The sequence below is a fragment of the Xenopus tropicalis genome, chromosome 1, assembly GCF_000004195.4.
Source record: "Xenopus tropicalis strain Nigerian chromosome 1, UCB_Xtro_10.0, whole genome shotgun sequence".
Classification (NCBI taxonomy): domain Eukaryota; kingdom Metazoa; phylum Chordata; class Amphibia; order Anura; family Pipidae; genus Xenopus; species Xenopus tropicalis.
Genome location: NC_030677.2, coordinates 1,959,220 through 2,031,308, shown reverse-complemented (window position 1 = coordinate 2,031,308; position 72,089 = coordinate 1,959,220). Strand labels below are relative to the sequence as shown.

General features: G+C 40.9%; 2 protein-coding genes across 2 annotated transcripts; one reads left to right on the top strand and one right to left on the bottom strand.

The window, feature by feature from the left end:
- The first annotated feature begins 24,579 nt into the window (after positions 1–24,579).
- LOC116408378 (vomeronasal type-2 receptor 26-like) lies at positions 24,580–47,812 on the top strand. Its single transcript, XM_031895152.1, has 5 exons — positions 24,580–24,815; positions 39,298–39,589; positions 41,879–42,709; positions 46,217–46,340; positions 46,908–47,812. The coding sequence occupies exons 1-5, from the start codon at positions 24,580–24,582 to the stop codon at positions 47,810–47,812; spliced, it is 2,388 nt and encodes a 795-aa protein (XP_031751012.1).
- Positions 47,813–53,420: 5,608 nt separating this feature from the next.
- Positions 53,421–55,401, bottom strand: LOC116408377 (vomeronasal type-2 receptor 26-like). The gene is made up of 3 exons (XM_031895151.1): positions 55,310–55,401; positions 54,751–54,874; positions 53,421–53,951 (listed from the first exon to the last, which is right to left on the bottom strand). Exons 1-3 carry the CDS (start codon positions 55,399–55,401, stop codon positions 53,421–53,423), a joined length of 747 nt encoding a protein of 248 aa, XP_031751011.1.
- Positions 55,402–72,089: the final 16,688 nt, after the last annotated feature.

Sequence of the window (72,089 nt, the reverse complement as noted above, 5' to 3'; positions counted from 1 at the left end):
CACCCAGGGAGGGGCACTGGGGTAGTGATATTACTACATTATTAGATCTGCATGTGATAACCACTGCCTGAGTGATAGCTGGATCCATTTCTTACCTTGCCATCTTTCCACCCTATTTGTTCCTCTGATACCTTTACGTTTTGAGTCCATGGTTCATATATTCCAATCTGTTTGGCAATTACAGACTGTGCATGGATGTGGAACTTCTCTAATGTATAGAGAGTAACTAACGCTCCATTTTCATCAAAAGAAATATTATAATACCGCACATCTTGAAGCGCGCTCTCTCTTATATTGTGATGCAGCTGTAATGTACAAAAGGCAAAGTCATTAGAGGCAAAGGTTCTCTGGGTCTAATTACTGGGAGATTAATAAGTCAGTAACAATACTAAGTAACAGTACTACTTTAACGGAACACTAAACCCAACCATAAAGCTGTCCCACTGCGCCCCCCTAGTTCTCTATAGAAGTTGATGAAAAACATAATTACACATGGAAACCAATTCGCCAATGAGAATTCTACTGACTAAAAACTTCATTAAATATGCAAGAGAAGTGACCAATGAGAATGCTGATTCCCAGCACTGTGTCAGGCCCCTTGCTGGTACCTTACATATAGAGGGGGTGGAGATGGGGGCGGGGACATAATGTGCAGAGGTTCCCCTGTACATATCATGTTGTTCTGCCTATACACCTACTGGCACAGTTTGGCCTCTCCCCGTGTGTAATGCACACAAACCCCCCATGCAACTGGCTTCATAATGTCAATATGTAATCAGTAAATGACATACAGAAAATCTTTTTGCAATGGAAAATGTCTTCAAAGTGTGACTGAAGCGTTTGTTACCATTTCTCTCTCCATATAATAAATAGGCTGTGCATGAATCCCCATTGGTTTTGCATTGACCACAATAAGATGGCAGCTCCCTGCAGAAAACAGGGGAAAAAAAAGTCTAAATTTTTACTTTAATTAGGCTTAGCAAATTCTGGGTTTGTGCAGTAAGTTCAGAATGTTTTTATTCTGTATACAAAATACAGCATTTCTAGTTGTATTCTATTTTAGACTTTAGTTCTCCTTTAAAGGACAACTAAAGTCTAAAATAGAAAATCATTAGAAATGCTGTATTTTATATACTGAACATAAACATAAACATTATGAACTTACTGCACAAGCCCAGAGGTTGAGAAGCCTAATTTAAATAATGATTTATACTTTCAAAGTTGTCCACAGGGGGCTGCCATCTTGTTACTTTGTTAGACCATCTTCTATAAGATCTGGCTCCTGCACATGCTCAGTTTGCTCTGGGCTGCTGTTGGGAGGTGGAGCTTAGGGAACGTAGTAAATTATCAAAACAACAGCACAAAGCCAGTGGCTGCATAAATATGCAAAAGAATCCTCCAATGAGAATCCCAGCTGATGTGAGTAAATCCGGCTCCCTGTTCTCTGTTCCTGCAATTGGAGTTGGGAGCAATAAGCACAGTTTCCCAGCACTGAACAAGTCTGTCCCTTTATCCCCATGTCTGATTCCTGTGCCATATAATGACGGGAAAATGCCATCATTATCTCTATATGTAAGATAATATCAAAATGGCTGATATAGTGCTGGGAATCTAATTAGCATTCTCATTGGTCAATGCTTTTGTGTATATATATTTTTTTCCTTCATCCTCCATAGAGAACTAGGTGGAACCTACAAATGACCCCATTGGCACAGAGACACAGGTGCATCATGGGTACAGGTACATATAAACTAGCGCTGCCCTATTATACACATTGTATTACAGGATATCAATACAAACAAGCTTTAGCTCAGTATTTAGACATAACTTGTTTATAACAGACTCCCAAATATTCCCATATCCCCCCCCCCCCAAAATATCAGCTCAGGAGATAATTGCGGCTTTTTCTAATATAAACACATTCTGCATTCTATCCTTCTACAAGTGACTTTCTCTAACACTCACATTACACTGACCAAAGCAAAGGGCAGCTGAGCAGCCTGGGGGTGCCACACAGCCTGGGGGGTGCCACACAGCCTGGGGGGTGCCATGCAGACTGGGGGTGCCATACAGACTGGGGGTTCCATACACAGCCTGTTTATAATAGTGAGACACAAACTCTGAGCTCAGTGTCAGTCACTTTGCAAATCAGCATGCCTGGGAAGGAACATAGTGTTTGTGCAGAGGTTCCCCTGTACATGTTGTTCTGCCTATACACCTACTGGCACAGTTTGGCCTCTCCCCGTGTGTAATGCACACACACCCCCATGCAACTGCTTCATAAACACTTTGAGAGAAGTTATTGGTTTGTATCCCCACAACTAAAGCCAATAATGCTCTGTACATTGGGCTTGGGGGAGATCATAAGTTGTAAATCAATATGTTACTTATAAAAAATCCTTTGCAATGGGGCAGTTTATTCCCAGAGGGGCTGTTCTGTATAAGTGTCAAGGAAAAACTGTTGGATAGGCCAGTTTGATTGTAGCTACATTTTATTCGTACGTACGAAGGCAGTATCCAGACATTCTTAAATGGGAATTGTCTATGAGCTGATACTACATTGAATAACCCAAAGCATGTTTGTCTTATAGTCCTGAAATAGTCTTATCAGTAGTTAGCTTTGTTATCTCTAAGAACAGAACAGGCAAAGAGGCCCAGTTGACCAACACCCAACATGCCTCTTTTCACAAGTTTGCGGACTCATCAAAATGTTTTTACAACAGCAAACAGAAACATTCTTACACAATGTATTTCACAACCCTTCTAATATTAAATGATATGAACAAGATGGAGAAAAAAACAAGATGGTTTCTTTTTTCTCTGACATTCCTCCCTGTTGTTCAAAATCTTGAACATATATATTCTTCTTACCCAGAACTCTATTCCGCTCACCTATAAAAGGTTAAGTGGCAGTACAGAGTTTCCTATCAGGGTTCCCATCTAAATCAGCAAGTTCTTCCTTACCCTATTCATACAGGAATGGGATCCTGCTATGGATAAGGTCGGCCAAACACAGAAGGTTGCTGATCAGAAGGGGCTGTTGTATATTTGATCCAGGAGCTAAATGGGTGAGCACCCTCCCTTCAGCTGCCCCTCCATGTAACCTCTGGATGAAATACTGTATTTGCAACAACACAACCTTGCTATAATATATAACACAAGGCCCATTGCAATCCCACACATTTAGTACCATAAAAACTTTTAAACATTTGATAACCAAATCCTTATGATTCCCATAAATGAGAAAGGGTTCTGTAGGACTCAATTGGGTCATGTGATTCCCCAATCCAGGTACAACTCTCCTTACCTGTGATTGTATAAACCCCACCCTCATCTATTAGTAGGTAATCTAGGACCATTCTATTCTATAATGCCATCTTCCTGACTTATTTCTCATTTATTATTTTGATGGAACTTATAGTTTCATTTATTATGCCATCCCTCATACTAGCATACTTATTTAATCTATTAACTAATTCTATTCCTATCCAGGCAGGGAACCACATCCATCCTTTATCTGAGGTGGAAAATAATTCCTTTTTTTATTTATTACCCTGGAATGGATACCTTGATTGTCTATGTATGAGATGTTCACATATTGTCTGATAGTAGGTACAACTCTTTCTATGGTACAATTTCCCTACGCTCCCATAGGGAGCCATGAGTAAGCTTAGTTTCCAAATATAATATAGTTCTTATCTAAGTACCCTAGGAACGATTGTACCCTAATACCCCAGGCAATATATGAAACCATCTCATATTATCTGTCACCTTAGACTTAAAACTCTTATCTTCATCTTCTCCTCGGTCAGGGCAGGAACACCTGGAGACATAAGAAGTATACATTTTTCCCACACCAACATAATCATTACAATTACCCTGCATCTTATCACATTTCTTTCCCATATAATACATGTAGAAATTCAGAATAGCATTTTCACAATCTGTGTTTCCTACATGAATCTTATTTAAGTACATTAAGTGATTGTATGATTAGCAAACATGGATCCTACACATATGGTGGGTGTATCTAGTAACCCTGTTATTTCCAAATATGTTCCCCAATCACTAATTGCATTTTGATACTTATAATTTGTGTCTATTGCAACTTCATAGCTATAATCTGTAAGATTAAGATCATTGATAGAGATAGGTATCCCTACTAAAGGTATCCCCTTTTGTGTTTGACTGAAACGTATAAACATCTCCAGCAGTCAGTAGTATGTAACTGCTTTGCAGCCTGCTGGTGTAAGAGCCATATAGAATTTGCCAACCCCCCTTTACTGGTGTAAAGCAATGATAAGGACCTTTACCCAGAATAACAAACACAGAGTCATTATTTTATAAAAGTCCTTTTCTTTTTTCTTGATGTTCCTCTTCACCCAGAGTAGGCCCACGCTTAGTGTCAAAACCTGAAACTGGGACCGTTGGTTAACAGACTAGTGGGATTATTGTTACCACTCTCGTCTGACTTACTTTAAAGATGCTTTTTATCCTCTTGATTCCGGAAGGACTGAATCAGTCTCCTTAGTTGTCTTTCTGTTGATGTGATCTCGTTGGGGGGGTTGAGTGTAGAGACAGGCTCAGACTCTGTCACTGGAGATAACACTCTGCTCAGTTTCTCAGTCATTGGAGATAACGCTCTCCTCAGGCTCTTAGTCACTGGAGAAAACGCTCTGCTCTGACTATCAGCAGGACTTTGTATGGGAAATACCTTCTTACAGTGTCAGATGTGTATTCAGTTTGGCTCATAAATCTCTTTATCACCGCCCAATCTCCTGATTGGAGAGAGTGAGTTCCAAATACAGTCTCTGAATCTGCTAAAGAATAAAACACTTTTCCATACAAGTTAGTGAGCTGCTTATACAATTGCTTAACATAGTCAATAAGAGAAACATATTCTTCCTACCAATATTTGAATAAACAACCCAGTATTTGGTGGTTTACCAAAAAGCAACACAAAGGAAATAACTGTTGGGGACCCTTAGGGGTGTCTCATAGATGACAATGCAAGGGTTAAAGCTTGTACCCAGTTAGCTTTACCTGTTATTAGCTCTGGGGCTTTTGTTACTGGCCATGCCTCAAATCGACCCAAAACATATCTATGCATACAAATACATAAAAACATTTAAGTAGGTGAATACAATCTATCTGTAACCTTTGAAACTGATAGAATGGTTTAACCAGGTGTTATAAATATGATTTTTTTCACAAATCCAAAAGCAAACCCTAATTTGTTTACCATAAATATAATTCCCCCCTTTTGGAAACATGAGATGGGAGGTGCAAAGTGTTTGCTAACTAATTCGATAAACGGGAGGTGCACACAAACAACCATAATCATGTTTCCAAATATCACCTTGTATCTTATAACATTTACTGGTCCATTTAATATGGACTTGTGCTCCAGCCTTATTTTTGCAGCATTTTAAAAATTACTAAAGTCACTCGTGTATGTGGCTGTCAGTTGGTGTATGTGCCTGTCAGTTGGTGTATGTGGCTGTCAGTTGGTGTATGTGGCTGTCAGTTGGTGTATGTGGCTGTCAGTTGGTGTATGTGGCTGTCAGTTGGTGTCCCTGTTAGAACCATACAAGCAGCCTGTTTGTCAGCAGCTTTATCTGCCTTATCATTCCCTGCAGTAACATTATCTTTCCCTTTGAATATGCTTACAGCCTTTTCTAACAATTACTTAAAGTGACAGTAACACCTTTAATTTTGTGAATCTATACTTACTTTGATAGCAATAATGACTGTTATCCACAAAATCACTGACAAACATACCAGTTTAGCAATATATATATATACCCATACATATACATACACTTTCCATGGGTGTCTATATTTCCCTTCACCAACTGAGTGTTAAAGTTTAGCCCTCAGTCTGGTTCTTAAAGCTACTACTACTGACAGAACTACTCCCTTTATTTCTCTCATTTGGTCATAACCCTCTGCTTCTCCCTCACTCCGTGTCTTCCTAATCTTAATTACATTGATCCCTACTGTGTGTCCCAATTCTAATAGAATTTCAGCATCCATCTGTCCCAATAAACTTTGACTGAATTTGTATAGGGTATCCCATTTGAGTGTACACCATCACATGGGATAGCCATACCAATCTGTTTTGTTAATTTAGCCCATTTGTCTATTTAGCCACTTACCCACTGGCCATCTTTCATCACTGCCTCCCGGTGACAGTGATGACTCAGGAGCTCCTATTCTCTCTCTGTTCCCGGAACAGAAAAAAATCACAAGTCGGGGTCTGGCCACCCCTCGGTTTTGGGTAAAATGTTCCCCATATGGAACTGGGCTGGAGACGATCACGCTCCCCCCTTTTACACAAAACAAAAATCTATATATTCCCAATATACAGATTTTCACAAAAGTGGGTTTCGGTGGCTAAAATTCACATACAGGTTAACCCTTCATTTGTTCCCGCCAAAATTTCGAGAACAGATAGATACAAACAAATCCCATAAGAAGTGTTAGAACTAATTTCATTTGTATAACCATAACCAATGACTACACTCTATATCTGATGGTAGGCAATCCTTTCTAGTATCATTCTACAGTAAATCCTTATTAATATAGTTACAGTGAGAGATTAGTTATAGAACAATTATCCCATAAAGGGCAGAGAGAGAGTTCTTATCATTAAACAAAAAACACTTTCACTGACACATTAGTACATTCACAGTTACCTAAACATGAACACAACATGTAACGGGTTATGCACATCTGTTACACTAACTCACAAGGGTTAGACACAGACTAACACACTAACTCACAAGGGTTAGGCACAGACTAACACACTAACTTACAAGGGTTAGACACAGACTAACAAAGACAAACAAACAACTTACAGCTGGCCTATCCAAGGTTCGTAGAGCGGGTTACTCTTGTAGATACAGCCAAGCGAGGGAATGAAAGTGATAGCGAGAGCTTATCAGAGACAAATCTTTGGTCTCACCTTTATTGGCGCCTAAGGTCTCGGTATCCAATCATCTCCTCCTGTATGGCTGTCCTCCAATTTCTCCACTCCCGGGTTTACTTCGGCACCAAAGCTGTCAAGGAAAAACTGTTGGATAGGCCAGTTTGATTGTAGCTACATTTTATTCGTACGTACGAAGGCAGTATCCAGACATTCTTAAATGGGAATTGTCTATGAGCTGATACTACATTGAATGACCCAAAGCATGTTTGTCTTATAGTCCTGAAACAGTCTTATCAGTAGTTAGCTTTGTTATCTCTAAGAACAGAACAGGCAAAGAGGCCCAGTTGACCAACACCCAACATGATTTTCACAAGTTTGCGGACTCATCAAAATGTTTTTACAACAGCAAACAGAAACATTCTTATACAATGTATTTCACAACCCCTCTAATATTAAATGATATGAACAAGATGGAGAAAAAAACAAGATGGTTTCTTTTTTCTCTGACATAAGCAAAGTGACTGAAACTTTAGCCACAACTTGTGCCTCTATATAATAACCGCTCAGTGCAGGAATCTCCATTGACTTTGCTTTATATACAATAAGTTGTGTTTTTATGTTATGTTTGTCCCCTATGTGGGAGGGGTATATGGTGTTTATAAGTGATAGAATCAACCTATTTTTATGTTTAAAATAATTGTGCTGGATTCAGTTTCTCTAAGTTCTGTCAATATTTCCTTCCTTTCTAACAAGGTGGAAAGAAAAGTCACACAATAAGGATTCAGCTAAAGTCTCGCCCCAAGCTCAAAGTGCCAGAGCAGGACTTGAGTTTTTTAGGGAGCAGCCAGACAGGACTGTGATTGGTTGGCCTGTATGCATGTTTAATAGGGAACAGGCAGTGACTAGAGCAAGCATAGGAAAGAGGAATATTGTGAGTGGATCCCTAAGCTCAGTGACATCAGCCAAGAGCAGACTGAGCATGTGCAGTAGTTGGGCAAAAGATGGAGAGCTACTGTGGGCATCTTCAGGGGCATGGGGCTTTATTTCTATAGAGTGTTGGTGAATTTGGACTGGTACAAGGGCCCAAAACACATAGCTAAGCATTTCTAGCCATATTCTTATTTAGGTTTTAGTTGTCCTTTAATGCTCCCAAATTCAATGGCAGATTAGAACCAGAGAACCGGAAAAAATTTATTGTGTGAATACAACCTTGAAGCATGCTGGACTACAGCTCCCAGCATGCCTCACTCTTCTTTAAACCTTGCTGCACAGTGCGGCTCAACCAAACTTAACTCAGCTGTTGCCGGACTACAAATCCCAGAATAATGTAACATATAATGAAAGGTGAGGCATGCTGGGAGCTGTAGTCCAGCAACATCAGGGTTGTATTCTTAAAGCAATATTGCACAATAAAACTTTTCAGGCTCCCCAGTGCCCGCATTGGCAGCATTGAAATGCAAAAGAATCCCCCAATGAGAATCCCAGCTGATGTGAGTAAATCCGGCTCCCTGTTCTCTGTTCCTGCAATTGGAGTTGGGAGCAATAAGCACAGTTTCCCAGCACTGAACAAGTCTGTCCCTTTATCGCCATGTCTGATTCCTGTGCCATATAATGACGGGAAAATGCCATCATTATCTCTATATGTAAGGTACCAGCAAGGGGCCTGACACAGTGCTGGGAATCAGCATTCTCATTGGTCACTTCTCTTGCATCTATAATGAAGTTTTGGTTCAGTAGGATTCTCATTGGTGAATTGGTTTCCATGTGTAATTACTTTGTTCATCAACTTCTATAGAGAACTAAACGGTTGGGTTTAGTTTCCCTTTAAGCTTAGAAAAATAACCTATATATGTCCCATTCGCCATTCACCTTGTACGTATAATTATTAAGTGTTTTGTTCTTCTTGGTGTTTTGCATAGTATGAAACATTTGCAGCCCACGAGCCATCAAAAGAACTGCAAAATATAAATTCAAAGACTGATGATTATAATTCACATCAAAGAATTTGGTGAGGCGTTCATTTCCACGGCATCGAGGTAGTCGAGTAATCCTACTGTTGAATGATGAACAGACATGTTGATTCCAAACTTCTCCAAGCAGCTTGTCCTTAGGGTACTTCAAAGGAAAAATATTTTGCACAAACCCTATTATTTTCTGATGTTCGATGAGAAAGGGGGTGTATTTAGAGAACCCTATGTTGCCGTGCAAGACTTGGGAAGCATGAGAGAAAACCTGACCGTCGTCTATCCACTCGGACGTCAGAAACAAAGTCTTTTTAGCGAACGCAACTCTTAGTGTGATCAACACGTCTACTGTATTTATATTGGCTGTTCCACAAAGAGCAATGATGGTGGCTGCGGATTTTGTGATGGTTTCACGACAGCGCTCTAAGTACTTAAACTGGTCCTTAGTCCCCTGAATTATCGGAGTTATCTTAATGGTGAATGCAACACATATCCCATGGCTGGTGAGATATTTGGTCAGTAATTGCCGTTCTTTCTCCCCACTGTCATCGTCAGATACCATAATTCCGATCCAGGTCCAGCCGAACTGTCTCAGCACCTTGCTTAGAGCAAAGTACTCATGGATGTTGCTTTGTACGGTTCTGAAAAAATATGGGAACAAGACTCTGTCACTGAGTAAGGGGTCAGTCGCCCCGTAACTGATCTGTAAGGGAAAAGGAAACCATGCTGTCTTTCATGCGGAAGGTATACTCGAAGGAGGAGAAATAGGAACACACTCCTAAAGGAGAAGGAAAGGCAAATAAAGACTTACTGTATATACTCGAGTATAAGCCTAGTTTTTCTGCACACAAAATGTGCTGAAAAAGTCACCCTTCGCTTATACTCGAGTCAGGTGCCATGGGTCCCTCCAGACTGGCACCATCTCTCCTTTGTGTGCAAATTAGGCCCCCCACAACCAGACCCTCCAGTGCCCTGGCCTAGGCCCACTAGCAATACTTATTCCCCCTTACGTGTCCTCCGGAACTGGGTCTGCTGCCAGTTTGCCAATGTGCAATGAGCGTGGGGTAGTACTCATATTGTTTTTGTTGACCCTCTTCTGCACTTACAGAGCTAGTTTATGGTTTTTCTTTTAAATAAGTATTTAAAAACATATACCCCATTGATGCCTCAATTTATGTAATTTACTGGTTTTTATTTTGATTATTGAAACTTAGCAGTAGCTGCTGCATTTCCCACCCTAGGCTTATACTCGAGTTTATAAGTTTTTCCAGTTTTCTTAGGTAAAATTAGGTACCTCGGCTTATATTCGGATCGGCTTATACTCGAGTATATACGGTAATCTCAAGCTGCAGGCATACATTCAGTTTTCTCAATAGAGTCCCTAAGTTTCCCTATATTCCTCCGTTCAGAAGATCAGAAGCCAAACAGGAAGAATAAATGCTGAGCTGTGTAAAGAAAGTTCCCATAATGCCTCCCTCCTGCACCGAGACCCAGACCTAGTGAACATGCTCAGTTATTTAGATTAAGAGTCAGCTTCCTGCTGATTGGCTCAGATCCACATTCCTAAGGGGGGGGGAGTGAGTTCTTAGCATTCTTGAGGGAGGGGGTAGCAGGAGAGAGGAGAAACAGAGAGCTGTGTGTCTCTGGCACAGGAATTACAGACACAAGAAATCCTTTGACAGAGAAGTCAGTGCTGTGTTTCTGCAAGTGCTTATGGCTGTATTTACATAGACCTTTCTGATAAAGCTACTGAGTTTGTACCTTTCCTTCCCCTTATCTCTATAATAAAGACACGTTTTAGTGGACCAATGAGTGCCATTTCTCCTCCAACTGATGTTCATTTAATACCTCAGGCTACGGGTTCAGGGAGCTGCACCGAGACCACCACTTGCCTTTGGTGAGTGCTTTTCCCAATAATTTTGCCAGGACTGTTTTGAAGTCGTGTGTTGGAGGTGGAGGGTCTGGGGTTTATACACCCGGACAAGATCATTTACGGGGTGAGCTTGTCATCACTTCATTTGTAATTAGTTTTAGTGGCGAGCCCGGGGATTGTACTCCTGTGCTCACATTCATTACTGGGGAGTAGTGATGAGCGAATTTTTTCTCCAGGCATAGATTCGCAGCTCGAAATTTTTTTTGTTGCGCGTCAAATTGTGTTAAATTGGGAGCGATCGCGTCAAAAAAGATGCGGGCAACAAAAAAATTGCATGTCGCAAATTTTTCACTGGTTCGCAAATTTTCTTGCCATTTCGCAAATTTGCCGTTTGGCGAAGCAAAACGAGACAGATTCACTCATCCCGACTGGGGAGCCGTTAAAAGGGCTTTAGAAAGCTCTCATTAACTTCCCCCTCCTGTTACCGCATAACTGAACCACTTACTGTTATTTTTTTAGAATTTATATCTGAGATGTCAAAAATACACAAATTAATTTTTACTGTTAAATTATTTTTACTCCTTCATAGGAAAAACATTTGATACATTAGAGCAGGGATCCCCAACCAGTGGCTCAGGGGTAACATGTGGCTCCCCAACCCCTTGGGTGTTGCTCTCAGTGGCCTCTAAGCAGGTGTTCATTTTTGAATTTCTGACTTGGGGGCAAGTTTGGAAGCAGAAAAGCAATGTGAACTGCCAATCAGAGCCTTCTGTAGGCTGCCAGTCCATACTGAGCTACAAAATAGCCAATAACAGCCTTTATTGATCACCTCCCTAGAGGGACACTAAACCCAACCATAAAGCTGCCCCACTGCGCCCCCTAGTTCTCTATAGAAGTTGATGAAAAACATAATTACACATGGAAACCAATTCACCAATGAGAATCCTACTGACTGAAAACTTAATTATAGATGCAAGAGAAGTGACCAATGAGAATGCTAATTCCCAGCACTGTGTCAGGCATCTTGCTGGTACCTTACATATACATATATAGCATGCCTCACACTTCATTATATGTTACATTATTCTGGGATTTGTAGTCCGGCAACAGCTGAGTAACGTTTGGTTGAACAGTGCTGGGTAGCAGGGTTTAGTGTCCCTTTAAAAATGATGTGAAGTCTGGCAATCAGTGCTGGGCCCCCTAGGAAACCTGGCCAGCATCTCAGATTCACTTCCACCCCTCATTCCTGGGCCACTAAACCCTGCGGCACAGCGCGGCTCAACCAAACGTTACTCAGCTGGTGCCGGACTACAAATCCCAGAATAATGTAACATATAATGAAGGGTGAGGCATGCTGGGAGCTGTAGTCCAGCAACATCAGGGCTGTATGTGAGTAAATCCGGCTCCCTGTTCAAGTCTGTCCCTTTATCCCCATGTCTGATTCCTGTGCCATATAATGACGGGAGAAAATGCCATCATTATCTCTATATGTAAGGTACCAGCAAGGGGCCTGACACAGTGCTGGGAATCAGCATTCTCATTGGTCACTTCTCTTGCATCTTTAATTAAGTTTTCAGTCAGTAGAATTCTCATTGGTGAATTGGTTTCCATGTGTAATTATGTTTTTCACTAACTTCTATAGAGAACTAGGGGGCACATTTACAGTTAACGTTTAATGTCTTTTTAGCTACACAAAACCACCCAACACAATGCAGTGAATCAGGTTACTGGACATTAATACACTGTTCATTGAGTATGGGGAGATCACAAGGTGCATATTCCTTCCCAGTTGGACTGTTTTACATAAGCAAATTGACTAAAACTTTTGTCACAGTTTGTGTTATAATATGTAGGCTGTGTATGAATCCCCATTGACTTTGTATTGTCATAACAATAGGTGGTGTTTTCTTTGCTCATTTATTCTATAGGTTTTAGATTCACATGTAGGCTATGGTGTATAAGTGATAGAGTCTATCTGTTTCAGTGGGAAGTCTCCAATATAATACTTTTAAATAACTGAGTTGGGTTTAGTTTCTCTATTTTTTATATCAGAGAAAATTGGAGAATGCAGTGTAAAACCTGATATCCTGTCCCAAAGCAATGCATGATGGGAAACTGCAGCCTTACTGCCCAATAAAGCCCCATCCATTTATTATTTTTATCCCATATACAAGTACTGCATATGGTTTCTCTCCTCCTGAAAAGTCACAGAACTATGGATTGACTGAAGTCTAGAACCAAGATCAGAGTGCCAGAGCAAGACTTCAGTTTTTCAGTGAGCAGGACTGTGATTGGTTGGCCTGTACGCATGTTTAATAGATTGACAGTCACTTCTGACTGCAGTGTAATACTTTGAATGTATTGGGTGATGCTTGGTAAATTTTAACATGTGATTACTTTATATTTAGATTTATATATTATTCTCAGCTTGGCTCCAATATAACCCATACCTTGCTGTGTCTGTGAATAGATATTGAATCAAGGCCGGGATAGACTGTATAGGTAAATCTGCTCTTTCTTACCTGGGAGTAGCCATACAAGCTTAGAATCTGGGCTATAGGGATTGTGGTTTGTGAGGCCATATCCCCAATAAACCCAGCAATGTTTCTCTTTTTTCTCTTTCCCACACAGGAGTAATTGGGAACCGGCTCCCTGGTACCAGATAATATCTGTAATACGCTCCTCACTGCCTTCCGGGGGTCCCCACAGGAGTCGTATATATGGTACCCCAGGGTCAGGTTGGAGAACTGGGATGGATTTTTATTAATTTCTGAGACAACAAATTGAAAATCCAATACATTTTTATAATTTTGGATACTGTCACTGGAAAAAAACACACAAAAAACTGCGTTACTCTAGTTGTATCAGTACAAAGCCTAGTTTTATATCTTTCCATATATTGTAGGCATATTATAATTTCATAGCATTAAAGAGACACTAAACCCAACCGTAAAGCTGCCCCACTGCGCCCCCTAGTTCTCTATAGAAGTTGATGAAAAACATAATTACACATGGAAACCAATTCACCAATGAGAATTCTACTGACTGAAAACTTAATTAAAGATGCAAGAGAAGTGACCAATGAGAATGCTGATTCCCAGCACTGTGTCAGGCCCCTTGCTGGTACCTTACATATAGAGATAATGATGGCATTTTCCCGTCATTATATGGCACAGGAATCAGACATGGGGATAAAGGGACAGACTTGTTCAGTGCTGGGAAACTGTGCTTATTGCTCCCAACTCCAATTGCAGGAACAGAGAACAGGGAGCCGGATTTACTCACATCAGCTGGGATTCTCATTGGAGGATTCTTTTGCATTTTAACACAGTTGCTGATGCTGGAGATTTGGGGAAACATTTTAGAAACATTTTATTGTGCAATATTGCTTTAAGAATACAACACTAAAGTTATTGGACTGCATCTCCCAGCATGCCTCACCCTTCATTATTCTGGGATTTGTAGTCCAGAAACAACTGAGAAATATTTGGTTGAGCCGCGCTGTGCCGCAGGGTTTACATTCCCCTTCTGAAACACCTTCTGTAGAAGTATGGAGGTGGGAGCCTATGGTATATTAGTGATAGAGTCAATCTACTTTTATGTTTAATTAAGAATATAATGCTTTTGAATAATTGTGTTGAATTCAGTTTCTCTAATTCTGTCAATGTTTGGTTACTTTATGACCTGTAGGAGATAAGATACTATAGACTGGAAGCTTTGAAGTGATTTTTTTAAAAAAAATTCACAAATTTTGATAGAAACCAATAACTTTAGGAAAGCATTGTGACTTGATAGTTTGGAGCAGACAGACAGTTGTGCCTATTCTGGATTCCCCAGAATCTGTTCTTTCTAAAAATGTACAATTTTCTGGGATAAACCTTCTGTTAGTGGAATTTTTGGCCTTGAAATCTAAAGTATGCAGCTTTCTGGAGCAGTGCTTTGGGAATTTGGTAGTGTACTGCTGGGAGTTTGTGACCTATACAAGTGAGAAATCTCCATAAAACTATGTATATTTGGTATTGGCACGTTCAGGAGACATGGGACTTTCCAAATCAGTTGTATTTTTGTGCATAAAATAATTTTCGTTTCTGGTATGTGTGTTTATATTATGGAAAATGTGATTTGTTTTTAAATTTTTTTTGGCATTTAGAAGCCTATATCTTGTTACAGAATTGGAACTACACAAAAATTCTACCATATTTTGAAAGCTTAGGTTGTCCTGAAAAAAACAATATATTGCTTTCCTGGGTAAACTAAAAGTCCCCCTGAGGAAAGGCCCCTAAAGTGAAACAGTGCAAAATGTTCAAAAACTGTCTGGCAGTACAAGTTCCGCTTTGACCAAAATGGCTGGCAGTGAAAGGGTTAAAACCTGTCTAACTGCATTTGGTGCACACTCTGTTTTGTCTCTCATTGGGGCTCATTTATAAAATTCATGCAGTACAGAACATATTTGCCCTGCCTGTATTTATATTTATAAAGCTGGACAAGACTGGTGCATTTAATGTGCAAACATAATTGCAAAATTTGTATTCACAGTGAGAAAGCTTTTTATATACAGCATAGTCGCAAAATGTGAATATTTGTGCACATACTCTGCATCTGCGTTATGCCACAAACGTTAAAATATTCACTACACTTCCCCTGAATTTCTATTCACAAAGTGAAAATTGTCGATGTAGTCATGCACAATAAACAATTAAAGAGGCCACTCTTGTGTGTAAGTCACATTTCAACGCCATTTGCAAAAATAAGGAAAGACGGACACAGCGGTGTAAAAGCGATTAGGGGAAAACATGGGCAAAATAACCTTTTAGAAAAAAATGCACAAACTTTAGAAATGACCCCCCCATTGTATAAATGTGAGCCTTACAGTTTTATCTTATTGGGAGAAATTAATTAATTGCTTAATGTTCCTGGAATAATAAACTGAAGAATACTGCAGTCATACAACAAACATATACAGGTATAGGACCCATTATCCAGAATGCTCGGGACCAAGGGTATCCCGGATAAGGGGTCTTTCCGTAATTTGGATCTCAATACCTTAAGTCTAATAAAAAATCAATAAAACATTAATTAAACCCAATAGGATTGTTTTGCATCCAATAAGGATTAATTATATCTTAGTTGGGATCAATTACAAGGTACTGTTTTATTTCTACATAGAAAAAGGAAATCAGTTTTGAAATTCTGAATTATTTGATTAAAATGGAGTCTATGGGAGACGGGCTTTCTGTAATTCGGAGCTTTCTGGATAACGGGTTTCCGGATATGGGGTCCGATACCTGTATACTGAAGCAGAGGAGCACCCAAGCACCCTTCTACACAGAGACTGTCCTGAATGCCCTGTGTCTGTTGGAACAGGTTGTAGAGAGAGAGAGAGACCGCCATCTGTAAGAAGAGAACCAACCCCCCCGTAGGGGCAGAAGCCACACTGCTGTACCTACCCATTATTTTTAATTAATTTAAGAGTATTAAATATCACTGTGTATCACTTTATATCCTTTCTCTATAGTAAAAAAAATATTAACACGAGAAAGTGATCGTTAACGGATAAAGAGAAACCTAAGCAATATCATTACAGACGTGACAGCATTGCGGGGTTAAAAAGATGAAAATGTAATGTAATCTGTAATTATGTACGGTCTCTCCCCAGTCGTTAGCAAATACTCACAGCAGGTGATTTAAACCACTTTCTGTCCATCCAACCATTACAAGCTCAGTTAATCTCCCCAGGCAACTCCAGTGAAAAATAATAACAATATGATTGTGTAACATACATTAAACCTTATTTTTTTTATTTACTTTTGTTAATATGTGTGTTTTATTGAGTTATAAAATGTGCTTAATTAGTGGATAAGTCCAAACTAAAATGTCTCCTGTTTTTACCCCTATAGTAAAGATATCCTGCTCTTCAACTCAGCCCTGTGCCATGCATAGCAGTGTCTCTAAGAGAGGGGACTTACACATTACACTTCAGTGGGTTTACTCTATCATTATTATCAGTTAAACGTCTCATACTCTGGCTGAAAGTTAAAATTCCTCCAATCATAATGTCTCCTTCCTGCAGATATTCATATTCATTGTCTGCTTTCATGGCCTCCAGGTGACAAACTCTAGCGGTGGGATGAATGGCGGATCTGCAGGACTCCATACACATAACTGTCAGGCATAAAAGCACCTTTAATGGAATACAGGCAGTAGCCAGCATTGCCCCTCCGGACAGCACAATGTACTCTAATACGAGGCAGAAGATCAGAGCATTCCCCCAGCAGCAGTCAGTAATACAGAGAGATTCAGTGGGTCCCAGATTGGGCTGCATGTGTAGAACAGAGTAAGGGGCCCGGCTCATCCAACCCTCATTTTATAGAGAGCAGAGAGAGGATTTGCCCCAGTAACAGTCAGTGGCACAGAGAGACACAGGGGCCCCAGGGTTGGGCTGTGTGTGTAGAACAGAGTAAGGGGCCCGGCTCATCCAACCCTCATTTTATAGAGAGCAGAGAGAGGATTTGCCCCAGTAACAGTCAGTGGCACAGAGAGACACAGGGGCCCCAGGGTTGGGCTGTGTGTGTAGAACAGAGTAAGGGGCCCGGCTCATCCAACCCTCATTTTATAGAGAGCAGAGAGAGGATTTGCCCCAGTAACAGTCAGTGGCACAGAGAGACACAGGGGCCCCAGGGTTGGGCTGTGTGTGTAGAACAGAATAAGGGGCCCGGCTCATCCAACCCTCATTTTATAGAGAGCAGAGAGAGGATTTGCTCAGTAGAATGAATATAGGCACAGCCACCGGGGAAGGTTTGATCTGTTCTTTGTTTAAAAAAAACATATATTTTTAGCAAATACACAAGCAAAAAAAGAATCTCAGGATTTAAACAAAACATCTAATTTTCTAAGCCTACTGACTAAATTGTATCAGGATGGAAATGGTCATTGATAGTGATGAGCAAATCTGTGCCATTTTGCTTCACTGTGAAACTGTGAAAAAATTTGTGACATGGCAAAAAAATTGTGAAGCGGGCGTGCGGCAATTTTTTTTTACGCGCTTGATGCGCACTACTTTTTTTATGTGTGAGACTTTTCTTGACATGCACAACTAGGGATGAGTGAAGGCATGGATTTGCAGTGAATTTCTGCATGTCGGCATTGGCGAATTGTTTTGTGAAACTTCCGTGAAAATTAGCCGTGGAAAAATTTCGTCAAAATAGTCACAGTCATGTCAAAATAGGCACGGGGGTGTCAAAAATAGGCGTGGTCATGTCTAAATAGGCATGGGTGAGAAAAAAAGTGCAATGAATGTGTTTTGCAAATTTTTTGCCATTTTGCAAATTTTATTGCAGCTTCGCGAATTTTATGGTGAAGTGAAACGGGACAGATTCGCTCATCACTTTGCACAACTATTTTGACACACCCGACTCTTTTTTTTTTTTTTATGTACGCCAGATTTTTCCACAGCTAATTTTTGCAACTGTTTTGTGAAAAAATCTGCCAATGGCGAAACGCAGAAATTCGCTGTGAATACATGCCTGGTGAAAACATTCGCTCATCACTATTCATTGATTTTGTAGGATGTAAATTGACTTTATTATTTCTTCTGTGGTGCATTTTAACTGGCCACCCTTAACCCTTTCTCTGCCAACAACGTAGGTACTACATTGTTTTAAAAAAAAAAAAGCAGTTATCTGCCAACAACGTAGTACCTACGCATCTGCAGATGTGCCGCCAACCCCTTCGGCAACAAGCCGAGGGGGTTGAGGGGTTGGTCCTGTGATGCGATTGTCGCAGAACCGCTCTACAAGCAGCAGATGCGATCGCATCTGCTGTTTGTACTGCTTCCTCTCCCCCCCAGCGCCGCCTCCCACCTACTTCCTCCTGAGGACTTCAGCATGGAGGAGCAGGCAAGCGACCTGATCTTCAGGACAGGTAAGTGCTATTTTATTTTTATTTATACACACTTTTACACACAATTACATACATTTATACACACATACAACACACAATTTAGCACAGGTGTTTTTTTTTTCCACTTTACACAACTTTTACATGTGCATATGTATACACAAACTCACAAAAACTATTTTACATTTTTTTTCCTTTTACTTCTTTTTTAATGTTTTTCCCCAAAAACTGTTTATTTTGACAGCATGACTATTTTTTTTTAGATATTCTGACCACTAATTATGCTGTTGTGTGACTTATTTTGTTGTTTCATTTTTGTTGCATTTTTATCCCTATATTAGTGTTCCTGATCTGATTTTAGCATAGCTTTGCCATGTTTAACTTTGGTGTACAAAAATAACATTACCTATTTTGAATTCATCAGAATGTGTACTTTCCAGAAATATATGGTTTTCTGGGGGTCTCTGTATAGTTAAGGGGGGTTACTGCACATAATACGCTGTCAGGGGGCTCTGTATGCAAAAGCTGAGTTGGCGAGAAAGCCATATGCGCTATTTTCATTTTGGGGTCAGTACACACTGCAGACTTTGGTATATCTATGCATATTGGGCATCAAACTGTTCAGTTGACCTTAGGTGTTCCTATTTGGGGTGATTTGCCTTTGTGCTCAAAAAATTGTGTGAGATAAATGCGGCAAATTGCAAAATTTTTATGCGATTTTCTGAAATGTCATAAAAACCACTAACTTTAGGAAAGCTTTGCAGATTGGTACTTTGGTGTAGAAAGGACTCTTTACCCATGTTGGATTTGTCAGAATGTGTACTTTCCAAAAATATAGGGGTTTTAGGGGTCACCTGTCAGGAAAATTAAGAGTTAATACTTAAAGTCTGCATAATGTGCTAAATGATTGTGTTATGAAGAAATGTGCTGAAGCATAACTCATTTTCCCATGCTACTTTTAACTATATTTCAGTCACTGTGACTGACCACACTTAAGATAACATATAATTTGAGACACAGTGACTTGCAACATAGTGACTTGTGGTTACAGACCAAGTACATTGGAAAATGCCAACTCACTTGCCCATATAAGAATGTGACATCCGGCAAAGACCCCAATAAAGTGACAAGTACAGGGTCTTTCTGGGTGGAGTTGTGGGAGTGTTATGGGAGTGTTTGATAACTAAAGACTATAAAAAGTCTAGCAAGATATGTATAGATCAGACAACCATTGATGCATGCTTGTCTCTCTGCTGCATACCAAAATAAATATTACTTTGCCTGATTCCGAGAGCCCTGATGTCCTTTGCTGCTGAATTTTTCTAACATCTCCCTACATTTCTGCAGTTTCTACCCCTCATAAAACTGCCATGTGTTCATGAAATAGGTAAAGGTAAGCCATGAAATTAATGTGCACAAGGTATATTTGGGGGGTCTCTATGTGCTTTGATAAATCTATGTACAGTGGGCATCAAACTGTTCAGTAGACCTCTGGGGTTCATATTTAGGGTGTTTTATCTTGGTACCTAATGACCTATAGAAAATAAGATGCTGCATAATGGAAGTTTTGAGGTGATTTTGGAAATAAAAATCGTCAAACTTAGGAAAGCTGTGTGGCTTGGTACTTTGGAGTAGAAAGACATGGGTACCCATTTTAGATTCAGAGGAATGTGTACTTTCCAAAAATATATGACTTTATGGGGTGAATGTACTTTTTACTAGCTTTATCCCACATATAATGATGTAAATGTGTTGATTTTGCTAAAGCTGAAATGACAGAAATGACAGTACATATGGGGGTATGTTCACATTGGGGCCCCTACATACCACATACTTAGGTAAACCTATACATATTGGGCATCAAACTGTTCAGTGGACCCCTGGCGTTCATATTTAGGGTGTTTATCTGGTTACTTTATGGCCTTTAGAAGTTAATATACTATAGACTGGAAGCTTTGAAGTGATTTTTTAAAAAATTCACAAATTTTGATAAAAACCAATAAGGTTAGGAAAGCATTGCGACTTGGTAGTTTGGAGTAGACAGACAGTTGTGCCTATTCTGGATTCCCCAGAATCTGTTCTTTCTAAAAATGTATAATTTTCTGGGATAAACCTTCTGTTAGTGGAATTTTTGGCCTTGAAATCTAAAGTATGCAGCTTTCTGGAGCAGTGCTTTGGGAATTTGGTAGTGTACTGCTGGGAGTTTGTGACCTATACAAGTGAGAAATCTCAATAAAACTATATATATTTGGTATTGGCACATTCAGGAGACATTGGACTTTCCAAATCAGGTGTATTTTCATGCATAAAATAATTTTTGTTTTTGGTATATGTGTTTATAATATGGAAAATATTTTTTTCATTTTTTAGACATTTAGAAGCCTATATCTTGTTACAGAATTGGAATTACACAAAAATTCTACCATATTTTGAAAGCTTAGGTTGTTCTGAAAAAAAATATATATATTGTTTTACTGGGTAAACTAAAAGTCCCCCCGAGGAAAGGCCCCTTAAGTGAAACAGTGCAAAATGTTAAAAAACTGTCTGGCAGTAGAAGTTCCGCTTTGTTCAAAATGGCTGGCAGTGAAAGGGTTAATGATGCATGGGAAGAAGATGTTTACGATTCAGAATGAACCAAAGGACAAAGCACATTTGTTTCCATGAATCCTCTTTATTTTTACCAGAAAGGAATTGCTCCAGCAGCCATTTTAGGAGCATTGGCAATCTTGGAAAACAATAATGTATTTAAGTTTCACTTTAAAGTGAGGGGTTTAAGATCCCCTTGAACTGGATTAACTGAAAACAATGAGGGGATTAAGTTCTCCTTGAATTGGATGAAACTCAAAACAATAAGGGGATTAACTTGTCCTTGAAGGACAGGCTATCACTGACTATTCTATTACTCTACTATTCTAAGCCTCCATAGGACTCAATGGTACTCAACAGATCAAACCTGTCAAATTTTTATTTTACAAAAAAAGTTAATGAAACATTAATAAATCACAAATTATGGGAGTCAGTTTTGAAAAACTCAAATCATAGAGGGAATTTTCCTTCAATTGAGAGAGCACTTCTCACACCTCTCTATGGCTGACTACATCCTTGGGAAAAACAAGAATATTGTCTAAATAGATGACTAAAGGTTGTCCCAGAAGATCTCTGAAGATGTCCTTGATGAACTCTTGGAAAGGGTATTACCAAAGGGCATTAACATATACATATACTCATGCCGTCCTTGATATTAAAGGTAATTTGCCATTGATCCCCTTGTTATATTTGAATCAAGTTGTAGGGCCCACGGATATCTAGTCAAACAGCTCAGAGATGAGGGGTATGGGATAACTGTTCTTATTAGTTATCTTGTTGAGGCCCCTGTAATCGATACAAGGATAAAAACCTCCAGATCTCTGTTCTTCAAAGAAGATTCTAGCCCCAACAGGATAGGTAGATGGCTGTATGAAGCCACTTTAAAGATATTCTTGAATGTCCTCCTTCATTGCTTGGGTCTCAGCTGAGACAGACTATAATATGGCTCCTAGGGAGCATGGTTCCAGGAAGCAGATGGGGCAGTTGCAATGTCAAAATACATAAAAAAAATCTTTATATGCAATGGGCAGGGCTTGAAGATCAACAGAAGCAATAGGTAACCCATGAATACAGGTAGGAGGCAGAAAATTCTTGAGATAGTAGGGACTCCAAAGGGAGATTTGGCTGGTGAACCAATTAGTGACAGGGTTATGTATATGGAGCCAAGGTAATACCAATACCACTGAAGGACAATTCATAATGAAGAGACCCCACAGTCAGTGGTAGTTCCCCTTGGATGTCAAGGTCTATTATCAGTCGCTAAGGCCTGCAAGAGGGTAGACATGAGAAAAAAGGGGAATACCAAGATGCTTGGCAAAGGCCAAGTACATGAAGTTCCCTACAGCTCCAGAATCAAGAAAGGCTTTTAAATTGGCAATTCTGGAAGCTAGCTGAAACTCCCAGCTTTCAGGTATATGCTTCCAGTGGAACCTGGGTGATCACTATCAAAACCTAGGTCTATACACTCTTAACCCTACTCTGGGCAGTATTATACCCGGGATTATAATCCCTCTACAATTCCTGGTTGGAGCCAAAATGCTGCTCACTAAATAGCCCTGCCTGTCTATCACACCTAGTGTGACCTATAACAGGAGCTGCCTATTCTTTCTGGACCTACCTATTCCTAGATTCCCTCTCTGCCTGCTTACTCAGGCAGAGACTTCACAAAATGGCCTCCAGCCTTATGGCTGCTCAGCCTTTTATACCACAGTGCCACCTAATGGCCAAACTGCAAAAGGGGTCATGCTATGACCCAGGAATAGGGACTTACTTCCCATTACATTAAAGACCCTTCATAGCTGTCCAAATACTAGGGGACCCAGAGTTAGAAAAGGTACAATTTACCAGTTCCCTACACCTGTTAAGAAATAAAGTCAAGAATTGGACACCAAAGTAAGCCTTCCATACCTTTTTAGTGAGCTTTACACACTGAGCCATTATATACCAGTTTACTCAGTCTTTCTCATTATATCAGCAGAGGGTTCCCAGGTTTGTCTGATTGCCCTGTGAATGCTTGAGTGTGCCAGGAAAGGGTTACATTGAACTTATTATTTAGGTAACATAAAACATCTCTTGGGCAGAACTAAAGGTTAAAGCATAAAATGTTAAGAATAGAGTGGAGATCCCCCCGGTGGCTGTGCCTATATTCATTCTACTGAGCAAATCCTCTCTCTGCTCTCTATAAAATGAGGGTTGGATGAGCCGGGCCCCTTACTCTGTTCTACACACACAGCCCAACCCTGGGGCCCCTGTGTCTCTCTGTGCCACTGACTGTTACTGGGGCAAATCCTCTCTCTGCTCTCTATAAAATGAGGGTTGGATGAGCCGGGCCCCTTACTCTGTTCTACACACACAGCCCAACCCTGGGGCCCCTGTGTCTCTCTGTGCCACTGACTGTTACTGGGGCAAATCCTCTCTCTGCTCTCTATAAAATGAGGGTTGGATGAGCCGGGCCCCTTACTCTGTTCTACACACACAGCCCAACCCTGGGGCCCCTGTGTCTCTCTGTGCTACTGACTGTTACTGGGGCAAATCCTCTCTCTGCTCTCTATAAAATGAGGGTTGGATGAGCCGGGCCCCTTACTCTGTTCTACACACACAGCCCAACCCTGGGGCCCCTGTGTCTCTCTGTGCCACTGACTGTTACTGGGGCAAATCCTCTCTCTGCTCTCTATAAAATGAGGGTTGGATGAGCCGGGCCCCTTACTCTGTTCTACACACACAGCCCAACCCTGGGGCCCCTGTGTCTCTCTGTGCCACTGACTGTTACTGGGGCAAATCCTCTCTCTGCTCTCTATAAAATGAGGGTTGGATGAGCCGGGCCCCTTACTCTGTTCTACACACACAGCCCAACCCTGGGGCCCCTGTGTCTCTCTGTGCCACTGACTGTTACTGGGGCAAATCCTCTCTCTGCTCTCTATAAAATGAGGGTTGGATGAGCCGGGCCCCTTACTCTGTTCTACACACACAGCCCAACCCTGGGGCCCCTGTGTCTCTCTGTGCTACTGACTGTTACTGGGGCAAATCCTCTCTCTGCTCTCTATAAAATGAGGGTTGGATGAGCCGGGCCCCTTACTCTGTTCTACACACACAGCCCAACCCTGGGGCCCCTGTGTCTCTCTGTGCCACTGACTGTTACTGGGGCAAATCCTCTCTCTGCTCTCTATAAAATGAGGGTTGGATGAGCCGGGCCCCTTCTGTTCTAGAGAGGAAAGATTGCACCCCAACCCTGGATCTCACATGGTGCTCTACCATATTGTCTGCTGGCTTCTAGGTTACTAATTTTATTGGGGGATACGTTGATATTTGGAGGCTAAAGTTCAGGAGACATGGCTCCTTATAATTTAAAACTGCTGATCTCTTTAATGCTGCTTTGGACTAGAACCTACAGGGCTGAATTCCAGCACAAGAATTTGGCTTGTCAGCTGGTGATCATGAAATTATATGAGGAATATGAATATATTCAGGAAGGAGACATCATGATCGGAGGGGTATTAACTGTGAACTCCTATGTGAGACTTCTAGAACACCCAGAAGATAATTCTATCAGGATGCTGTGTATGGAGTAAGTCACATTCCCCACCAACAGAATCACCTACAAAACAAAATAAAAATTTGGGTATAAGATCCTAAATACTATCCAGTGCATCCAGGATGCTTAACCTTTTTAGTGCCATAGGACGTAGATTCTACGTCCTAGGCACTAAAGGACCAAAGTGCCATAGAACGTAGAATCTACGTCCTATGGCACTATCGGGTTTACAAGCGCTGCGCTCGCTTTTAAAGCAGCGCAGCGCTTGTAAAGCCTGCACAACCCCCTAGGCAACGAGCAAGTAAGGTCATACTCACCAATTTGGTCGCCCAGCCGCACCGATCCGGTCCCTTAGCCAATGACAGCAGTGGACACGCATTGATGACGTGTCCACTGCTGTCCCTTTAAATGTCGCCGCCCCCGCGTCGCCTCTTCACTCCTGCTGTGCACGTGTGACTGCTGGAGCCCCCCTGCTGCCTTCCTGCTGCCTTCCTGCTGGATTGGTCGCCCTGATTGCCTGCCTGCATTGTGTGAGCTGAACTACAACTCTCTAACCACTGTTTATTTTGCTTATTTTATCTCAACTGTCTAAAAAATTTTTATTTTTTTTTCCATTTCTTCTTCTATCTTTGTCATTATTACACTTTTACACACATACACACTTATTTACAACTTTCCAAAGCACACACAGACACTTACACACACACTTACACTTAGAAAAAAAAAAAAAAAAAACTTTCTTTCTTTTCTTTTCTTTCTTTCTTTGCTTTCTTTGGCAGTCTTTTTTTTTACTAAAACTTTATTTCTGATCTTGCTCTATAATTATCTGATTTATTTGGTTGCATTTTAGTGTTTTTTTTGGCATTTTCAGAATTGATTTCTGTTTTTATTGCACTGTAACTTTTGTATTGCTATTGGGTGCTGAATTTGCAGTGACGTTGGTGGATCCAGGGCTCTGGCCACCGATTTCATTGCAATTATTGTTCTTCTGTTGGTTTAGGTGGTTTTATTCGGTTTTACTGATTTTATGTATAATAATAAAAAAAACAACAAAATACAAATACAAGAGTATTGTAGAAATGATACCTATATTGGCTAACAATAAAAATACATTGCAAGCTTTCAGAGCTCTAAGGCCCCTTCATCAGGCAAAATACAAATGAGAACTGAAATGGCACAACATTTATACTGATAGATCAGAGAGAAGTGTTACAAGCAATAAATTAGCAAGTTACAGATAGATAGAGATAACTTGTGAAGATAGTGAAAGTAATTAAGGTTTATTAGGGTGGGTTGTAAATAGTCCAGGGGTCTGGATTCAGTCAGATCAGATAGTGTGACATGAAACCTGACCCCAAATTAAGGCCCTGTCTTAATGTGTTAAATAACTCCATACATTTGAATTCATAGATCTTCCTTTCTCGTTCAGATCCAAAGTTCCCTTTTAGAATTAACACCTTCATGTCCTGAAGCCTGTGGTCCTGATGGCAGAAGTGTTGTCCCACTGGTGTATCACATGCTTTGGTTTTGATCTTATGTCTGTGATGGTTCATCCTTGTGCGCAGTTTTTGCCCTGTTTCTCCAATGTACATTCCTCCTGTAGGGCACTTAGTACATATGATCAAGTACACAACATTGGAGGAAGCACATGAATAGCAGTCCCGAATGGTGTAGACTTTTTGTGTATTCGGTATTGCAATTTGATCTTTGCACAGGATGTATTTGCAAGTCTCACATCTTTTGCTGTTGCAGGGAAATGTACCTGCTTTAGTTGTTTGGGGAAGAGCACTTCTAACAATCATTTTCCTCAGACTGGGAGGTTGTCTATAGGACAGAAGGGGTAGTTCAGGGAATATCTCCTTTAGTCTGGTATCTGTATGGAGCATGGGCTGCAGGTCCCTGGCTATTTTTCTTATAATGTTCAGCTGTGGGTTGTAGGTGACTACAATTGGTACCCTGTTGATTTCTATTTTTTGTTTGTAATCCAAGAGTGTGTCTCTGGGTATTTGAGTTGCTCTATGGATTTGATCATCAATAACCTGTGGATGGTAGCCCTGATTAACAAAAGTTTTCCGTAAGGAATGGAGATGTTTATTTCTTTCATCAGGATTTGAGCAAATCCGGTTGTATCTAAGAGCCTGGCTAAAAACAATTGATTTTTTAATGTGATGTGGATGGAAACTATCCCACCTAAGATATGCTGGACGGCCTGTTGGTTTTTGGTATAGGGATGTCTGTATGATTCCATTCTTGATGTAGATAGTGGTATCCAGGAAATTGATGTGTGAAGAGGAGTGGTTGAGGGTAAGGTTAATCGTGGGATGAAATTGGTTGAATCTTTGGTGGAATGTCAATAGCTCCTTTTCTGATGCTGTCCATATTATAAGTATGTCATCTATATACCGTAAATAGGTCAACGGTCTGGTGTTGCAGGAAGCCAGGAAATTTTCTTCTAACTGGGCCATAAACAAGTTTGCATACTGAGGTGCCATTTTGCTTCCCATAGCACTTCCCATCAGTTGGAGGTATATGGCATCTCCAAATGAGAAGTAGTTGTGTGTTAGTATAAATCTGATTAGTTGTAGAGTTGGCATTGTGGACATATGAGATTTTTCAAGGAAATACTGGCAGGCTGCAATACCATCTTCATGTGGGATGTTGGTATAAAGAGACTCCACATCCATGGTAGCTAGGATGGTGCCCTTTGGAAGTGGACCTATGGTAGCCAGTTTGTTTAGAAGGTCAGTAGTGTCCTGTATAAAACTGGGTGTTCTCTTGACAATTGGCTTCAGAATGTTTTCTACCCAGCCAGATATGCCCTCAGTTAATGTTCCAATACCAGAGATGATGGGTCGTCCTGGGTAAAAAGTACCAATTCTGGGGTTAACTGGCATCAAATCCATTAAGTGTGTCTGTGGGGGGGAGAAGCTCCTGATGACCTGTTTAAGTTTCTTTGTATATTTATGAGTTGGATCCTCTTCTAACCTTTCATAATATGTGGTGTTAGACAATTGTCTATTGGCTTCTTTTATATAATTGGTAGTGTCCATTATTACCACGGCACCCCCTTTATCAGCTGGTTTTATTATCAAGTCTTTGTTGGTTTTCAAAGCCCGTATAGCCCGTTTCTCCTGGATACTAATATTGTGAGTCAACTTCCTTTGTTTGGCCAGAATATTAGATTTAACTCTGTTTCTGAAGCAATCAATGTATTGGTCCAGTTTCGGGTTTTGTCCTGGTTGTGGGGTCCAGTTGCTCTTCTTTTTTGTTTTGATTAAATGATTCTCTGGGTTGTCCTCTGGTGTTATATTTGGTCTATCATGGAAGAATTCTTTGAGTCGTAATCTCCGGAAAAATTCCTCCATGTCACTGCAGAGCTCTGTTTTATCAAGGCTTTTTGTAGGGCAGAATGTCAGTCCTTTTGAGAGTACTTTGAGTTCCACTGCACTAGGTTTATATTTGGAGAGGTTAATCACGGAGCAGTCAGTGTTGGACAGCGTGTTTTGTTTCCTTGGTGGGTGCACAGTCAAGCCTGCCTTTAGTCTCAGTCTGTCCAGTTTCTTTCTTTTGTTTTGGATCAGATGATGTTGTAGACTTTTGTAAAATTGTTGCAGTGCCTGTTTGATGTTGTCTGCAATCGGTCCATATGGATTACCATTCAATAGAATGATTTCATCTTGAATGCTCTTCTTGTTATTGTAGGATATTTTGATAAGGTGATTTCGAAGTCTTTCTGCAGTTCTGAAGCATAATTTATGTGCAAAGTGGCTGTTGTAGGTATTCTGAGTAGGATTTTTGATTTGGAGTCCTTTTGGAATCAGGTTTTCTTTTTTGCACTTTGTTAAAAAGAAAATGTCACTGTCCAGTTGAGCCAGTTTCTTCAGGAGGGTTTTAAGTCTCATCTGTATGCGGTACATTGTGGTATCTTCCATGTTAATCACAAAACAAAAACTGTAGTACCGTGTTAGCCAGTGTCAAAAATAATAATAAAAAAAACAACAAAATACAAATACAAGAGTATTGTAGAAATGATACCTATATTGGCTAACAATAAAAATACATTGCAAGCTTTCAGAGCTCTAAGGCCCCTTCATCAGGCAAAATACAAATGAGAACTGAAATGGCACAACATTTATACTGATAGATCAGAGAGAAGTGATCACAAGCAATAAATTAGGAAGTTACAGATAGATAGATGATAACTTGTGAAGATAGTGAAAGTAATTTTATGGTGTTTTATCTTTGCATTGTTCTTTATTGTGTGTTTAGTGCCCCAAAAAAGGTTGCTTTTGCAGTGACATTGGTGGATCCAGGGCTCTGACCACCGATTTCATTGCAATTATTGTTCTTCTGTTGGTTTAGGTGGTTTTATTCGGTTTTACTGATTTTATGGTGTTTTATCTTTGCATTGTTCTTTATTGTGTGTTTAGTGCCCCAAAAAAGGTTGCTTTTGCAGTGACATAGGTGGATCCAGGGCTCTGACCACCAATTTCATTGCAATTATTGTTCTTCTGTTGGTTTAGGTGGTTTTATTGGGTTTTACTGATTTTATGGTGTTTTATCTTTGCATTGTTCTTTATTGTGTGTTTAGTGCCCCAAAAAAGGTTGCTTTTGCAGTGACATTAGTGGATCCAGGGCTCTGACCACTGATTTCATTGCAATTATTGTTCTTTGATTGCTTTTAGTGGTTTTATTCCATTTGATTTCAGTTGTTCTAGAAAGGTCCAGAGGTGCTAAGTTCAGATTGTTCTGGTAGTTTCTATTGCCAAAGGTTAACTCCTGGTCATCTCTTGCTGGCTTGAGTTTATCAAAAGGTTACAGTGAGTTTTTTTTTTCTAGCTTCTCCTATTACAAGTGTTCTCCTATTACATTATTACATCATTACAAGTGTTGTCTTGCTTTTTTTTTTTTTTTTTGCTTGCTTGTTTTGACTTTGCCTGCTGATTGCTAGATTTGTAGTTGTCTGTATATTTCTGGCACAATGGCCAAACGGTTTTACAGCACAGAGGAAGCTGCTAGGTATTGCATGGACTCCAGCTCAGAAGAATTTAGCGATTCTGGGTCTGAGTATGTGCCATCTGACCACTCTACTGAGGAATCAGAGATAGAGGATAGTGACACGGTTAGCGCAGAGTTTAGTAGTGGTGGCACGCTTACTGCTGAAGAGGCAGAGGCTGGTGGTAGTGCCCAAGATGTACCCATGGATGTAGAAGAGGGTGAGGGTAGCACTGATGCAGCAGTTGGAGAGCCTGCGTGGGGGCCTCCCTGTAATTATGTCCCTGAAATTCCCCCTTTCACTGCAGTCCCTGGCCTCAGTGTGGACACCACTAATTTTGAAATTATAGATTTTTTTAATCTCTATATTACAGAGGCCATCCTACAGGACATGGTCCGTTACACAAATTTGTATGCTGAGCAGTATCTTGCCAGCAACCCTTTACCGGGTTTTTCAAGAACCCAGGCATGGTATCCCACAAATATAAACGAAATAAAAAGATTCCTGGCTCTTACATTGGCAATGGGACTCGTAGAACGTAATTCTTTAGCTTCCTACTGGGATACCAATACAGTCCTTTTATTGCGGTTTCTTCACTTTAACGACAACACAACGGCTGTTGCCCCTAATGAGCCCGGTTATGACAGGCTTTATAAATTGAGGCCCCTTATAGATAGCCTGTCTCAGCGCTTCGCAGAGGTTTACACCCCCTCCCAAAATGTCTGTGTAGATGAGTCCCTTTTGCTCTTCAAAGGGCGCCTAAAATTTTGCCAATATATCCCTAGTAAGCGTTCTCGCTATGGGATTAAATTTTACAAACTCTGTGAAAGCAGCACGGGCTACACTAGTTATTTCATGCTGTATGAGGGAAAGGACACTAATTTGGACCCCCCCGGTTGTCCCACTGACTTGACTACCAGTGGTAAAATTGTTTGGGAGCTCATAACTCCCTGCTGGGCCGAGGTTACCACTTATACGTGGATAACTTTTACACAGGCATCCCTTTATTTAGAGCCCTAAATTCTTTGGACACCCCAGCCTGCGGCACAGTCCACCGTAACCGCAAAGGACTGCCCAGGGAATTGCTGGATAAGAAACTGAAGCGTGGAGAAGTACATGCTCTAAGAAGCAATGAGCTCTTGGCCATAAAATATTCAGACACCAAAGTTGTTCTTATGCTTACTACTATCCACGATGAGACCATGATTGTCCAACACAGAAGTGGCGGTAGGCCCTCAAAAACAAAGCCCCTGTGTAGTAAAGAATATAGTAAGCATATGGGTGGTGTTGATAAATCCGACCAAATACAACATTATTATAATGCCACCCGAAAAACCAGGGCCTGGTACAAAAAAGCAGCAATTTATATGATCCAAATGGCCCTTTATAATTCTTATGTCGTTTACAAGGCGGCAGTACCAGGCCCCAGATTGTCTTATTATAATTATTTGCTGCAGTTGCTCCCTGCCTTGTTGTTTGGTGATGTAGAGGAGGTTCCTGACATGCCAGGTAATGACAATGTTGCCCGAATGGTGGGTAAGCATTTTATAGCACAAATTCCACCAACACCTAATAAAAGATATGCCCAGAGAAAATGTAAGGTTTGCCGTTCCAAGGGTGTTAGGCGAGATGTCCGGTATTATTGTCCCAAGTGTCCTAGCAAGCCTGCTTTGTGTTTCCACCCATGTTTTGAAGTGTACCATACTGTGGTACACTATGAGAGGACTTGAATTTTGTGTTTTTATAGGTAGGTTATGGTTCTCTGGGTTTGTTGGTGGAATAAGGATTTAGCATATCAGAATAGTGGACTTGGCATGTTCTAGGTTTTTATGCACAAGGTTGCAGGCCTCCAAACTTAGCTGTGCTGGCAAAGTGACGCTGTTTTTTATTTATTGAGTTTATCTATTCTGGCAGGTCCGTACTTTACTTATAACTAGGTTATAGATATATGTGATGAAAAGTTTGGTAAGGTGTGTCATATTATTGGCAAAAGTTTTTTTTTTTTTAGTAAAGTAGGGTTTTATGGTATGTGATTTTGTTTTTTGCACAGGTTGTCAGAAAAACAGTGTGTGCTTGTAGCTTGTGGTTGTTTAGACTTGTTCTTGGGCATTCAGATTTTTGTGTTTGAGCTATGGTTATTCAGGCTAGTTGCAGTGTTTCTTTGGTTATGGGGTAGGACTTGTATTGTGCTGTTGGTATAGCGAACTGAGGTGCTGGGTGACTGACAGGGCGCATGATAAAACTTGTGGTGTGTGATGAATCAATGAGATGTTTTTATCTCTAAAGCTGATGCCACAAGTCCTTTTACTGGCACCTCAAAAGCATGCCTGTCAGCGCAGTTATCTGTGCATAGTTTTGTATTATATACTTTGTATTTCTGGGCAGCATTTAACTACTGTAAGTGTAGGCCTTAAGTTTTTTGCAAAGGTTCTTGAGCACAGGATGACAGATACATTACGGTTTTTTGTGCTTGTAGTACAAATTGAATATCTACTGTATGTTCTGGTTAGGTTACACAAGTTGCAGTGGCTCTCTAAATATAAAAACTTTGCGTAATACTGGTGTGCCACTGGTGACTGCTGCACGGCACGTAATGGTGCACATAATTTTATCTCTGATGCTAATGCCCCAAGCTTTATTGTTGGCACCTTTAGTGCAACTTCTAAGGACACTTGCATCATTTATGGGCCAAATTACTATGGATTTTTTTGGCAAATATCCTTCTAAATGTGGTGCAGATTTTGTCATTTCTAAAGTAGTGTAGGAAGAAGCAAAAAACTGGTATCATAACACCACAGGAAAGATGGAACTCAAATCAAAGATGCTCCGCTAAACTGAAATAGGTGAGTAAAGTACAATTTAGGGGTTTATTTGGGGGGGGGTTAAAGTTAAAAAACTGCAAGGGGTGCATAGAGTGCAGCCCCAATATTATGCATTTTCAGGTTTGGCGGCCATGTACTTATGTGCAACCAGACATATGGGGTGTAATTTTATTCAGGGTAACTTGCTAATTGATACTGAGCAAGTTTTTTGATAGTTGCCATTGAGATTTTGGGGAGAAATCTAACTTTATATTTTTTTTCAGACTAAAGTCCAGCTTGTATAGGGAACTGCATCCACAATTTTGCCTGTAGAAAACCAAGAATGGTGTTTCTAAATAGCTGAAGTTGTCTATTTCAATGTATAGTTTATATGGGTTTTTTCACAGGTAAGGGGCAATTTTGTCTGAAAAACTTTGAGATGTGCACATAAATTGCAGCCCCATTATTATGCATTGCCCCTGTTTTGGGGCATTTGGTGGCTGCATCTTTATGTGCACCCATACATATGGCATATCGTTTTATTCAGGGGAACTTGCAGATTGATGTTTAGTAAGTTTTTGGTAGTTGCCATGGAGATTTTGGGGAGAAATCTAGGTTTGTATCTGGTTTTTCCTTGATTTCTGACCAAAGCGCTGACTTCTGCAAGGGACCACGGCCACAATTTTCCATGTAGAAAGAGGAGAGTGGTGTCTCTGAATAGCTGAAGTTGTCTATTTTTAATCAATGTATAGTTTATATGGGTTTTTTCACAGGTAAGGGGCAATTTTGTCTGAAAAACTTTGAGATGTGCACATAAATTGCAGCCCCATTGTAATGCATTGCCCCTGTTTTGGGGCATTTGGTGGCCACGTCTTTATGTGCACCCATACATATGGGGTATCGTTTTATTCAGGGGAACTAGCAGATTGATGTTTAGTAAGTTTTTGGCACATAGAGCGCAGCCCCCAAAATTTCAACTGAAATTGCCCTTATGCATTGCCCCTGTTTTGGGGCATTTGGTGGCCACGTCTTTATGTGCACCCATACATATGGGGTATCGTTTTATTCAGGGGAACTTGCAGATTGATGTTTAGTAAGTTTTTAGTAGTTGCCATGGAGATTTTGGGGAGAAATCTAGGTTTGTATCTGTTTTTTTCTTGATTTCTGACCAAAGTGCTGACTTCTGCAAGGGACTGCGGCCACAATTTTCCATGTAGAAAGAGGAGAGTGGTGTCTCTGAATAGCTGAAGGTGTGCACTTTTCAGAAATATATAGTTTGTGGGGGTTATTTTACAGGTAAGGGGGGTTAACACTGAAAAACTGCAGGAAGTGCACATAGAGCGCAGCCCCCAAAATTTCAACTGAAATTGCCCTTATGCATTGCCCCTGTTTTGGGGCATTTGGTGGCCACGTCTTTATGTGCACCCATACATATGGGGTATCGTTTTATTCAGGGGAACTTGCAGATTGATGTTTAGTAAGTTTTTGGTAGTTGCCATGGAGATTTTGGGGAGAAATCTAGGTTTGTATCTGTTTTTTTCTTGATTTCTGACCAAAGCGCTGACTTCTGCAAGGGACTGCGGCCACAATTTTCTATGTAGAAAGAGGAGAGTGGTGTTTCTGAATAGCTGAAGGTGTGCACTTTTCAGAAATATATAGTTTGTGGGGGTTATTTTACAGGTAGGGGGGGTTAACACTGAAAAACTGCAGGAAGTGCACATAGAGTGCAGCCCCCAAAATTTCAACTGAAATTGCCCTTATGCATTGCCCCTGTTTTGGGGCATTTGGTGGCCACGTCTTTATGTGCACCCATACATATGGGGTATCGTTTTATTCAGGGGAACTTGCAGATTGATGTTTAGTAAGTTTTTAGTAGTTGCCATGGAGATTTTGGGGAGAAATCTAGGTTTGTATCTGTTTTTTTCTTGATTTCTGACCAAAGTGCTGACTTCTGCAAGGGACTGCGGCCACAATTTTCCATGTAGAAAGAGGAGAGTGGCGTCTCTGAATAGCTGAAGGTGTGCACTTTTCAGAAATATATAGTTTGTGGGGGTTATTTTACAGGTAGGGGGGGGTTAACACTGAAAAACTGCAGGAAGTGCACATAGAGCGCAGCCCCCAAAATTTCAACTGAAATTGCCCTTATGCATTGCCCCTGTTTTGGGGCATTTGGTGGCCACGTCTTTATGTGCACCCATACATATGGGGTATCGTTTTATTCAGGGGAACTTGCAGATTGATGTTTAGTAAGTTTTTAGTAGTTGCCATGGAGATTTTGGGGAGAAATCTAGGTTTGTATCTGTTTTTTTCTTGATTTCTGACCAAAGTGCTGACTTCTGCAAGGGACTGCGGCCACAATTTTCCATGTAGAAAGAGGAGAGTGGTGTCTCTGAATAGCTGAAGGTGTGCACTTTTCAGAAATATATAGTTTGTGGGGGTTATTTTACAGGTAGGGGGGGTTAACACTGAAAAACTGCAGGAAGTGCACATAGAGCGCAGCCCCCAAAATTTCAACTGAAATTGCCCTTATGCATTGCCCCTGTTTTGGGGCATTTGGTGGCCACGTCTTTATGTGCACCCATACATATGGGGTATCGTTTTATTCAGGGGAACTTGCAGATTGATGTTTAGTAAGTTTTTAGTAGTTGCCATGGAGATTTTGGGGAGAAATCTAGGTTTGTATCTGTTTTTTTCTTGATTTCTGACCAAAGCGCTGACTTCTGCAAGGGACTGCGGCCACAATTTTCCATGTAGAAAGAGGAGAGTGGTGTTTCTGAATAGCTGAAGGTGTGCACTTTTCAGAAATATATAGTTTGTGGGGGTTATTTTACAGGTAGGGGGGGTTAACACTGAAAAACTGCAGGAAGTGCACATAGAGTGCAGCCCCCAAAATTTCAACTGAAATTGCCCTTATGCATTGCCCCTGTTTTGGGGCATTTGGTGGCCACGTCTTTATGTGCACCCATACATATGGGGTATCGTTTTATTCAGGGGAACTTGCAGATTGATGTTTAGTAAGTTTTTAGTAGTTGCCATGGAGATTTTGGGGAGAAATCTAGGTTTGTATCTGTTTTTTTCTTGATTTCTGACCAAAGCGCTGACTTCTGCAAGGGACTGCGGCCACAATTTTCCATGTAGAAAGAGGAGAGTGGTGTCTCTGAATAGCTGAAGGTGTGCACTTTTCAGAAATATATAGATTGTGGGGGTTATTTCACAGGTAGGGGGGGTTAACACTGAAAAACTGCAGGAAGTGCACATAGAGCGCAGCCCCCAAAATTTCAACTGAAATTGCCCTTATGCATTGCCCCTGTTTTGGGGCATTTGGTGGCCACGTCTTTATGTGCACCCATACATATGGGGTATCGTTTTATTCAGGGGAACTTGCAGATTGATGTTTAGTAAGTTTTTGGTAGTTGCCATGGAGATTTTGGGGAGAAATCTAGGTTTGTATCTGTTTTTTTCTTGATTTCTGACCAAAGCGCTGACTTCTGCAAGGGACTGCGGCCACAATTTTCCATGTAGAAAGAGGAGAGTGGCGTTTCTGAATAGCTGAAGGTGTGCACTTTTCAGACATATATAGTTTGTGGGGGTTATTTCACAAGTAGGGGGGGTTAACACTGAAAAACTGCAGGTAGTGCACATGGAGCACAGCACCCACATTTTTAGCTGTAATTGCCCTTGTGCATTGCCCCTGCTTTGGAGTGTTTGATGCCCATGTCTTTATGTGCACCCATACATATGGGGCATCATTTTATTCAGGAGAAGTTTGTCTTTCAAATTTGCCTTTGTTAGAAAATTTTTATGAGATTTTTTTTTGTCAAATCCACATTTGATCATGCGTCCAAGTTTACGTTTTAGAAAAAAAAAAAAATGTCAAAAAAAGTTCCAAATTTCACAATGCACTGACAAAAGGTATTTGGCTTTTGAGTGAAAACTACATTGCACCTGGAAACCTGAAGGTCTGTAGTTTCTAAAGATACCAAACATGAGGGGATATTCTAGATTTACATATAAGTTATGCTGGATCAACTGTTACAAGCGCTTTTCCGCTTTGTTCTGGTGTGATATTGTACTAAGTATTGCTTTAGTTTGGGGGTTACTTCTGGACAGGAACTGTGGGGTACCACCACATATTTGGTATCGTTGGACTTGGGAGTATCAGGGCTTTTACAAACAACAAAAAAAAGTGTGTAAAATTAACTTTTCTATGGAAAAAAAACTCAAAATATACAGAAATTTTTCATAATTTTATTTTTTTTTTACATATTTCACCCAAAATACACATCATATCTCCAGAAAAATTATAAAATTTGGTATGTATGTCGAAGCCCAATTAGTGACGAAAAAAACAATATATAATTTCCCTAGTTTCATGGAGGTTTTCCTACCAAAAAACATTTTTAAAGTGAATGAGTACAAAATGCTTAAAAAACGTCTGGCACTGGGGGGAACTGAAATGACGAATTCGGCTGGCACTTAAAGGGTTAATAGTCTTTATGCGCACATTAGCTGTATTAAAAACATTACTTTTATTTAATCATACTGATAAAACAGGCCAACGTTTTGGTCTCCACCTAAGACCTTTATGAAGGCTTGATAAAGGTCTTAGGTGGAGACCAAAACGTTGGCCTGTTTTATTAGTATGATTAAATAAAAGTAATGTTTTATTCTTAAAAGATCCTGGTGTGCACCCAATACGTTTGGACTTTTGGATAATTGGATACATGGAGGTAGCACCCAGGTAATTTGTGGTACAAGTTTGGTGTGCTGAAAATTTATGGATTGTATATATATAGAATTTATTTATTTTTAATTTTTCTGCAGATCTCAGGCTTAGAATTTACACTGCTATCTGTTATCTGCCAGGTAGGGTCCCTTTGCCCTCTTTGGACTTTCAGAAGGAGAATATATGGTATTTCCAGTGGTGCAAAGTAGCTACTAATCTGATGGGATTGATAGAAAGGTTCTGGGAAAAAACTGCTTGTTTTTGGAGAGACCTAAAAAAATTGTCAAATGGCAAGATTTTTAGCTAAATGCATTGGATTTTATCTGTGTTTTTTTCTTTGTATGTTTTGTCATGTCCAATGCATTTCACTGCAAAACTTTTATCAGGCCAACTCATGCAATACAAAAACTGTACATTGAGGAAACACAAAATTTACATTCCCTTTGGTAGGAAGGATTTACCCAGTACTTCACTATATGTATTGCCAACAAAAGGGCATATTCAATGTAAGGACCCATAGGGTTAATATGCCCCTATGGCTTTAAACCCTACCATTTCCTTCTTTATCCTGTTACTGGGCAAAGACCCATGTGTCTAGTTTGATATTAGCATTCTGTACCTTATTGGTTCATAGGTAGGCCACTCCCTTTGCCCTCTAATAAGCAAAGGTATCCTGGGATCAAAAGGGCCCCATTAAGCCATTATACCCTAGAGAAATATCTGACTCTAGTGAAAGTAGGGAAACAGGGACCCCGTGAACGAGGAATAGTTAGCATAGCAGAACATCCTAAGAGCACTTTCTAGGAAAGTGAGACAGTGAGATTAGATAGAAAGAGCAGTTTCTGGCTCCAACCAGGAGGGGTTGTCTGGGAAGTACCCTTCCTTACAGGCACTGTTGCCTTAGTCCAGGACCACAGTTAAGATGCAGGTTAGTTTCTATCCCTGATCCATAGTTGGCTGGTTGGGATCCTTAACAGCTAAAGTACACATCCTGAGGACCTGAGATACTTGTCCAGACTTCTCTCCACAGTGGTGCTGTGCTGTTTGGCTGTCTTTACCCTGCCCACACTCTGTAGAGGTGGGATAAACTGGTGGACACCATCTCTTTCTAATCTCAGTGCTTCTAACGGCTATCTCCACTGTGTGAGTATTTGCAATAACCCTGAAAGACTAATTGTCTTTCACAATAAAGAGAGATCCCATGAACAAACTTAGGGGGCTGTTCCTGCTGAATTGTGCTTAGTACAGGGGAATCCTTATGCTGCCATAGTTTTATGGTATCTCTCTGTACAGGCTATGGGCAAACTTAGGGGGCTGTTCCTGCTGAATTGTGCTTAGTACAGGGGAATCCCTATGTGCCATAGTTTTATGGTATCTCTCTGTACAGGCTATGGGCAAACTTAGGGGGCTGTTCCTGCTGAATTGTGCTTAGTACAGGGGAATCCCTATGTGCCATAGTTTTATCTATGGTGTTCACACCTTTACATATTTCAGATAAAGGGAAATAGTAACAATAACAAACTAATATTTGCAAAGTGTGACCTTTTTAAACAGATATATTGATTTCTATATCCTAGTGGTTATCAACCTTCCTAATGCCGCGACCCTTTAATACAGTTCCTCATGTTGTGGTGACCCCCAACCATAAAATTATTCCTAAAACCATCAGAAATATGTGTTTTCCAATGGTCTTAGGCGACCCCTGTGAAAGGGTCGTTCGACCCCCAAAGGGGTCCCGACCCACAGGTTGAGAACTTCCACTATATCCCCTTCCCTTTCTTCTCTGTTTTTCCCCTATGCCTCTTATGTACCCTATCCCTCTACTCTTTTTCGCTCTCCAATCTGCCTTCCATTATCCGTATCCCTATTCTATCCCATTTCTTCTTTGCTCCTCTTTTTCTGTACTTAATAGATATAACAGTAGCCTTTTAGTCAATAGGACATAACAGTAAATCATTAAAATGTGATTTTTTTTTTCATTATTTTTCCTAGAATTGTGCCTGAGCATTACCGACAGTTCATAGATTTTCATTATTTTATTGAACAAACAAACAATAACAGAGCCTTTTTCCCAAACCTGACCCTGGGGTACCATATATATGATTCCTGTGGGGACCCCCGGAAGGCAGTGAGGAGCGTATTACAGATATTATCTGGTACCAGGGAGCCAGTTCCCAATTACTCCTGTGTGGGAAAGAGAAACATTGCTGGGTTTATTGGGGATCTCACCTCAGAGACAACTGTACCCATAGCCCAGATACTGACTCTGTATGGGTATTCCCAGGTGAATAAAACATTGTGTCTTTAACCCATTTTCAGACAAGTGTAATACATATTATGAGCCTGTGAGCTACAATGATTAAACTCGATAATTTCTCGTTTTTCTTATTTTCAAACTCGTTTTCACAAATGTCTAATATTTACTAAAAAAGTTGCAAAGAAAAGTCACTGCAAGAAAAATCCCAAATTGTGGCTGTGACAATTTGAGAAAGTCTGGATTTTCATAGAAAACCCAAATCTCGAAAGTTTTGAGCCAAAAGAAAGAACTTCAAGGAAAGGGAAGGGACCTTTGCCATTGACTTCTACATACACTAAGTAATTTTAACCTGGTGAATTGTCGAATTTGGATTTTTAGCCATTTAGACACATAGTAAATCTCAGAAAAGATGCAGCGTTTTTTTCACTTTGTGCTAAAAATTTGATTCAAGTTTAAAAAAAAAATCGATGGCCCTTAAGTTCTGTATAAAGGAAAACATAAAATCCCCCAGTGGCAAATTGCAACATTTTAGGCCTTTTTCAGAAAAGTCATAAAAACCACTAAATTTAGGAAAGCTTTCCAGATGGGTACTTTGGTGTAGAAAGGCTTCTTTACCCATTTTGGATTTGTCAGAACGTGTACTTTCCAAAAATATATGGTTTTCAGGGGTCAGCTCACATTTCTGCAGCTTCTATCCCCACATAAAACTGCCATGTGTTTATGAATTAGGTAAAGGTAAGCCATAAAATTAGTGTTCACAAGGTATATTTATATATATATATATATATATATATATATTTATTTTTCAATCCAAATGGTGTCCACACTCCAAGGCTCAATATTCTGCGGGGTGCTAGCCAAAATTATGTCTGTATAGAAAATAATCATCTGTGGCCAGCACACCCTTCAATGTTTTATCAAAAATTTTTTATTGTAGATATATTGTTAAAACCAATGTTTCGGTCCTTATTAGGACCTTTCTCAAGGATTTTATATATATATTTATATATGTGTACAGAGGGCATCAAACTGTTCAGTACTTTGGAGTAGAAAGACATGGGTACCCATTTTAGATTCGGGGAAATGTGTACTTTCCAAAAATATATGACTTTCTGGGGTGAGTGTACTTTTTTGTATCTTTATTCCACATAAAATGATGTAAATGTGTTGATTTTGCAGAAGCTGAAATCCCATTGTTCCCATTGGGGCCCCTACATGCCACATACTTAGGGAAACCTATACATATTGGGCATCAAACTGTTCAGTGCACCCCTGGCATTCATATTTAGGGTGTTTTATTTGGTTTTTTTATGACCTGTAGGAGATAAGATACAATAGACTGGAAGCTCTGAAGCGATTTTTCAAAAAATTGACACATTTTGATAAAAACCAATAACTTTAGGAAAGCATTGCAACTTGATAGTTTGGAGCAAACAGACAGTTCTATCTATTCTGGATTCCCCAGAATCTGTTCTTTCTAAAAATTTATAATTTTCTGGGATAAACCTTCTGTTAGTGGAATTTTTGGCCTTGAAATCCAAAGTATGCAGCTTTCTGGAGCAGTGCTTTGGGAATTTGGAAGTATATAGTGATGAGCAAATCTGTCCTGTTTGGCATCGCCGAAAAATTTGCCAAACGAACGGAAAATTCACGAAACGTCGGGAAATATGCAAAATGTTTTTGCTGCGTGACTTTTTTGTTGCCCACATATTTTTTTTTGTCATATTCATTTTTATTTCATCGTGCGTGTCTTTTTTTGCTGCAGCCGCACCCATTTTGACGTGACCGTGAATTTTTTAAATGTGCAACAAATTTTTCCATGCTGAATTTTTGCAAAATAATTTGCCTATGGCAAATGTAGAAATTTGCTGCAAATCCATACCTGGCGAAAATATTCGCTCATCACTAGTGGTGTACTGCTGGAAGTTTTTGACCTATACAATTGAGAAATCTCCATAAAACTATATATATTTGGTATTGGCACGTTCAGGAGACATGGGACTTTCCAAATCAGTTGTATTTTCATGCACAAAAAATTTTTTCTTTCTGGTATGTGTGTTTATATTATGGAAAATATGATTTTTTGTCATTTTTTAGACATTTACAAGCCTATATCTTGTTACAGAATTGGAATTACACAAAAATTCTACCATATTTTGAAAGCTTAGGTTGTCCTAAAAAAAATTATAGATTGTTTTCCTGGGTAAACTAAAAGTCACTCCCAAGGAAAGGCCCCTAAATTGAAAAAGTGCAAAATGGTCCGCTTTGACCAAACGGCTGGCAGTAAAAGGTTTAACCACCATTTCAATTTCTCAGATCAGTTACGGAGCCACAGACCCATTACTGAGGGACAGAGCCGCCTTCCCGTACTTCTTTAGGACAGTACAGAGTGATCACCATCATTGTTACCTCCTTACGGAGCTACTGAAGCATTTCGGTTGGACCTGGGTTGGGGTTATTAGATTCGACGATGATGCCGGAGACAGAGAATTCCAGCTTCTAACCAAATATTTCTCTAACTATGGAATATGTATCGAGTTCTCAATAAAGATAAATATCTACAATATTCAATCACGTGAGCACATTATTAATAAACATAAGGAGCAGTTTCAGAAATCCACCACCAGTGTAATTGTACTTTGTGGAACGGTGTCTGCAGCAGTAATAGTAGAGTTCAGCCTATTGAAAGATGTTCTCAAAGAGAAGACATTAGTCCTCGCTACTAGCTGGGCAGCCAAACACATAATGAATTTTGCCACAGATTTGGTTAATGGGAGTTTGGGGTTTATGCAGCGTTCACTGTATGAACTAAATAGCCCCGAACTAAAGGCTTTCCTAGCGAGCATCCATCCTTCCAAATACCCCAAAGACAAATTGCTTGAAGACCTTTGGATGCAGTATCACTTATGTTCCTCATCTAATGAATATAAGAACAAGCTTTTTAAATATTTGTACCCTCAGAGTAGCCTCTATAACTGCACTGGAGAGGAACGTATTCAGGATATCTGGAATATTGCCAATGCTTTACACTCCCCCCGGGTGCACCTTGCAGTCACTCTCCTCTCTCAAGCAATGTATAAGATGCACATGTCCCTCAGTAAGCTCAGCCCCAAACTGGACAACATTATTTATGATTACAGGTACCAGGTAAATAACATAAAACTGCTACATACAATCAGTCTTGAATGGTAACAGATATGACAATGACTATCCTGCTCCCACCAGTTCTCTTTGTGTTGAACACTAGTCCTCATGTTGAGGGTGCTGCAGCTTCGCCTTTCAGGGTTCTCTCCCTTATTATTATTATTATTATTAATTACTGAGCTCTGAATGTGCCGCTAATATTTAAGCCTATTATTTTATCAGCTGTTGCACAATATAATTTAGGGTAAGAACCCACTGAGCGGTTTGAGATCTATTGCGGGTAACAAACTGCTCCAAAATGACTTTCCACAGGCAACAATAGGAGTCATGGGTGGAAAGCTCTTTGTATCGCTTCGTTAATCCAAAGTCTCGTGAAGTTACCTGAAGGAGGAAACTTTGCGTTTAGAAAAGAAAGCAACGTGAGGGGCTTTCAACTGGTGACTCCTATTGTTGCTGGTGAAAAGCCACTTTGGAGTGGTTAGTCACCCACGATAGCACAGATCTACTGCGGCAGTTGAAAAATCCACCTCCCTCTCCAATTATTCTTATCTTCTAACTGCTATAAGGTAATACAGATGCTAAAACACTCAATGGGGCCGATTCATTAAATCACGAGTTTGAATCCCGAATGCCTATGATTAAGTGCTTATGTGCACGAAACGCGTCAGGCTCAGTGTTTTTAAAGGGAATGAATAAAGGTTGATGTTTTAAGACCATGGTCGTTCGGTGTGCTGACTAAAGCCGCATTCGTTTTGGATCGAATCCCGAATGGGAAAAATTTCTGAAGATCGCAAATATCACGAAAATGCTTACGAAAAAATCGTATTAGTCACGATAATATCGTATTGGCGATCCGAAAGTCACAAAATTTTCATACCAAATGATTGTAAACAGTGGGAAAACCTTTCTGTTTTTTTGTGCAAGCATACGAAAAATTCGGCGAAAATACGTTTGGAGCATTCGTGTCTTAGTAAATGACCCCCTGTGTATTATTATTGAATAATTCCCTTTTCCAAATGCAGATATGACCACATAGATGCACTAGGTGCATTGTTTCTAAAGGTCTGAATAGATAATAGAATTGTCCTGTTCATAACCAGTTGATAGTTACCTCAAAGAGATGTACTAGATGAGTTTGCTGTGATTTTTAATAAACCATGCGGAGAAAAGCAGCATCTGATAGTCATGAATAAAATGTTCTGGTTTCAAATAACTTCCTAGCACCCCTTTTTAAATAAAGGTACCACATTCACATTGTATGCCAGTGGGTCATTGTGTTATTATTGATATTATATGAGGCTCCGACTGATGGATGAACAAATCTATAGTATTTAATGGATCTAAATCCATGTCCTTTCTAGTTACATCACTACTTAAACGTTCTTAGATATGAAGTCCAGGGGGCTCCTTACACTTTTGATGAAAATGGAGAGTGGAAAAGCCGATATTGGATATATAACTACATGATTGAAGATAAAAAAAAAAAAATTAATGCAAAATATTTTGAATTTAACCCACTGGCTCCATCAGAGCAAAAACTTTTTCAAGCAAACATAAGATGGAAAAAAAGCCAGGTGAGAAACTGTCTCTTCCTTTCCTTCTAAGCAATAACATCCATAGACCAGGGCTCAATAATAATATGTATGTAGGGGAGGAGCAACATCTTTACTGCTTACTGTTGATATATGGTATTAGGTTGAGACTGGAGGGTGCAGAACCTACTGGAGCCCCTGGGGCCACCACTACCCCCACAGGGGCCACCAGCCTGAAGCCTGCATGAATTAAATTTACCTTCAGTGCATCGTGGGAGGTAGACCAGCAGTCCGGAGGATCACCTGGCGGGCATTGGGTCTGGGCCACTGGGGCCCACTGAGTTTTTTCCCGGTGCCTCACCAGCCCGGTCCAACCCTGTATTGTATTGTTGCTTTTGTCCAGAGATACTCTCTGCAAGTCATACAACAATTCAGCTCTGTATTCAGATACACCCTAACCAACTAATTTCAGTGCAAACCAAATTCACACAGGGAAATTAGTATATACATTAGTCCCTGCCTACAGGGGTGGTCTTATGATAAGGTAAGAAGAGTAACATTCTTCCCAGGCATGGACTCAGGTGATAACATCCCAGATTTTACCAAACAGTCAAATAATATCTGTTCTTATTAAATCACTGAAGGTTTATCATTGAATGATTACATGTCTAAGCAGTGCTTTGCACTTTAGGAAACTCTTCTTACTGAAATACTTCAAACAAGCCTCAAAAGAGGAAAAAAAGTTAAAACCATGTCAGCTTTCTCAGAAAGGTCTATGGAAATACACCCATTTACACTCACAGTGCTGCTGCTCTGAGTCCTCTGTGAAAAGAAACACAGCATTCCTTTGCTTCTATTGTTTGCATATGGGATTCTATATTAGATTTCCTTCTCTCAGCTCAAACCTCCCGAGCACGGGCATAAGCTCTCTCCTCCTGCCTTCTCTCTCCTCCCTTCTCCCCCTCCCCTCTCTGCTGTAACCTGAACCCAAAACTAGGAGAGAGACACAGGCAGGAGAGAAAAGTTATGTCACCCCAAGCTAATATGGCAGCTGCTATCTCTCAAACAGAGAGAGGTTCTAGGGTTGTTTAATCAGGTGTGGTAATGCATTCTACAGAATAAATATAGCATTCTAGCTTGCACTACTGTGGCTTATCTATTGGGAAGAAACTGCATCAGCATCTTTCCTACTTTATAAAGCTGAGATAATGACCAAAGTTACAGAATAAGAGGGATATATATGGTAGCCTTTCACCTGGTATTTATCTGCCATTTAACCTTTAACCCGTTAATTATATCTGAGTCTGGATCCCTGTTTCATTGTGGTAACTTAATACAGGTATGGGATCCCTTATCCGGAAACCCATTATCCAGAAAGCTCCAAATTACGGAAAGCCCATCTCCCATAGACTCCATTTTAATCAAATAATTCAGATTTTTAAAACTGATTTCCTTTTTCTCTGTAATAATAACACAGTACCTGTACTTGATCCCAACTAAGATATAATTACCCCTTATTGGGGCAGAACAGCCCTATTGGGTTTATTTCATGGTTAAATGATTCCCTTTTCTCTGTAATAATAAAACAGTACCTGTACTTGATCCCAACTAAGATATAATTACCCCTTATTGGGGCAGAACAGCCCTATTGGGTTTATTTAATGGTTAAATGATTCCCTTTTCTCTGTAATAATAAAACAGTACCTGTACTTGATCCCAACTAAGATATAAATAATCCTTATTGGATGCAAAACAATCCTAATGGGTTTAATTAATGTTTATTGATTTTTTAGTAGACTTAAGGTATGGAGATCCAAATTACGGAAAGACCCCTTATCCGGAATACCCTTGGTCCCGAGCATTCTGGATAATGGGTCCTATACCTGTACTGTATATATCTCATCAGTTCTGTAATATTTGTCAGTCGAGATCCATTCATATCACAGTAGGCTTTCTGTGTATTTTATTTGTCTCCTAGAAGCCAAGAGCTCAGTGCTCAGCCAACTGCCCAACTGGTTTCAGGAAGGCATCCAAGCCCGGGACCCATTCCTGCTGTTATGGTTGTGCCCAGTGTTCCGAGGGAGAGATCTCCAATGTAACAGGTTTGAGAGGTTCTATAATGCAAATCCAGTATATGTTCTTATTAAATTAACATGTATATGTCAAACTGTCAAATATTTATTAGAACAATATAAAACCCTTAATGACAGGGAGAGCAGGAAAGGCTGTAAAATCTGCAGTGATACCTTCTATGGGTTAAATTAATAGATTCTATGACTATTCCATCGCCATCGGGATTTTTTCGTATTGAGCGATTGTAAACGGCGGAAAAACCAATCCGATTTTTTCGTGCCGGCGACGAAAAAGTCGCGGAAAATACGACAAAATCGCGATGACGACGCATTCGAAGCGTTCGTGCCTTAGTAAATCTCCCCCTAGGTGTTATTTATATTAACCTCTGCAGAGGCATCTCAGCTCAGGGAGACTGATCAATGTCAATGATTTCTACAAATACGTGTTAAATTTATAACAATGTATTTGCTCTGTGCCAGTCTGTGTTACACCATCCCTGAAGCAGGGAACAAAGTTGTCCGAAAAACTTGCTTTTTATAATCTTGTTAGTAAAAAGTGTGTTAAAATATGTTATATTTTCATTTGTTTCTTCACAGACAGTGAAAGCTGTATCCGATGCCCAGACATGGAATGGCCCAATGAGCAAAGGAATCAGTGTATTGCTAGAACAGAGGAGTTTCTATCCTACACGAATGATGTGATTTCTATATTTTTACCATCTTTGTCTGTTGTTCTGTACCTTTGTACTGTGCTCATACTGGCAATTTTCATCAAATACCGGGACTCCCCCATAGTGAGAGCCAACAACCGGAGCCTGAGCTTCCTCCTCCTTGTCTCCATCAAGCTGAGCTTCCTCAGTGTGTTTCTGTTCCTCGGTCGCCCTGTGGATATAACCTGCATGCTGCGCATCATCACTTTTGGAATCACCTTCTCCATAGCTGTCTCTTCTCTCCTGGCCAAGACTATCATGGTTTGTGTTGCTTTCAAAGCCACCAAGCCAGGGAGCTCATGGAGAAAATGGCTGGGAGTCAAACTGTCCAATTCTGTAGTCTTGTTCTGCTCATCCATTCAAATAATCATCTGCATGACTTGGTTGGCCATTTCTCCTCCCTTTCAGGAACTGGACATTCACACTTCCCCTGGAACCATCATCATTCAGTGCAATGAGGGCTCAGCTATTGGCTTTTACTCAGTTATTGGGTATATGGGGCTTCTGGCAGCTGTTAGTTTTGTTTTAGCATTTTTAGCTCGGAGCTTACCGGACAGTTTTAATGAGGCCAAGTACATCACTTTCAGCATGCTGCTCTTCTGCAGTGTTTGGATCACAATGATCCCGGCCTATCTGAGCACCAAAGGCAAAAACACTGTGTGTGTGGAGATATTTGCCATACTCACCTCAAGCGCCGGCCTTTTAGCCTCTATATTTCTGCCCAAATGTTATATTATTTTATATAGACCTGAAATGAACACAAGAACTTTTGTTTTTGCCAACAAAATCTAATTAGATTTCAAATATAATAAATAATAAAAGTGCGCATTCCTGACTCTTGCTTCAACTGTTACACTGGGTTGAATAAATACTGTCCATCAAGTTCCATGCACACTTAGACACTAAATAAATCATATACTAATAGATCCAATTTTTCACATGTCCTTACTATGTGGATTATGCATCATGGTGGCAGTAGGGCTCATTTATGAACAGTAGGGAAATTTTGGCCTGGGCAGTAATAATAGTGATGAGCAAATCTGTCCCATTTCACTTCGCCATAAAATTCGCAAAATGGCTAAAAATTCACATTTTTGTCGCCCGCGTCTTTTTTTTTTGTCGCCCACACTTTTTTTTATTATTATTGGGCAGTGCTCACATAACACATTATTTATTGGGCAGTGCTGGGGTAATACTCACATTATTTATTGGGCAGGGCTGGGGTAATACTCACATTATTTATTGGGCAGCGCTGGGGTAATACTCACATTATTTATTGGGCAGCGCTGGGGTAATACTCACATTATTTATTGGGCAGCGCTGGGGTAATACTCACATTATTTATTGGGCAGCGCTGGGGTAATACTCACATTATTTATTGGGCAGCGCTGGGGTAATACTCACATTATTTATTGGGCAACGCTGGGGTAATACTCACATTATTTATTGGGCAGCGCTGGGGTAATACTCACATTATTTATTGGGCAGTGCTGGGGTAATACTCACATTATTTATTGGGCAGTGCTGGGGTAATACTCACATTATTTATTGGGCATTGCTGGGATAATACTCACATTATTTATTGGGCAGTGCTGGGGTAATACTTACATTATTTATTGGGCAGTGCTGGGGTAATACTCACATTATTTATTGGGCAGCGCTGGGGTAATACTCACATTATTTATTGGGCAGCGCTGGGGTAATACTCACATTATTTATTGGGCAGCGCTGGGGTAATACTCACATTATTTTTTAGGCAGTGCTGGGGTAATATTTATACTATTTATTGGGCAGCGCTGGGGTAATACTCACATTATTTATTGGTCAGTGCTGGGGTAATACTCACATTATTTTTTAGGCAGTGCTGGGGTAATATTTATACTATTTATTGGGCAGCGCTGGGGTAATACTCACATTATTTATTGGGCAGTGCTGGGGTAATACTCACATTATTTATTGGGCATTGCTGGGGTAATACTCACATTATTTATTGGGCAGGGCTGGGGTAATACTCACATTATTTATTGGGCAGTGCTGGGGTAATACTCACATTATTTATTGGGCAGTGCTGGGGTAATACTCACATTATTTTTTAGGCAGTGCTGGGGTAATATTTATACTATTTATTGGGCAGCGCTGGGGTAATATTTATATTATTTATTTGGCAGCGCAACTTTTTCCTCACACAGCAATTTTTTTTTGAAGTAAATCGCAAAATGCGGATGTCCCTTCACTTTCCTGGAAGATGCTTCTTTTATCTCGAAACCTTCGAGTTTTTGGATTTTTGCTGCTGGTTTTTGTGCGACAATTTGGAAAAGTCATGGTTTTCGGAGCCACAACTCAAAAAATTCGAGTTTTTTTAGACTTTTTCTCACACTGACTTTTGCTATCAAATTTTTTAAGTAAATTTTAGACATTCAAAAAAATGGGTTTAGTTGAGTTTGATGGGAAAAAAAATGATAAATTATAGAGTTTTATTGAATCTGTCCCTTGTGTGAGAAAATGAAAAATGTGAGTTTCCCTTTTTTTTCCCACATTTTTTCCACTTTCTTTCATTTATGCTTTTTTATACAGCCATTTGAACAAATCACTTGGCATTTGTGGTTTTAGAGAAAATTTGTTTTTTGTGATTTCAAAAACCTCTAAAATCAGGAAAATGAGAATGTTGATAAATGGGCCTCCCTGTGTCTTTATGGTTCACTGTAGCGCTGTTCCGCTTCCTCCCCAGGATATACTGATACCTACTTATTTGCCACCCACATACTCCACTTCTATTCTCCTTATAATCTCTAAGGGGCCGGCTTATTAATGTTTGAATTTGAGTTTTTGCAGTGATTAGTTTTTTTGCCCTTTACACTTTTTTTGACGCAACAGCAAATTTTTCCTCACTCGCCCAACTTTTTTTGTGGCAAATTTTAGTGGCCCTTTTGAGAAAAAAAATTCTGATGGTAAAATGCGGAGTTTTGCTGCAAATCCATGCCTGCTGAAAAAATTTGCTAATCACTAGCACTCTATCCAACAGAGAAGGCTTGGTAGTAGCGTGGGCACCCCTTGCCAGTCGCCAAGAGCATTTATGGGCACTAGGGATGTAGCGAACATCGCCAAAAATGTTTGCGAACCCGTTCGCGGACTTTCGCCAAAACTCGCGAATATTCCCCATAGAATATTCCCCATAGACTTCAATGGGAAGGCGAACTTTAAAACCTAGAAAAGCCATTTCTGGCCAGAAAACTGATTTTAAAGTTGTTTAAAGGGTGCCACGACCTGGACAGTGGCATGCAGGAGGGGGGTCAAGGGCAAAAATTTCTCTGAAAAATACTTTTTAAAAAAAATGCCAAAAAAAACCCGCAAAAAAATAACGCCAAAACAAAAAGCACAAGCTATTCCTATGTATACGCAAAGGCGAAAAACCGAAGTGAAAAAACGCGGCGGAAAAAACCGAGGCAAAAAAACGCGGCGCAAAAAAAACGCGGCAAACCCAAAATGGCGAACATCGCCAAAAGTTCGCGAATTTGCGGACTTGCGAACACCTGATGTTCGCGCGAATTAGTTCGCCGGCGAACAGTCCGCTACATCTCTAATGGGCACAGGTAGTCAATGAATTCAGTTTCTCATCCAAACTAATATATACTGAGCTTGTGTGTAAAGGAGCCCTAAGGAACTTAACTCTACAGCCTACCGATTGGTCCATTAGAGCTGGGGGGGCTCCCTCAAACAAAAGTCTGCCGTCCTTCATTCTTAATCTCTACATAAAATATATTTAGGCCCACCCAAATGAAATGGACCCCATTATTCCTATGAAAACTCCTTTTCACTGACTCTGGGGGGCATTCACTCACATTCGTATTTTATTTCACAATTCATATTTTTGTGGGGGGAAAAAATGTGATTTATCACCATTAATTATGCGTCAAAACTGTGACAAATCTGAAAGCAAAAATAAGCCATCTAAAAGCGGTCAAGGTCACATAGAAGTCATAAGCAGGGGTCCTTTTTATAATTGGAAGATCTTTTTCTGCTACATGATATTAGATATTTCATTTTTTTAGAGGCTAATTTACTAACCATCAGATTTGTTTTTTCTTCTCGATTCAGATTTTGAGTGCTAAAAGTCACCAGTAAAAGAGTTGCAATTTTTTTTCTAGATTTACTATGCATCTAAACTGCTAAAAACCCAAATCTGACAAAACTTGTCAAATTCATAAAGAAGTCAGTGGTAGATGTCCCTTCACTTTTCTGGAAAATGCTTCTTTTGTCTTGAAACTTTTGAGTGTTTGGATTTTTGCCGCTGGTTTTTGTGCGACAATTTGAAAAAGTCACGGTTTTGGAGCCACAACTCAAAAAATTCATTTTTTTTAATTTTTTGTCACACTGACTTTTCCTATCAGATTTTTAAAGTAAATGTTAGACATTCAAGAAAATGGGTTTAGTTGAGTTTGATGGAAAAAATAAATGATAAATTATAGAGTTTTAGTGAATCTGTCTCTTTAATTTGTGTGAGAAAATGAATAATTTTCCATTTTCTTCTGCACTTTTTCCACTTTTTCTTTATTTGTGCATTTTTTATACGGCTGTTTGAATAAATCACTTGGCATTTGTGGTTTTAGAGAAAATTCATTTTTTGTGATTTCAAAAACCTCTAAAACCAGGAAAACATTGATAAATGGGCCTCCATGTGTCTTATTGGTTCACTGTAGCGCTGTTCCGCTTCCTCCCCAGGATGTACTGATACCTACTTATTTGCCACCCACATACTCCACTTCTATTCTCCTTATAATCTCTAAGGGGCCGGCTTATTAATGTTTGAATTTGAGTTTTTGCAGTGATTAGTTTTTTTGCCCTTAACACACCAAAAAAAATTAACCTAGTAAAAAATGTCACCCGTGTCAAAAAAATTATGTGTCAAAAAAAAAGTTGTGTACATGATTTTTTGATGAGGACAATAATTTTTTGTTACGCGCAACATTTTAGCCGTTTCGCAAATTATTTAAAAGATTCACAAAATTTTCGGTGAAGCAAAACGGGACAGCTTCACTCATCACTATTAAGAACAAAAACCTCAAAAGTAAAAGTACTGCATCTTTCTCAAATTTTGAGATTTTTTTTTAAAAGTTGGTAGACCCATTGAAAATGATAAACAGAATGCAGTTTTTTTTCATAATCAAGTTTTAACAAATTATCGCACATTCGAATTTGGTGAGTTTTCACTTTTTTCCTAATTCGAAAATAATTGAATATCCCCAAATTTGAATTTTGATAAATGTGATTCATATTAAGACTAAGGGGGAGATTTACTGATCCATGAATCCGAATCCCGAAAGGGAAAAATTCGGATTGGAAACGAAACTTTCGCCATCTTTTTATCGCCGTCATGACTTGTTCATATCTGTCGCGACTTTTTCATCGCCGCCGCGACTTTATCATATTTTGCGCGACTATTTCATCGCAGTCGCGATTTTTTCGTATTGAGCGATTGTAAACGGCGGAAAAACCAATCCGATTTTTTCACGACATCGACGAAAAAGTTGCGGAACATACAAAAAAGTCGCAAAAATACCAATTATTACAAAAAAAACGCATTTGGACGCCTTCGGACCGTTCGTGGATTAGTGAATCTCCCCCTAAGACTTCAAAAGACCTTACCTGGGCTTGGAATAAGCAGGATGGGAGTTATCAGGGACATACAATCTGATGGGATTGGTAGTGAATCCTTTGCAAGCTAGTCAGGCAAGTATGGCTGCATGGAGCTTAAAGGGGTGGTTCCCTGTTAAGTTAACTTTTAGTATGTTATAGAAGGCCAATTCTAAGCAATTGTTCAATTGGTCTTCAAAAACGATAACAAATTAATACATTTTTTTTCTTCTACAGCTTTCAAATCGGGGTCACTGACCCCAGCAGCCAAAAAATCTCTTGTTTGGGGGGGGCAACAATTTTTTTTGTTATTCCTACTTTTTATTTTGTTATTTTTCTATTCAGGTCCTCTCATATTCATATTCGTACCTCTCTTTCAAACCACTGCCTGGCTGCTAGATTATGTTGGACCCAACTGGAGAGTTGCTGATCAAAAAGCAAATTCATTCAAAAACCTCAAATAATAAAGAATGAGGACCAATGGCAAATAGTCTTAAAATAGCACTATCTACATCATAATAAAAGTTAATCTAAAGGCAAACAATCAAGGATGGAACAACATTACAAGACTTTCCTTTTTTTTACTGTACCTCACCAGTACTTACAGTATTTCTGTGTAAATCAGATTTTATGTCAATATCACATTTCAACAAAATGATGTAACATTTTGGGAGAAATATATTGTACATAGTGATATATAATCTAATAATGATAATTACATATTACAGAATATAGCAGAACTGTTAATGGTGCTGTGAACATTACATTATTACTTTCTACGCAAATTTCTTTTCATATTTATGTCTGGCCTGAGTAGTATTATATAACATTTGGGCAGAAATATACAGGCTAAAAGGCCCGCGCTTGAGGTGAGTATGGCAAATATCTCCACACACACAGTGTTTTTGCCTTTGGTGCTCAGATAGGCCGGGATCATTGTGATCCAAACACTGCAGAAGAGCAGCATGCTGAAAGTGATGTACTTGGCCTCATTAAAACTGTCCGGTAAGCTCCGAGCTAAAAATGCTAAAACAAAACTAACAGCTGCCAGAAGCCCCATATACCCAATAACTGAGTAAAAGCCAATAGCTGAGCCCTCATTGCACTGAATGATGATGGTTCCAGGGGAAGTGTGAATGTCCAGTTCCTGAAAGGGAGGAGAAATGGCCAACCAAGTCATGCAGATGATTATTTGAATGGATGAGCAGAACAAGACTACAGAATTGGACAGTTTGACTCCCAGCCATTTTCTCCATGAGCTCCCTGGCTTGGTGGCTTTGAAAGCAACACAAACCATGATAGTCTTGGCCAGGAGAGAAGAGACAGCTATGGAGAAGGTGATTCCAAAAGTGATGATGCGCAGCATGCAGGTTATATCCACAGGGCGACCGAGGAACAGAAACACACTGAGGAAGCTCAGCTTGATGGAGACAAGGAGGAGGAAGCTCAGGCTCCGGTTGTTGGCTCTCACTATGGGGGAGTCCATGTAGAAGATGAAAACCCCCAGTATTACTATGGCTATCAGAGCAAATGTAACAGAGATCAATGAAAAAAGAACAGAAATCAATTCTTTAGTGTATGATAAATAATCTTCCATTTTAGAAACACATTGATCCTTTTTCTTATTGGGCCATTCCATGTCTGGGCATCGCATGCAGTATTCACTGTCTGAAAAGGAAAGATACATTAATGAGAAAAAGGCTTTTGGTGCTCAAGTATGTAATCACTCTGCAACCATCCAAGATGGCTTCAATATCTCCTACACCAGCAGATATTACTATACCCCATAAATAGCCTTATTCTTTTTTTTTCTGCTAAAGTAACACCTAGAGGCAGATTTATCTAAAATCAAATATTAAATTTTTTCGCAAAACTTGTGCCAAATTTTGCAGCACAAAATTCAGAAAAGGGCATGGTCATGTAAAAAACATGCACCAAAAAAGTTGCACGGTACCCACATTTTGCAAATTTTTCGCTCGTCACTACCGGCCCCTATTGGCGGAAAGGAATCAGCTACAGCAAAAAGCTTTACCTGCTACTGATTTATTTGCTGTTTTTGCACAACATTCATTTCATATTATTTCACTTTTGCATTTTACCAGTTCCAGCTGAGATTTCTCCCTCAGAACACGGGATACAGTCATGGCAGCAAATCTGGGCTCCCAACTTTGACACTTTCCTGAATCCGGGGAGACAATTGTCTGAGCACTGAGCTCTTGGGATCTAGGAATATGAAAATACAGATTATGAAATCATATGTTCAAATTTTAAAATTAGAAAGATCAGACTTTTGGTTGTGCTCACAGAAAGGCTAAACATGCTACTAGGGTTGCCACCTGTATGGTTTTGACCCAGACAGCCTGGTTTTCAGAAGGACTATATGGGTCAAACCTTCTGCCCAGTTTCCCAAATTAGGAAAACCAGGTAGTACTTGCTAACATTGATGGGGCAATCACCCCATCATAGCCCCACCCCCCCCCGTGACATCATGGCCCCGTCTCTCACCTGCCTGTGACATCACAACCCCACCTGCTCTCTGTCCCCCCTGTGACATCACCCCCACCCCCTGGCCAGCTAAGAAAGCCAGAAGAGGTGGCAACCCTACATGCTACAGAAGAAACTGTTCTAAGTTCCCTTTTGTAATAAAATCTGCCTCACCGGCGCGGCGGGTACGCTTGCCGCGCCGTCTTCCCTCTGCGCCGGTTCCTTCCTAAGTGCGCGCACGCGCACTTCAGCGTTGTTAAGCGCATGCGCGCTGGCGTGATGACGTCAGCGTGCAATGGCGCGAAATTCAAAATCATTTAAAGGGACTTTTTGCCTTTTCTCATTGCCCGTGATAGGATTTGTTTCCTGGTGCCTTCCTGAGCCTTGTTCCTGTTGTATTTTCCTGTTATTCACCCGGCCTGTTCCTGACTACTCTGATATTCGTGATCTGACCCTGGCTTGTACTCTGACTCCGATATTGCCTCATCCTGCTGTTTTGATCATCTGGTTTTGACCCTTGCCTGTCTGACTATCCGATTACTGCCTGCCTTGACCCAGCCTTCCCGACTACGAACTTTCCTAATCCTTTTGTACCGTGATCTTCGGCCTAACTGACTTTCTACAGTCGTGCCCCATTGCTAGCCAGAACTCCTGCTCTGCACCTCTCGTATAAGTCCAGGTGGCATCCGAGTAGCTGAGGGCTCCTCCCGAAGCCAAAGGCGGTCACAATACTGGTGAAGCCGAGCCGAGACCAAGGAACTTGGCATCAGTTCTGGTTTAGGGTGCCGACCGTGACACCTTTAATTTGTCTTCAGTTATCTTACCTACAGTGAGACTTCATAATGTCAAACTATATTCTTGCTTGATCTCCGACTAAGTGCTTATTACTGGGTTAATAAACTTGATAATTAAAGATGATTGCAATATGTAACCCCTATTTGGCTTTAAAAAACAGCGCCAGATAGAATGGCTTTAAAGCATGGGGTACATAGGATTCTACACATCAGATGGGCTTTCGCTAAGTGAAAATATCCCAGGGAAGTAGTGCAACTACAACTCACTTATGCTATGTGCAAAGTAATCCAAAATAATGGACACCAGAAGGTTCTTGCTGATGAAACAAATGATAACTGATTTATTTGTCCAAGACAATTAGCTCACAGGGTCATACAGTAGATAATACTCACATCAAGGAAATAGCAGTATCACACTCTGAGGACAGCAAGAGAGGATGCCCACTAGTTTATCCCACTTCTACCGAGTCTGGGCAGGGTAAAGACACTTGTCAGACCACTATGGAGGGATTCCTATGGCTTAACGGTGGCCCTAAACTAAAGCAACAGTGCCTGTAAAGAGGGATACTTCCTAGCTAACCTCCTGGTTGGAGCCAGAACTGCTCTTACTACCTTTTCCTGTCTACCTCACTTTCCTAGAAATTGCTCTACTGAGTTCTTCTATTTTGCTATTCCTCATTCACCGGGTCCCTGTTCCCCAACTTCACTAGAGTTGGATGTTTCTCAAGGGTAGATGGTTTTTCAGGGCCCTGTTGATCCCAGGCTCAGTGGACCTTCCACCTGAGACACAAGAGGAAGCCAAAGAGGAAGAGCCACCCCCCTGGCTAAACACTATATTGGAGTGCAAAGGGTGTGGTCAGCCTAATAACCAATAGGCACATAATGCAAACTGTAAACTAGATACATGGGTCTTTGCCCAGTAACAGCACAAACTAAGAAAAATGTATGGGTTAAAGGCATAGGGGCATATTAACCCTATGGGTCCCTACATAGACCCAGGGGAAAAATCCATTTCGTCCTGACAATGGTGCAAAAGTAACTTAGGTAATGAAGGTAATAATAACAATAATAATACCATGGATAAAGAAAATATTAAAAACTCTGACATATCAGACCAATGAACTTTCTAAACCATTCTCTTTTTGGGATCCCATCCAAATCATTTACTCCCCAATTGAAATTGCATGAAGAGGGAAAAGATTCAGACAATTATGTTCTGGTCTTTGACGAATTGTGAAAAATAAATGGTTAAATCCAAAAGGGTTCATAACATTTTGCAGAGATATACGGCCTTTTTGTCTAAAATGTCTTCTAATAGTGATGGTGAGCGTTCATACAGCTGAGCACTGAGATTGATCACAGTTTGTTCAGGATCACTGCCCAATAGTATTGCTGGGTTGGGCTTTTATTGTGGCAGCCAATCAAACAGCTTCATGTTGGGGAGAGTTGCCAGAATAATTGTGGGGTCAGTAGGTTGTGTTTAAGTGAATTATATTGTGATAATATTAACCTTTCACTGATTTCTAGTTGTTTTTTCAGGTTTTTTGAGTTTCAAGATTTTGAATAAATAAGTTCACAGGCGAGTTGTTGTAATAAAAAAAACTCTTTTTTTTTAAATCTAAATATGTCTCTAAGGGGCCCATTTACTAAACAATTTTGAGATAAATTTGTATTTTTTCTAAATTATAGAACATTTCGGAATATATCCAAAAAGTTTGTTAAAATTTCCTATTAAACAAAGAATATCCTACAAACTTCTTCTCTTAACCTTCAAAGCCCTCCATTCCTCTGCTCCTCACTACATCTCTTCCCTTGTGTCTCCGTATGTTCCTGGCCGACTCCTCTGCTCCTCACTACATCTCTTCCCTTGTGTCTCCGTATGTTCCTGGCCGACTCCTCTGCTCCTCACTACATCTCTTCCCTTGTGTCTCTGTATGTTCCTGGCCGACTCCTCTGCTCCTCACTACATCTCTTCCCTTGTGTCTCCGTATGTTCCTGGCCGACTCCTCTGCTCCTCACTACATCTCTTCCCTTGTGTCTCCGTATGTTCCTGGCCGACTCCTCTGCTCCTCACTACATCTCTTCCCTTGTGTCTCCGTATGTTCCTGGCCGACTCCTCTGCTCCTCACTACATCTCTTCCCTTGTGTCTCTGTATGTTCCTGGCCGACTCCTCTGCTCCTCACTACATCTCTTCCCTTGTGTCTCCGTATGTTCCTGGCCGACTCCTCTGCTCCTCACTACATCTCTTCCCTTGTGTCTCCGTACTTTCCTGGCCGACTCCTCTGCTCCTCACTACATCTCTTCCCTTGTGTCTCTGTACGTTCCTGTCCGACTCCTCTGCTCCTCACTACATCTCTTCCCTTGTGTCTCCGTATGTTCCTGGCAGACTCCTTCGTTCCTCGCAGAGTGGTTTCCCGCCTTAAACCCTTCTGCCTTGCTGCCCCTCACATTGGGAATGCCCTCCCTGATTTCCTCCGGAGAGAATCCCCAAACTAAAAGACTACCTTTTGGAGCACTCGCCCAGCACCTGATCTGGGAACTGGCACTTATATTGTAGTGTCACCCACTGTGACCTACAGCACTTATATTTGCCTATTTGTATCTGTAAGTTACCCTCCCATATAGATTGTAAGCTCTACGGGGCAGGGACCTCCATCCTCTTGTGTCTTTGACTCTTAACTTATTGCAACTGTATCTTGTATTTATTTGTATTTATTGTTATACTTTGTATTTATCTTTTATCTTATTACTGTAACCCCCTGTTTGTATTAATGAATTCTGCTGTACAGCGCTGCGTACATAAGCACTTTATAAATAAAATTATACATACATACATACAAAATTCCACGAGTTTTTTGTTAAATTTCCATGAAAAAAACCATACATTGCGCAAAGAATATGAACATTTCGGAATTCGTTAACGCTTTGGTTACATTTTCCTCAGGACTATTTTTCCGCCAGGTTTGATCTGTTGAGTGCCATTGAGTCCTATGGGAGACTTTCCTTGGGCCGGGTTGGAGCTGCAGAGTGCCATTGAGCCCTATGGGAGACTTTCCTTGGGTCGGGTTGGAGCTGCAGAGTGCCATTGAGCCCTATGGGAGACTTTCCTTGGGCCGGATTGGAGCTGCAGAGTGCCATTGAGCCCTATGGGAGACTTTCCTTGGGCCAGGTTGGAGCTGCAGAGTGCCATTGAGCCCTATGGGAGACTTTCCTTGGGCCGGGTTGGAGCTGCAGAGTGCCATTGAGCCCTATGGGAGACTTTCCTTGGGCCGGGTTGGAGCTACAGTGTGCCATTGAGCCCTATGGGAGACTTTCCTTGGGCCAGGTTGGAGCTGCAGAGTGCCATTGAGCCCTATGGGAGACTTCCCTTGGGCCAAGGTTGGAGCTGCAGAGTGCCATTGAGCCCTATGGGAGGCTTTCCTTGGGCCGGGTTGGAGCTGCAGAGTGCCATTGAGCCCTATGGGAGACTTTCCTTGGGCCGGGTTGGAGCTGCAGAGTGCCATTGAGCCCTATGGGAGACTTTCCTTGGGCTGGGTTGGAGCTGCAGGGTGCCATTGAGCCCTATGGGAGACTTTCCTTGGGCCGGGTTGGAGCTGCAGAGTGCCATTGAGCCCTATGGGAGACTTTCCTTGGGCTGGGTTGGAGCTGCAGAGTGCCATTGAGCCCTGTGGGAGACTTTCCTTGGGCCGGGTTTGATCTGTTGAGTGCCATTGAGTCCTATGGAAGTCTTCAAAGCCAGAAGAGTTTTTGTGGCGTCAACAAACTTTTTCGGATGAAAATTTTGTGACTTTCGGAATGCAATTGCGATTTTGTACAAACAATAAAAGCATTGTTGAGACATTTTAGAACATCAGAAATTATCTTGGTTACTTTGAATTTATACCATATCGTGTTTTTAGCCAAGAGAAAATGGATTTTAGTAAATGTGCCCCCAAGTGTACTCATCTGAAATTAGTAAAAAATACTTAGTGCTGCCTGAAAAGTAGACTCTAGCTCTATTACTTCCATTTATTTCTCTATAGGTTGTTGATTTGGTTTATTCTGCTCCGGGAGGAATATGTGACTGCGTATGGAGGCGCCATACTGTTGTTTTCAGTAAACATTTAAAATACATTACTTCTCTGCTCAATGTGCACCTTGTTTAAATTTCAGGTCATGAACATCGGAAGCCATGAAATATTTTTTGGTAGAACTTTGTTAAGACTATTAATACCTTAATTTGCCTTAAATAACCATGGAAAAAAGTTTTAGTCATGACAAAAGACATTTACTCTATGATGTATTTATATGTAAAGACAAACATATGAGCTTAAAAATGAAGTTCTCTCACATTTCTGTTTTTTGTTTTCCAAACGATGGAAGTTGTGTCAATGCCGAGTTGATCATGGGACTCCCAGGGTGAGAAAGTGCCAAGGAAATTGATAACAACCTGGTGAGGAGGAATAATAATGTAATTCTGAATCCCGTATTTAGTGATATAGCCTCCACTATCATCAAAAGAGGTTTCTCGGCCCTCGGGGATTTCATAATGAAGGTTTCTCAAGAGATGGTAAAGCTATTGGGCAAATGGTAAGAAAATGTTTAATCAACTAATTGTAAGTAACTTCTTACAAAGTATAATATCAAAGGGGCCTAAAAGGAAAATGAATAATAATAACCCAGTTATGTAGTAACCAAAATTTGTCAGCAACTTAAATGTATAATAGCTACAGAGACGCCGCCTTTCTAATGTATTAATTTATTCCACCACAGAGTAGATACATAGATGAACAGACATTTTTCATAATTTTCATTGTTTACAGAATTAATAGGATCAACTCAACCTGAACTAAGAACATAGTGATCAGTAACTTGTGAAAGGTGAAGAAAGGAGAGATGAAGAGGAGATGCCAGAATAGGCGATTGCACTCATGACTAGGTTAAAGTATTTGTATAGATATAACTGGCCAGACCAGGGGTGAGCGTAGGACAGGCCAGACCGGGGGTGAGTGAGTGTAGGACTGGCCAGACCGGGGGTGAGTGAGTGTAGGACAGGCCAGACCGGGGGTGAGTGAGTGTAGGACTGGCCAGACCGGGGGTGAGTGAGTGTAGGACTGGCCAGACTGGGGGTGAGTGAGTGTAGGACAGGCCAGACCGGGGGTGAGTGAGTGTAGGACAGGCCAGACCGGGGGTGAGTGAGTGTAGGACTGGCCAGACCGGGGGTGAGTGTAGGACAGGCCAGACCGGGGGTGAGTGAGTGTAGGACAGGCCAGACCGGGGGTGAGTGAGTGTAGGACAGGCCAGACCGGGGGTGAGTGAGTGTAGGACAGGCCAGACCGGGGGTGAGTGAGTGTAGGACTGGCCAGACCGGGGGTGAGTGAGTGTAGGACAGGCCAGACCGGGGGTGAGTGAGTGTAGGACAGGCCAGACCGGGGGTGAGTGAGTGTAGGACAGGCCAGACCGGGGGTGAGTGAGTGTAGGACAGGCCAGACCGGGGGTGAGTGAGTGTAGGACAGGCCAGACCGGGGGTGAGTGAGTGTAGGACAAGCCAGACCGGGGGTGAGTGAGTGTAGGACAGGCCAGACCGGGGGTGAGTGAGTGTAGGACAAGCCAGACCGGGGGTGAGTGAGTGTAGGACAGGCCAGACCGGGGGTGAGTGAGTGTAGGAGGGGCCAGACTGGGGGTGAGTGAGTGTAGGACAGGCCAGACCGGGGGTGAGTGAGTGTAGGACAGGCCAGACCGGGGGTGAGTGAGTGTAGGACTGGCCAGACCGGGGGTGAGTGAGTGTAGGACAGGCCAGACCGGGGGTGAGTGAGTGTAGGACTGGCCAGACCGGGGGTGAGTGAGTGTAGGACAGGCCAGACCGGGGGTGAGTGAGTGTAGGACAGGCCAGACCGGGGGTGAGTGAGTGTAGGACTGGCCAGACTGGGGTTGAGTGTGAAATAGTTGACCAGCTTGAATATATAGCAAAATAAGGTCAACAATTCCTGTTTTGTTTAATGCACAGAATGTCTTAATGTTCTATATATACCGTATATTGATATTGGGTGCAGAGGAACTCTTGCCTCTGTCTAAATGTGTTGTACTGTATAACATTTACCTGGTGCTTATATACATGCAACTCTGTATTCTTCCCAGGAGATTGCTTTTGTAGCAGGTTGTGCAAATTATGAATTGCATGAGCCATCATATGGACCGCAAGGTGCACCCTGGGAGAGTAAGAGTTATTTCCAGAATACAAATGGCTGGTGATAGTTTCCTTTCCTGTGCAGTTATGAAGAGTCTGTAGGTAAATATATTCATATAACTGGTTCTTATTTGGGTCTTTGGACAAACACAAATGAAAAATCATCCAAATATCTTCCACCAGTTTGTCTTTTGGGTATTTTGTAGGATGGAAATCTTCCAAAAAGTTCCTCATTTCAGGAGTATTAAGATTGTATGAATAAACTGGTACAAATACTAGACTGCCATTAAAACTCTCTTCTGCGTAATTAATAATATAATCATCGGTCCCCCAGTGAGGTGGAAGGATAAAAGTCTTCTCTCTGACCATATAGAAGTAGGCACTGAATTTTCCAAGAAACACAGAAGTGAGAGTTCCGCAGAGTATAACCACACTGGTAGCGGATTTCCTAATAATATTTAACTCCTGCTGTGAATCCGCTTCTTTAATAGTATTTTTACTTATCTTGGCTGTGAACTCCACACAGATGCCTTCACTAGAGAGAGATTTTTTCAGCAATTGTTCCTGCGATGCACTGATACCATCTGATATTACAATTCCAACCCAGGTCCAGCCAAAATGTCTTAGTAATTTGCCCAAAGCAAAATAATAGCCTTCGTCACTCTGTACTGTCCGGAAAAAGTATGGGAAGGTGATTCTATCACTGAGCTCTGGGTCTGTAGCTCCGTAACTGATCTGTGGATTGGGAAAGGTTAAACCATTGATCTATGGGACAATCAACATTGTTTTACATTTTTTTCCTTTCTATTTTTCTAAATAAATGGACATGGGTATATTATGAGTTAGATTTTCCTTTATTTTCCTATACCCTAGATCAGTGATCCCCAACGGGTGGTTCGGGGGCAACATGTTGCTCCCCAACCCCTTGGATGTTGCTCTCAGTGCCCCCAAACCAGGCAGTTATTTTTGAATTCCTGACTTGGGGGCAAGTTTTGGTTGAATAAAAACAAGATTTCCTACCAAATAAAGCCCCTGTAAGCTGATAGGGTGCATAGAGGCTGCCTAATAGCCAATCTTAGCCCTTATTTGGCACCTCCATGAATTTTTATGGTGCTTGTGTTGCTCCCCAAGTCTTTTTACATTTGACTGTGGTTTAGGAGTAAGAAAGGTTGGGGATCCCTGTTCTAGAGCATGGCTTGTATCATCTAGAACAGTGATCCCCAACCAGTGGCTCTGGGGCAACATGTTGCTCCCCAACCCTTTGGATGTTGCTCCCAGTGGCCTCAAATCAGGTGCTTATTTTTGAATTTCTGGCTTGGAGGTAAGATTTGATTACATAAAAACCCAGTGCAATTGCCAAACAGAGCCTACTGTAGGCTGCCAGTCAACATAGAGGCTACCAAATAGCCAATTATAGCTCTTTTTGGCACCTCCAGGAACTTTTCTCTTGCTTGTGTTGCTCCCCAACACTTTTTCCATTTGAATGTGGCTCAAATATAGAAGGTTGGGCATCCCTGCCCTAGATATTCCCTATATTCAAGGGGATTTAACAATGAGTAGGGGTTTCTAGGTTACCAAAATAGAGAGAATAGAACAGTGAAGGCCTATTAACCTAAAAATGTAAGATTTCCCCTTCTTGTCAATAATGGTAAACTAGGGTTGCCACTTCTCCTGCCCAGCAACTCCCAGGGGGCTGCACCTTTACGGGGGCGGGGCTATGACACAGCAATCGGTGATTGGCCGATCGCCATGTCAATCTTAGAGAATCCTGCCCAGTTTTCCAAATTAGAAAAACTTTGAAGGTAGTTTTGACCCGGGTCAAAAGCAGACAGGTGGCAACCCTATGGTGAACTAATATCCCTCCAAATGTTCAGAAATAAATTTGATGCTACTAACTTTGTTTTCAGATTTGCCCACACTTCTTTCATTGTTGGTTTGTCTTTCTTTATCGATTGATCAATCCTAGCCTGACTCCTTCTTATACAGAAGGAAGGCTAGGGTCGATCAATCGATCGCCGCATAGTGGATGCTTCCCCTGCATCACCGTATCGCCTTTTTTTCAAACGACTGGAGTATTTAACAGGTATTTTGTAATAAAGCATTCAAAATAATAAATGGTGTGCAGGATAGGGCAATTATTGGGGCAGGGTAGAATAGATTTTTTACTTAAAAATTTTTAGTGTTACTTTTCCTTTATTTAAAATAAGTTACTGCCTTATTGTTTACACTGCCATATAACTGTTTAACAGAGTATTACATGCTGTTTCTAAATGTTTTGTCGCACAATTGTCGCAAAATACAAAAAAGTTGCGCAAATTAATAAAAAAAATCACAAAAAATACACACAGTTCTAAAACTTGTATTCAGACTCAATCATACTTTGATGAATGTGCCCCCAAATGTAGTTTAATAAAAAATAAATTCTTATTTTCAGGCCCGGATTTGTGGCGAGGCCACAAAGGCCCGGGCCTAGGGTGGCACAAGCATAGGGGCGGCATGCCGGCCCGCTGCAGCAAATTTTAACATTTTGCTCCCATACGGAGCAATGGGGAACTCTCCCCACTGCTCCGTAGAGGAGCTTCAACTTTGGCGCTTGCGCATGTGCATTCGCTTGGCGGGTGGGGGAAGGGGGGGTTCACGCATGCGTATTGGTGCAGCGGGGGGGGATAGGGGGCACCAAATGGGGGCGGCCTCGGGGCGTCCCCACTACAAATCCGACGCTGCTTATTTTAGTGTCTTAATTAATTCTATACAAGTTTATTCTATGCAAGTTTGTTATATATAGGTGCCTGTATGGGCAAAAAAAATTCTGGGCCATTCCAAAGCCTGGCAGGCTATATTAATAAGCTCTGATTGGCTGCAGTTTGTATTTACCTAATAATAACCCAGTTAGTGGCAATAATGCAAGGTACATACTGTAGATAAAGGAATTAATGTCTGCACTCAGAATATAGCGGCTGCTTTGTTAATTATAAGGCAAAACCTGCATTTGCAACTTCTATTGTAGTTTTTTGCTCCTAGGTTCATCTCATTTTTGCAATAGAAAATTAAAAAAAGATTAGTAAAAAAAAAAAAATTTCTAAAACCTGCTAAAATAAAAAGAAAAGCCGCGATGGATGGCATCAATACACAATCCTCAAAATGAATAAATCAATTGTTCTGGATCTGTTCAGGTGTCCCCAGGTGCACTTCCTTGAACAAATATGGTTAAATTAAGTTTGTGAAGATTAAAGCATGAAACTTTACCAGTTAAAACCTTAGAAGGGGGATAATAGCAAGCCATAAAGTGTACGTTCTTCTCTTCGGGTTTTGATTTCACAAGTTAGGAAGCAAAAAAATGTAGCCTTGAATGGCTGCTCCGTTCATGAGAACCTCTCAGCTGTTAATTGTTTTATTATTTTTGTATTTCTCTGTCTATAGAGCTCCATGAACCTATTTGAGGGATTGTTCTTTAAATTGTCCCATTGTTTCTTGGATATATTTCCTCACATTATTCCATGTTGGTGGATGTGCTGATCTTACTTTGCTTCCCTTTGGAACCTGTATAGCCAGAATTCACATTTTCTTGGGGTTTCACAAGCTCTGCTGCTTTTATCAATAAAGCTAAATTGAATCTAATGTATTTCTGTGTTTTGTAAACATTTTGTACACAGTGGTTAAACGAAAAACTGAAATCTTTGGCTTGAACCATTAGGTATGAATTAATCAAATAAAATTGTAATTCTCACCTGAGAAAGGCCATAGAGGTTCAGAATTTGGGCAATGGGAATAGTTGTATCCGATGCTGCGTCCCCAATAAACCCAGCAATGTTTCTCTTTCCCACACAGGAGTAATTGGGAACCGGCTCCCTGGTACCAGATAATATCTGTAATATGCTCCTCACAGCCTTCTGCACATCCCCACAGGAATCATATATATGGTACCCCAGAGACAAATTGGGTAACAATTCTGGATTTTTATTTATTTGCTCAATGGCAAATCGAAAATCCACAAAGAGTTTTGAATTCTGTTGATGGGGGCTGAAAATGGAATAATACAGCTCAGATAATAGTTAACGATCGAAGAGACTGAAAGTTGATCTAATTTTAAGGTTACACATCTGTGTTACACAGTATTAAGAAGAGTGGTCGATTGTGATGGGATTTAGGTACTGCTATTACTGGCACAGCAAAGGGGTCATTTATAACCACAAGTCCAGTAAGCAAAGTGCAAATTCAAGCACAATTTCCTTAACACAGCTTTTTTCCTGTCAATTGCACTCTCTACACTAGCGATCCCCTCCGGTGCTGTAAAGGTAAGCAGCGGGGGGCAAGGAGGGTGGCATTGGAGGGGCCACCTCAGGTGGCTCATGGACCAAAAACACCCCTGAACATAGAGGTACAATTCCTGGAAATTAAGACAAGGTGCTTCACCATCTGATCTAGCCATGGTGAGCTAATAAGAAATTCTTCAGTTTTTAGTCTCATTCCTCATAGATACGATGCATTTTTTTTTTGTATATTCTTTATTTTCAGTTTTATATGCAGACAGTACATATCAAAGCCGGAGAACTTTCTACAATTGGCATGTTGAACACTTCATGTGTCAGAGTGAGTCAGGCAAATTTAGATTGTTTACAACCATACAGAATAAAATAACGATTTTTGTGTCGTTCTACTTTACAAAATCTATTAGTTTTACTATTTATTTCTTATACTTCATTAAATTTTAGCAATGATGTTTCCTATTGCTGCCATTATTACAGTATTATTGCCCGATATAGTACTGAGGGGGAAGAACAAAATAAAAATAGAACCAGAAAAGGGAAAAAAGGAGAGAAGGTATCAATAGTAGGGGAAACAGAACTTGGAGTTGCTCAGTTGCTCCGTTGTTGACCTCATGCCATCTTCATCAGTTGACGTTTGGAGACGATGCATTTTAAACCTTTTATGACTTACTCAGTACACAACAATCTCTGGGACCATTGCTCTGGATGAATCACAATAGATGATATATGTCCTGTCATTATTCCTCCAATGATGACATCTCCATCTTTACTGTATTCATATTCCTCAACTGCCTTTATGATCTCCATTCGACAGGCAGGTCTGACTGATTTGCAGGGTCCTACACAGAGGATTATGAGATATATGAGAACTTGGGAATGAGATAGGGCCATTCTTCTCTGTATCCTTGGAAAAAACAATATACCCCTAAACCAGGCAGAAAGTCAAAGTATTTCCACAGTATCAGGCTGTAGCACAGAGAGACACAGGGGTTCCAGGGTTCGACTTTATGTGTAGAACAGAGTAACCAACCCTGATTTATAGAGAGCACAGAGAGAATGAATATAGACACCGGCACCCGGGGGAGCCCTGCTCTATTCTGAAAAGTTTTATCTTCCTGATTATCTCAGCTTTGTACATAAATAGTCAATACTTTTATAGAATATACTTTCTCCCATGGCAAACTAATAATCTCATATGGTTCTGAATAGTGAAGGGCAAATCTGTCCCGTTTAGCTGAAAAATTAACGAGACAGCAGAAATTCTCCAAATGCACTGAAGTCAATGGACCTGATTTTGCTGCAACTTTTTCCAAGCAGAACAACATTTTTTTTCTCAATACATTGGAGCCAGTGGGAGTTTTTTCATGGTGAAACCTAGCAAAACATTTCACCTCTTTCACCAAAAATACCACCTCTGTTCTAACTTTTCTCGAATATATTTCTCCTTTACTAATATTAACACGGGGTTATTTAAGGTGGCCATACACGGGCCGACTATAGCTGCCGATATCGGTCCCTTGGACCGATTCGGCAGCTAATCGGCCCGTGTATGGGGAGAGCAGAGCGGCCTGGCCGACCGATATCTGGCCTGAAATTGGCCAGATCTCGATCGGCCAGGTTATAAAATCTGGTCGGATCGGGGACCGCAATTGGCTCGTTGATGCGGTCCCCGATCCGACTGCCCCATTGCCGCCCACATAATCCGATCGTTTGGCCCCAGGGCCAAACGATCGGATTATTATTTTTTTTACCTAAATGGTCCCCGATATCGCCCACCCGTAGGTGGGGATATCGGGGGAAGATCCGCTCGCTTGGCGACATCGCCAAGCGAGCGGATCTGCTCGTGTATGGCCATCTTAACTCAGGTTTCTTCCTGCCTGCTATTCCTACGTGGACATCCCAACGCTACCCAACATTAAACCCATCTGTTCAGAATACAGTGGGTGGCACCTGGGGGTTCAGGAAGTAGTGGCAGCAGCAGACATGTAGTTTCTGAGTGCCTACCTAGGGGCTCCTGGATAACTGCACACCAGGGGCCACTTATTCCCCCACTATGCTCTTTGCCTTGGTGCTGGGGAACAAGTGGGTAATGAAGAAGTGGCATTAAAAGCTGATCATCTGCTTCCCCGCCCAGAAGTGCTGTGGAAAGTAGAAGTGCTGTGGAACTTAGAGGTTGCTGGACATGGCTAGAGTCACGAGTATTTTTAAAAGTAACTTAGAGGTTCTTAATGTCATCTAGATAGTGATTATATATGTTTATGTTTTAATAATGGTAAGGTATTAAATTATATATTGTCATTACAAGTTGATTTTAGGTGCCTGCAATTTTTCTCAGTGTATAACAAGAGAAAATACATTTTGTGCTTAGCTTAACACTTAACCTTTATTCAACAATCTATAAAAACATGTTTTGTTTTAAGGCCTTTAGGGGATCACACAGTATGCCTTTTGCATACATTTGAATAAATATGCAAACTTATTCCCTCTTTTAACTGCCTACAGGTCTTTCTGATTTGCCTTCCCAGGCCAATATTGCATCCTGGAGGAATAGGGTTGGAGGGCCATATGCCACCTCATTACCCTGTCGTTTGCCTCCTTCGTGGAATGAAGCAATTTTAAAGGTCCATGGTCAATCACCAACACAAACGATACCCCTGCTGGGTAGTACCTTATTGCCTCAATGGACCAATTAGCTGCCAGATACTCTTTCTCCATTACAGAGTAGTAGTTCTTGGGGAACAGTTTCCTACTCAGCAACGCTACCCTAGGCCAACATAGGAGGCATTTGCCTGAAAAAAAAAAGAATTTTGTAAAATCCAGACTTTTTAAAGTAGGAAAGCTCGACAAACAATTTTAACATGGCCAAAAGTCCTCTCTTTTGGCCAGACTACCTTTGTTGGGGCAGTTTTCTTTGTCAGGTCAGTGACTGGGGAAGTGATTGTAGAACAATGGGGAATGAAGTGGTGATAGGCAGCAGAAGTGGGGACACCACACCTTATTTGAACCGAAGATAACGGACTTCATGCAGGTCAAATGGCATCATGGGGAACTGGTATAACTCATAAGTCCGATAGTTCATGCACAGCTCAGACTGGAATCGCTGTCTGTATACCTCAGGCGTGAAGCATAACAGTCCAGTACAGTGGACTTTACCTCTTGGCAGATGTAAGCTAGTTATTAGAAATGGCTCTGGATCATCAGACAGTCTCATTTTGATCAGGAGAGTCTTAGGCACATTTGTTGTCTCTGGATTGGATTGTACAGCCTGGAGTTAGATATGCTGATCCTGTAACTGCCTGAGTAAATGGATCTGTTGATCCTGCTGCTGCACACTTCTGATACCATTTATGACAGGGTCACTCAGAGTAAATGGCAGGACAGCAAAAAGTCTCTTTAAGGAACACTAAAGCGTAAAAAAGATTATGGCTTGAAATATTTATCTATGTGGTTTGAGCTCTTGTAAAAGCCCAACATCAACATTCTTCAGCTTTGTCAGCTTAGGGATCCACTCACAATATTGTTCTTTCCCCTGCTTGCTCTAGTCACTGCCTGGTCACTATTAAACATGCATACAGGCCAACCAATCACAGTCCTGTCTGGCTGCTCCCTAAAAAACTAAAGTCCTGCTCTGGCACTTTGAGCTTGGGGTGAGACTTTAGCTGAATCCTTATCATATAACCTTTCTTTCCACCTTGTCAGAAAGGATGGAAACATTAACAGAATTATTCAAAAGCATAATATTCTTAAACATTATTATTATTAATAATAATAATGATAATGATAATGATAATGATAATGATAATAATAATAATAATAATAATAATTAATAATTAATAAATAAAAAAAAATCAGCCAATCACTTAGACACCATTGAGTGCAAACACCATATACCCCTCCCACATAGGAAACAAAAAAATATCCAATATACAGAGCAGTAATAACTTTAGTTGGGAGAATACCAACCAATAACTTCTGTCAAAGTGTTTATGAAGCAGTTGCATGGGGGTGTGTGTGCATTACACACGGGGAGAGGCCAAACTGTGCCAGTAGGTGTATAGGCAGAACAACATGTACAGGGGAACCTCTGCACAAACACTATGTTCCTTCCCAGGCATGCTGATTTGCAAAGTGACTGACACTGAGCTCAGAGTTTGTGTCTCACTATTATAAACAGGCTGTATGGCACCCCCAGGCTGTATGGCACCCCCAGACTGCATGGCACCCCCAGACTGCATGGCACCCCCAGGCTGCGCATGGCACCCCCAGTCTGTATGGCACCCCCAGGCTGCTCAGCTCTTGCTTTGTGTTAACATTGGTTGCTTCTCAGCCTTTTGGTTAGATCAGGTGTAATTGGGTTAGTTTTAAGTTTATTAGAAACTTTTTAGCTTGGCCATCTGGGATTGCCCTAGGGGTTGCTCCTATTGGGCTGGGGGCTATCTGATGTGATATGCAGGTGATCAGTAGAGGATGGATGATTTTTTGGGGATGAAGAGAACCAGTATTTTCTGCATACAAGTGTTTCTAGAGCAAGGCTTCTACAACATCACCTTTAATACTGCCAGTGATTTGAGAACCTGCTACATGAGGCTGCAAGAAAAAGCTTCCCACCCGGACTTGGAAGGTATTTCCTTTGCTGTAAATGAGTCCCGCAAACAGAGCTCTGTGGTAGTGCATATGTACAATCCATTTGTAAGAGATGAAGAAATAAGAACTTTTGTTGGTTGGTACTGTACATATGTGTCTCCGGGGAAATGAGGAAAAATGTGTTTGTGACTTTAAGGGCTCTGGCACAATGGGATGGCACACGCGGCAGCAAGATTTTGCGCAAATCGCCGGAAAAGCGCCGCGAGGCAACTTCGGCGATTTGCGTAAAATCGCGCCGCCGCGTGTGCCATCCCACCGGCGACTTACATTTTCACCAGTGGGATGGCAGGTGAAGGCAACTCGGGGAGATTAGTCGCCTGCGACAAAACTCCCTGTTCGCGGGCGACTAATCTCCCCGTGTGCCAGAGCCCTTAACGGGCAGCGGCGATATTGGGTGGAATTCAAGAAAGAGGCCTTTTTCTCGCCCCCTGCAAACATTTGCCATTAACAATAACAAAGGCTACTGAAGCCAACCTACATTTTGCAGAAACTGTTTTTGTTTTATAGCAGCTAACAGATAAACCCTGTAGAATACAATGGTGTCTTATCTGTTATCTGCTATGTAACCTGTGCCTTTTCTCCTTTTTTCCAGCTTGAACGGCTGCCCCCGGGGCTACACAGCGGGGTATTTATATAAACTATAGTAGGGTTTCTGTAGCAAATACCCCAGCTGTACCAGTGCAGGAACAGCTGCCCCCGGGCTACACAGCGGGGTATTTATATAAACTATAGTAGGGTTTCTGTAGCAAACACCCCAGCTGTACCAGTGCAGGAATGGCTGCCCCCGGGGCTACACAGCAGGGTATTTATATAAACTATAGTAGGGTTTCTGTAGCAAACACCCCAGCTGTACCGGTGCAGGAATGGCTGCCCCCGGGGCTACACAGCGGGGTATTTATATAAACTATAGTAGGGTTTCTGTAGCAAACACCCCAGCTGTACCGGTGCAGGAATGGCTGCCCCCGGGGCTACACAGCGGGGTATTTATATAAACTATAGTAGGGTTTCTGTAGCAAACACCCCAGCTGTACCAGTGCAGGAACGGCTGCCCCCGGGGCTACACAGCGGGGTATTTATATAA

Excerpts from the sequence above, each read along its gene's own strand:
- LOC116408378 (XM_031895152.1), top strand. The coding sequence starts at position 24,580 with ATGGCTCCTTATAATTTAAAACTGCTGATCTCTTTAATGCTGCTTTGG. Across the intron at positions 24,816-39,297 it reads ATCAGGATGCTGTGTATGGA|AATTGTGCCTGAGCATTACC; the intron begins GTAAGTCACATT and ends TATTTTTCCTAG. Across the intron at positions 42,710-46,216 it reads TTTATGATTACAGGTACCAG|AAGCCAAGAGCTCAGTGCTC; the intron begins GTAAATAACATA and ends TTTGTCTCCTAG.
- LOC116408377 (XM_031895151.1), bottom strand. The coding sequence starts at position 55,401 with ATGCGCTTAACAACGCTGAAGTGCGCGTGCGCGCACTTAGGAAGGAAC. Across the intron at positions 54,875-55,309 it reads CAAGCGTACCCGCCGCGCCG|ATCCCAAGAGCTCAGTGCTC; the intron begins GTGAGGCAGATT and ends TCATATTCCTAG. Across the intron at positions 53,952-54,750 it reads AGAAATCTCAGCTGGAACTG|ATCATGGTTTGTGTTGCTTT; the intron begins GTAAAATGCAAA and ends CTGGCCAAGACT.